The sequence below is a fragment of the Globicephala melas genome, chromosome 18, assembly GCF_963455315.2.
Source record: "Globicephala melas chromosome 18, mGloMel1.2, whole genome shotgun sequence".
Classification (NCBI taxonomy): Eukaryota; Metazoa; Chordata; class Mammalia; order Artiodactyla; family Delphinidae; genus Globicephala; species Globicephala melas.
The window spans coordinates 7,637,332-7,709,100 of NC_083331.1; the positions used below are offsets into that span (position 1 = coordinate 7,637,332).

At 43.9% G+C, this 71,769-nt stretch overlaps 2 protein-coding genes across 3 annotated transcripts; one reads left to right on the forward strand and one right to left on the reverse strand.

Annotated features, from left to right (window-relative positions):
* Positions 1-22,990: 22,990 nt before the first annotated feature.
* Positions 22,991-47,843, reverse strand: HSPH1 (heat shock protein family H (Hsp110) member 1). Of its 2 annotated transcripts, XM_030882562.2 has the most exons (18): positions 47,446-47,843; positions 44,810-44,867; positions 42,574-42,714; positions 41,711-41,833; positions 39,436-39,535; positions 38,159-38,292; positions 37,503-37,747; positions 36,650-36,878; positions 34,948-35,054; positions 34,581-34,714; positions 32,158-32,366; positions 30,405-30,536; positions 27,840-27,977; positions 26,835-26,960; positions 25,377-25,484; positions 25,156-25,275; positions 24,775-24,936; positions 22,991-23,884 (listed from the first exon to the last, which is right to left on the reverse strand). In XM_030882562.2, the coding sequence occupies exons 1-18, from the start codon at positions 47,550-47,552 to the stop codon at positions 23,678-23,680; spliced, it is 2,580 nt and encodes an 859-aa protein (XP_030738422.1). In that variant the 5' UTR covers positions 47,553-47,843; the 3' UTR covers positions 22,991-23,677. The 2 variants fall into 2 exon arrangements, with proteins under 2 accessions (XP_030738422.1, XP_060144020.1); XM_060288037.2 differs by lacking the exons at positions 44,810-44,867; positions 47,446-47,843 and adding an exon at positions 42,840-42,949.
* On the forward strand, positions 47,078-57,063 carry LOC132593851 (uncharacterized). The gene is made up of 5 exons (XM_070044079.1): positions 47,078-48,275; positions 54,338-54,514; positions 54,793-55,019; positions 55,743-55,877; positions 57,007-57,063. Exon 1 carries the CDS (start codon positions 47,551-47,553, stop codon positions 48,190-48,192), a length of 642 nt encoding a protein of 213 aa, XP_069900180.1. The 5' UTR covers positions 47,078-47,550; the 3' UTR covers positions 48,193-48,275; positions 54,338-54,514; positions 54,793-55,019; positions 55,743-55,877; positions 57,007-57,063.
* The last annotated feature ends 14,706 nt before the right edge of the window (positions 57,064-71,769 follow it).

The following is a 71,769-nucleotide window of genomic DNA, read 5'->3' on the forward strand; positions in this document are numbered from 1 at the left end:
AAAACCCTTTCATACAATTATAGAAGCGTTCATGTTTAGAAAAAATCTAACAGCATGAAAGAATGTAAAATGAAAAGCAGTCGTTGTTTCTCTGACCTCCTCTACCACCCTAACCTGCCTTTTCTGCATCCTAGCAACACTGTTAATGAATTTCAACTTCCTTCCAGAAAGTTTCTATGCATGTATATATGCATATGGGAACACATACACACACACCTACAATACATCATTTTCAGGACTTGTTTTTTCCTTTGTATCTCTTGGCCAGCTTTCCATATAAGCATATTTAGGTCTATTTAGCATATTTAACATATTTAAATGGCTATGTAATATTTCATTACATTTCTGTGAAGCCAATTTAGAAGTAAATATTCACATACATCCCCCCGCCCTTTTTTTGTCTTCTTTTGCCACACCGCACAGCTTGTGGGGTCTTAGTTCTCCAAACCAGGGATGGAACCTGGGCCCTCGGCAATGAAAGCACGGAGTCCTAACCACTGGGCCACCAGCGGATTCCCTCACATACCTCCCTTTATTCAGTTTTTCCTGTTCCACCACAGGAGAAGTTTAAATGCTAAAGTATGAGAAATGGGAATTTAGAAGTAAGCGTGATCAGCCTTGCATTGGTCTTTACTCCAAGTACTGGGAACGTAGCTTTCACCAAGCTATTTTAAAAATCATGTTTGATTACTTACATACTCCTGCGTGCTTACCAAACCCTAAGTGCTGAAGGAAACCATAGGGTAAGGACCTGGCACAGGCCCCATTTCATATGTCTTTGGAGCTGGCATGGGGTCTTGCACATGGTAGGTGCTTGACAAACATGTATCAAATTAATGTAGCAAGACAAATGACTTGCTACACCAGGACCTCTCTCCCTGCTGGACGCTCAACCAGATCCGACCCCATCCTGTAGGGACTGTTATACGGCATCTAGCATGAGGGTGGTACCTCTCCTACCATACTCAGGTGTGCTCTTTCCTCTGATTTAGATGTGATGTTCTGGCGGGCCCATATCAGCATGGTGACGTTGTGAGTACCGTCTGTTTTAGAGTTCAAGAATGTGTGAAAGAGTTCAAATACTTCTCACAGCTTGGATGAAATGGATTCTCTCCGAAGCCCTCCGAATTAGTCAAAGGAGGAGAGCAGTGTTACAATTCTGCTCTTGACGAGAACAGGATGCGTATGCTACCTACACAGAGTAAAGAAGAGACTGAAGTCTTCATTTTTCTTGTAAATGGAGGATTGCTCCCCTTGAATTGATCTGGTATTTTAGGGTAAGTTTCGAAGCTTAGTAAGTTTTAGATTTTTTTCACTGGAGTTAAAAGGAGTCAGTGCTGGAGCGGGACCTGAACCCTGGTCGGAAGTTTCTTTCCAACCTCTTGATCTTCCCCGCATCGTCCATAAGATGTTTCCAGTATATCTCGTCTGATGTCTTGGGTCTGGAGTTGGGGGATTTGGAGGGGGAGTGGCATGGTAGGAGACAGGGAGGAGATGCTGCCAAGGATAATTCTGGAGATTAACCTGGCTTCTTTCTATATTCCAACTTTAATTACTGGAGTATTGATGTACTGAGCCGATGTCCCTTTCATGCTGGAGCAGCCTTGGGGCATCTCTCCTCTCCTTTATCTCATTAGTTTGGAGCTGATAGGAGAAGAAAAGTTTCTGCTGTCATCCTCCCTGGACCGTACCGTGCACCTGTGGAGCACAGACGGGGAGTACATCGGTAAGCACCATCCTACCTGGCCAGCTGCTCAGTCCTGGTTCAGGGCCTCAGGTGGAGTCTCCATTGGATCGTGGATTCTCTGAGGTCAGGTGTATCAGTCACCTCAGGCTGACGTAACAAAATACCTATCATAGACTGGGCAGCTTAAGCCACAGAACTGTATTTCTCATGTGTGTTCTCACGTGTGTGTTTCTCATGTGTTCTTGCAGAGGGACTCCTTTAATGGACGCCAATTGTTGAGTCCTTATATGGCCCAGGGAGTAGGGGGAGGGGTGGCGAAAAAGAGAGAGAGAGAAAATGCAAATACTCTGGTGTCCCTCCTTCTAAGAACACTCATCTTATTGGATCAAGGTCCTTCTCTTATGACCTCATTTAACCTTAATTACTTCCATAAAAGCCTGATCTCCAAATACAGTCACACTAGGGTTTAGGGTTTCCACATAAGCATTTGGGGGAGGGGGACAAAATCCAGTGTATACCTTAAAGTCAGTTTACTTTCACAGAAACTATCAAAATCAGAGACATTTAAATTTAGAGAACTCGGCGAGACTGGAGGCTGTGAACTTGGTACGGAAGCATGTGATCACGTTTTGCTAGGAAAGATTCAGGACCGGGGGAGCTGTGTAATGGGAAAGGCCTGGCCTGAGTGAGCTGGGGTGATGAAATGAACCCGATTTACTGCTCAGAGAGACTCTGTACCTGTTTCAGCAGGTTCTCGTCTCCCTAGCTGATATTTCTTGAAAGTGCCAGAATGATTTTGGATTTATCCTGCAAGTTCTTAGTACATGCTGAGTTGCTTGTGCCCCGATGCGATACATGCTGTAGGAGGCGTTCTGGCTTGAGTCTCCAGGGCCAATGGCCGTGGAATCGTTTCCTATGAAACTACAGGAGCAGAACTGAATTTGATTAAGTGGACCTAGCAAGGGTTAAGGAGACCTAGCCAAGCTTCACTCTGATGAGAAGACAGGTTACCTCCCATCCTATGCTCACTATCTATTAATTTATCTCTGTTCTTCCAGGGACATTTGGGCAGGGTAGCCCCTGGGATATTTTCACTCCTGTCTCCTGGAGATACCCTGGAGTGCCCTGTGAAGTTCTGACAGATCCCCAGAGCGTGCCTGCTCACCCAGTGCTGGAAGGAGGCGCTCCTGTCACGCACACAGGAGAAGAGAAGCAAGACAAAGTGGTGGAAGGCAAGGCCAGTGCTAAGGTGGGTCCTGGCACATCCAGTTCCCCTGCGCTTACTTTGTGGCTTCCAAGCAGATCAGCACGGGTTATAAAGTGCACCAAGGCATGGCCCAGAGAACCAAGTCAACACAGGAATAAAAATATGTCCCAAGGTCATGCTACTGACCAGGGCCAGGGGGCTTCTTGGTCCCTCGTGGGTGGGTGGGTAGTGGGAGCTGATCTCCCAGCATCACTTGACTTTCTCCTCCTTTTCACCAGCAAAAAGGCTGTTGTCTGTGGCCTTGGAACACAGAGAGACTTGGCATCATGCTCGACCCACTGTCACATCAGAGAGACAGACATGAAAATCCAGCCCGCGGCACACGCTCACTGTTAGGAAATACATTTTAACGCTGGGCTTCCTGGCGAGTGAAAGGAAGCAATGGTGGGTTTAGTGCCTGAGTCTGTGAAAGGGGAATAAAGGGACCAGGCAAGCATCGGGCAAGAAAACCTTCTGTCTTGTCAGGGGTCTCTCACATTTCCCCATCTTGTCCTCACAAGGGTTCCCAAGGTTGTAACACGGTGCTTTGGTAGCTCCCAGGAGGCTCAGATGCACCCACGTGGCGCCATGGGCCTATTCAGAAATATAATGGGTCTTGGTGTGCATTCAATAGAGAGAAAACAAATGAGTTCATTAATTTTCACAGGCCCACAATTTGGAGAACAAAAGCACAGGAGGAGGTGGGAAGAGAGGAAGGAAGGAGCAACTGGTGGAAATGTGCTGATCTGCCCCAAAGCCCAGATCCAATGCTAGGCTCCACACCAGACCCGGAGAAAAATCAGACTGTGATTCAGATGCAGGAAGGAGAGGGCAGAGGGAGGGTGGGATGGAAGGAGGGGGGAGGGGGAGGGAGGAGAGGGGAAGGGAGGGGGAGAGGAGGGGAGGGGAGGGGGGAGGGGAGGGGAGGGGAGGGGGAGGGGAGGGGAGGGGAGGGGAGGGGGAGGGGAGGGGAGGGGAGGGGAGGGGAGGGGGAGGGGGAGGGGAGGGGAGGGGGAGGGGAGGGGAGGGGAGGGGAGGGGAGGGGGGAGGGGAGGGGGAGGGGAGGAAGGATACTCCGTTCAACACAATCCAAACACCTAACTCATGTGATGTTTGCTCTCCACAGGTAAAAGAGGGTGACGCAACACACTTCATGAGTGACCTTGATCTTCTGTAGGCAAACCATTAGGTGCTTCCATGTTTGTAATTCTGTCCAACTTGATTCCAAGTTCTTTCCAAGAAAAATACACACACACACACAAAGAAACTGAGGAGCCCTTATATAGTGTATCTGGACAGGACTTCCCTGGTGGTCCGGTGCTCAGGACTCTGTGCTTCCACTGCAGAGAGCATGGGTTTGATCCCTGGTCAGGGCACTAAAATCCCACATGCCGCGAGGTGCAGCCAAACAAACAAAACAAAACAAACACACAGACAAACAAAACCTAAAAAACAATGTGTTTGCGGTGCTGTTTATGAGTTAGGGTTAACTGAGGTCTACTCTGAAGTTCGCCTTCATTAGCTGTGTGGCCTCCAGCAATGGCTTCCACTGATTTATAAAATGAGGGGTGGGACTGGCTGATCTTTCAGTTTCATTTCAGCCCTAAAAATGCTATCTTTCGGGCTTTCCTGGTGGCGCAGTAGTTGAGAGTCCGCCTGCCGATGCAGGGGACATGGGTTCGTGCCCCGGTCCGGGAAGATCCCACGTGCCACGGAGCGGCTGGGCCCGTGAGCCATGGCCGCTGAGCCTGCGCGTCCGGAGCCTGTGCTCTGCAACGGGAGAGGCCACAGCAGTGAGAGGCCTGCGTACCGCAATAAATAAATAAATAAATAAATACATAAATAAATGCTATCTTTCTCTGCACATCAGTTTTGCACAACTGAACGTGTTGACGGGATTCTGGGTGTCAGGAGTGATTCTTCCAGGATGCTAGCCTATCAAACACAACCACAACTAACATAAGCTGACTGAAGGCAGAAAGCCATTCACCTGGAAACCATCACAGATGAGTTGGGAGTTTGAGAGTTGAGTGAAAGCTCAGGGGAAAATGTTCCTGTTATCTAACGGATTCAGCCAGTCTGGGTCTTGTTCTAACACAGAAAATCCACGTAACTGACAGGTTATCCTTGCTCCCTGTCACCAGTGTCATCCTGGGTTCCTCCTCCCGTACCTGCTCCTTCTGCCTCCAGCCTGAAGAGACCTCTAATCCTCTCTCCAGAAGACGCCGTCCTTGAAGTGAAAGAAGACACACATGGATGGGATGCATTTTGCAGTGACAAGTCAGCCTAAAAGAAACACCCAGGTTGAAGCGAGGGCCCTCCTGAACTAAAAGGCAGACTTTCCTGGCCGAGGTATCCCAGGCCACCCTGTCATCAGCATGAGTCCCTTGTTCCTAAGCCCCACAGCCTGTGAGTGGTGAGCTCACAGCTCAGATCTCACCAGTTTAATGTCCTGCCTGCTTGGCTCGGGACGCTCTGAGGAGCCCCCTTTTTGTCTGGCCATCCCACGTGGTCAAGGGCTACCTCTCAGGTCCTTTCCCTTGAGCTCCGTGGCTGTCATTACTGCCCACCAAGCTGTTGGAGGAAGAACCACCTCGCTATTCCTCCCACAGGAGTCCAGGGCAGCCCCTGTGACCTCCTGAGGGGCTGAGCTGGGGGCCAGGGCCTGGGGCTCCCAAAGCTGGGAGCGTCCGGGGCACCGCCGTCTCCCTGCACTGGGGCTTGGGTTCTACAGAGAAGTAGGGCGAGTGAATACTGCCTCTCGCTCCAGTTCTGTGAGGAGTTTTGTCCCCCAGACCCCGACACCAGCTTTCCTGAGTCCCAGTCACCAAGGCAACTATAGACACGGCCCCTTCAGTGTCCCCTGCCCCTCCTCTCATCAGGGGACGTAGATCTAGGTCGTGGGGCTGCATGAGCAATGACGCTCCCTCACCCCAACTTCCCCAGTTTCTCGGGGCAGCAGCTCCATGGCCACGAGCCCAGGCCGCTTGTGCACACTTCTACCCCATCTCAGCTCTGGCTTCTGTCTTCACGGTGCCTGGAGGTACAGACGGCTGCTGGGGCCTCCTGCTTCCACCCGCACTCCAGGCAGCGCGGATAAACAGGGGCGTGCAGAACGGGTCCAGGACAAACGGGGTGCACCTTCCAGCCAGATCATCTCCCTTTATGGACTTTTCCAGGAGGTCCTGCTCACTTCTGCTCACATCTTGGTGGCCAGAACTTAGTCACACGGCCACACCTCCCTGCAAGAGAGGCTGGCAGTTCTGCAACTAAGGAGGAAGGTAGGAATGGATTGGGGGTAGCCAACTAGCAACCTCTGTTCCGGGAGGTCAGATAGTAAAATGCTTCAGACGCCATCAAAGTCAGAGGGCGTCATAGATAGAAACACCATGCATCATGCATCTCATGCAAGAAAGCGGCAGAGAGCCATGCATCTGCAGTTTGGTTTGGGAGAGCACTAGGCTTATTAGAACGTGTCATGGGCTTTGGTTACGGTCAGAGGTCTGTCTTTGAAAACAGTGTGGGGGACTTCCCTGGCGGTCCAGAGGTTAAGATCCCACGCTTCCACTGCAGGGGGCGCGGGTTCGATCCCTGGTCAGGGAACTAAGATCCCACACGCCGCATGGTGCGGCCAAAATAAAAAGAAAGCAGTGTGACCTCAGGCGAGTCATGTAAACTCCCTGTCTGTACCCCTGGAGATCTCCCAGGTGGGTCTGCAATCTCATGAGATGGTGAATGTGTCAGTGTGTTAGACTCTGAGACTGGGGATGGAGGGGGCTCCTCTGTCCACCCCGGCTGGTGTCGGGGTCTGGGGTTTGAGGGTTTGACATCATCAGCATCTTCCTGGTTGGCGGCAGCCATCCTCTATACACCTTCCCAGGACCTGCTGTGGTCTTAGTTGCCTCAGAGTGTGAGTCTGCCCAGGCTGCTGTGACAGAACACCATAGACTAGATGACTCAAGCAACAGACATTTATTCCTCACAGTCCTGGAGGCTGGAAGTCCACGATCAAGGTCTCCACCAATTCAGTTCCAAGCACAGGTGGGCCTTCAATCCTGGCTTGCAGTCCGACACTTTCTCTCTGTGTCCTCATGGGGTAGAGAGCAAACTCTATCCCCTCCTCTTCCTATAAAGCCACTAATCCTATCTGAAGGGCCCTACCCTCATGACCTCACCAACCCTAATTACCTTCCAAAGGCACCATCTCTAAAGACCATCACACTGGGGGGTAGGGCTTCAACATATGAATTTGGCGGGGGGCAGGTGTGGGGTGGGGTGCAGGGGATACAATTCGATCCAAAGCGCTGAAACTGCTATGGGGTGCAAGGTGGGAAAAGGCTTCCCAACAACATAAACACACAGCTCCCACACAGCGGGAGGGGCCACAGCTTATGCTTGTACTCTCTTGCTTTCATCTGCTCCAAGTAGAGGCAGCACAGGAAGTCATCTCTGAACGCAGAGATGGTTCTGATTCTTATTCACTTTTTTGTGAGTGGCTAAATGAGTGGAACGGAAAGTAGAAGATGTGAGCAGTGAACGAGACCAGAATGGGGCTGCTTAGAGGGTCCCAAACAGGAGGTTGAACAGCAGAAGCCCTCTCATCCAGCTGGATCAATACCAGTGGTCGTTGGGTTAATTTAAAAATGTACATTTGGGGCTTCCCTGGTGGCGCAGCGGTTGAGAGTCCGCCTGCCAATGTAGGGGACACGGGTTCGTGCCCCGGTCCGGGAAGATCCCACATGCCACGGAGCGGCTGGGCCCGTGAGCCGTGGCCGCTGAGCCTGCGCGTCCAGAGCCTGTGCTCCGCAATGGGAGAGGCCACAACAGTGAGAGGCCAGTGTACCGAAAAAAAAAAAATGTACATTTGAAGGCAAGGAACTATTAAAAAATTATATGTACACCCTATAAACATTTTAGTTCAATTCTCAAGAGTAGAATTCATCCCCAATCTTTTGATGTCGGGCCAAGGCTTTTTCTTCAAGTCAGAAGCAAGTTCAGCCCAGTCTGCCATAAATGCATTATTCATCATGTTCAGTTTCTGCTTTTTTAAAGTAGAGCAAGAACTTAGAGGTATTTGCAAAGCAATGAGACAGTACTTATACTTTTAGTTCTTTTATAATTTCCCCCAAGCTTTAACAGTTGTCTCAGGTATCCTCAATTCAACATGACCCTTAATCTAGTCTTTTCCAAGTACCCATCTTAGTTTTCACAAAGTTCTTTCACACTAATTTTATCAATTTTCATTTTGTTTAAATACATTTATAATCACAATAAAATGTACAACTGGCACACACAAGTTTGGGAACAAATACAGCTGATTCTTGTTAATTATACGACCCAAACCCTCAGCCACTGGGAGCAGACGTGCCATCTACCAGACATGAACGTCTAGAACATTCTGTGGACATTTGGCAGGGTGTTTACAGACAGTCAGTCAATCCATCAGTTCAGTTAAGAGAGTGTCTACCACATGTGATTCTTTGAGCAACACAGATTCCCTGGAAATCAGATCGGTACTTTCCCTGGCAGCTTGGCTGTAGCACCGAGGACGGAAAGGGAGAAAGTGTGAAGGAGGAAGGTGATGCGCTTGGCATTCGTCTACCCAGGTTAGTGTTACGTCACCTGCATCACCTCAGTGGGGCCCATCCTCCTGCAATAGCACAGGCCTCATTCAATGTCAACCACTCTCGAGGGTCTTCCACCGAAGACCTGCTGACGCTGAGGTAGGGAATGGCTACGTTACTTTGTTCGTTCTCACAGCCTCCTGGGGACGCCCTCCTTGTTATCTCCACATATAGATGAGGAAAATGAGGCTTAGGGGGATTTGTGATTTGCCCAAAGTCAAGCCACTGGTCAGTGGTAAGGCAGGAACATGGTCCCACCCTCTGTCCATTCCCCAACAGTGAAAGGACCGGGCCTTGGAGAAGGGCTTTTGTTTGAGCATTGGAAGGAAAGAAGTAGAAGCTATTGGCAATGGGCAGATCATTGTGGAATCAGGAATCCTCCCCAGAACGCAGGCCTGAGTGATGGCGCCCGTGTTACTTGCTGAGACACACAATGGCTGAGGTTCCTTAAGTGGAAAGGGGTGGAGAGGTGGCCAGGAGTAGGTACTTCTCAGGCTGTGCAGGGTGAAGTGAGTCCGGGACAGGCAGACTGGGAAACCACGTCCAGAGACATGGCGCCAGGAGGACAGAGGATGGCGGGGTCTGTGCATGGAGCACAGGGGCTGGAGACACCGCTGGGCTCCCCAAGAGACAGCGGGTGCTGACCTGATGGAGTGGGGTTGCAGGAGAGGCCAGAGGGTCGGCAGTCGGATGGAGAGCCACACCTCAGAGACAAGCCCCATGCTCCAGCAAAGGTTAAGATTCCTCGTACCCCTGACAGATCAAGTACGTGCAGATTTGGGCTGAAGGTTTGTGCCGGAAATTGTCAGCAAAAGTTTGTTCAACATTTACGCTGCACTATGTGTTGAGTCCTCTCTGCTGGGCATGGGGCTGTGATGCAACACTGGGATACAGCTGGGAATGAGGGAGAGTCTGTACCCCAAGGAGATATGCTCGGTGGGGGCACAGGGGTCTCTGGGCTCGGTCCCTTCTCTGCCTGGCTCTCCCCTGAAAGGTGCCGAGCACTGTGGAAGCGCCAGCAGCGGGGGTCGATGCGGAGCTTCCTGGAGGACAGGAATTCATACTCAGACCTGGAAGATGGGTAGGACACAGCCATTTCAAAGGGAACGTTAATAGGAGGAAGGGCCGCTACAACACAGATGAGCCATGAGGACATTATGCTCAGTGAAATAAGCTAATTGTAAAAGGACAAATGCTGTGATTCCACTTCCATGAGGTTCCTAGAATCGTCAAATTCATAGAAAGTAGAGCGGTGGTTGCCAGAGGCTGGGGGAGAGGGGAAGGAGGAGATCTTTTTGTTCTGTTTTGTTTTGTTTTGTTTTTTTGCGGTACGCGGGCCTCTCACTGCTGTGGCCTCTCCCGTTGCGGAGCACAGGCTCCGGACGCGCAGGCTCAGCGGCCATGGCTCACGGGCCCAGCCGCTCCGCGGCACGTGGGATCTTCCGCGACCAGGGCACGAACCCGTGTCCCCTGCATCGGCAGGCGGACTCTCAGCCACTGCGCCAGCAGGGAAGCCTGGAGGAGATCTTTTTTTATCCGGTACAGAGTTTCAGTTCTGCAAGATGACAAGACTTCCAGGGATGGACAGTGGTGATGGTTGCCCAATGATGTGAATGGACTTCATGTCACAGAGCTGTTCACTTAAAGTGGCTAAGATGGTAAATTTTATGTTATGTGTGTTTTACCACAATTAAAAATTAAAGAGAGCAAGAGAGGGAATTCCCTGGTGGTCCGGTGGTTGGGACTCTGCGCTTTCACTGCCAAGGGCACGGGTTCAATCCCTGGTTGGGGAACTAAGATCCCGCAAGCTGCACAGCGCAGCAAAAATAATAAGAATAATAATAAAGAGAGACAGGAAGAGGGAAATAAAGGAGGAGAAATAAAATAGGGAAATAAAGGAGGCAAGGCCCCAGGCAAGGCAGAAAAGGGAGGTTCTGGGAACTGTTGAGTCTGGTTAGCACAGAGCTGGGTGGAGGTGACAGTGGCAACGACTCGGCCATGAAAGGAAGGCGTTTGAGGGATGGAAGTAGCTGGCTTTCCAAGGTGTTCAGAAATGAACAGGAGGACAGAGGTGGTGACAGAGGGTCAAGTAGAAAGGATGAGCGTATACCTGTCTCTGCTAGTGGACCACGTGCTGTGATGACAGGGCTCCCTCCGGGGCTTCCATGTGAACAGGAGGTAGCAGTGAGCCACCAGGTGCCCGAGGAATCCACACTCACCTGGTTCTTTTCTTCCAGGCCGCCCTTGGAGCAGAGCAAGTCTGCCCGGGGGGCACCTGCGCTGGGGGGTGCCCAGCATCACCAGATCCTCTGGTGCCACAAGGTTGCCCGCGTGTCAGCTGTCAGGGAGAAGCCGCGTTTGTCCATCCTTGGTGCAGGTTGGTTTCATTTAGATTTTCTTACACAAGAAAAAGAAGGATGTGAAGTCGTGCGAAAGGAATCCTGATCACGCAGCACTTTCCTTGTCTGAGTTCTGAACAAATCTGCCTGCTATCTTCTTTTCTTGGCAAATGCTTCTTCCCCGGTTAATCAAAAAGTCTGACTGAGATTAAGCTTTGCCCCGCAAGAAAAGAACGAAACAAGAAATGATTTCAGCCAACGTGGGCTACTTCCCAAAGCAGTTAGAGCTTGGATTTAAGAAAACAAATCGGATTTGAGGTTTTTCTTCCTCGGAAGCCATTATTCCATTGAGTGAAGATTGCACGGGGCCGATGGGTCCTACAGTAGCTCCACAGAAGCCCAAATATCACAACAGCGGCTGCCCACGGCTGGGCCTAGGACCGCAGGAGAGAGAAGGGAGGTGTTGGTAAAAAGGAGCGGGCAGTTTTGAAAGTTTGCTTTGTGCCGGGCAAGCTTTGGTTAAGCTCTTAGACAGATCACCTCACTCACTTCTAATAGCATCCCTAGGAACGGACGCTGTTAGAGTCCCATTCTGCCAACAAGGACTGAGCCTCCAGGAAGCTAAGTGACTCGTCGATGGTTCACAGTTAAGTAAGGGCACGAGGAAATCGGAGCCCACACTCCTAACTACCAACAGCAGTGACTCTCAGAAAAGAGGGAATAAAATAAATCAGAAGGCCAGTGGGCCTCTCCCCTCCAAGCGTGGCCCTAGAGCAGTCATTTAAAAGCTGTAGGCCATCTCAGAGGTCCCAACAATAGCAGAAAAAGAATAAGAATGCAGCTGCTGGTTACAGAGCACCTACTACGCTCATCTCTTCTTAAATGGACGTCATTTAATCCTCAAAGCAGCCTAGAGACGGTACATCCCTACTTTACAGATGAGAAAACCGGTTCTCAGAGAAATTAAATATTTTGCCCAAAGTCATACGGCAAAGGGGAGAAAACCCCTCAAAATTCGAACCTCACTTTGGCCCCAAACACTGGGTTATTAATCTCTGCCTCTGACTCAGAGCCATCATTTTACAAAGACCTTGCGGTAAAGAGAGCCCACGTTGCAAAGCTAGGAAGTCTCCTGACACCCCCAGTCCAGCACTTTCTAAGAACAGCTCACCCCTTCTCAAGTCAGCCCATGACCAGTATCCTTCCCAGAGGGGCGAGAGGGCGCTGTCCTGGTCATGCCCCTCCCACGGGGCTGGGGGTCTGCAGGACCAAGGAGAAGGCGTCCCCCCAAAGGCTGCACCCCCTTCTAGACCACGCTGCAGGTCCCAGGACCTGGAGATCCTGTGCCCAGGTGGCCACGGGTCCAGGTTCAGAGCCTGTGCAGCTTCCCTGGGATCTGTTCATCCACAGGGGGGACCACACGGTCCCAGCCCCGCAGGGTCCCAGGTCCCAGGTGGCTGCGCGGCGGTGTTTGCCGGGCGCAGACAGATATGGGACATGCTGGCTGGGGGAACATGCATAAGCACGTTGAGGACCTTGGGGTGCAGGGAGAAGGAGGGCAAGCCAGGGGCTGGGAACCAGGGGCTGGGAGCCAGGGGCTGGGAGCCAGGGGCTGGCTCTCCCCACATTGGCACATTCATCACCGATCTACGAGGACGCCAAGAATTCTACATCCAAACCGGCCTTCCAGGGCCTTGTGGAGTGGCCAAGGTAGGAAGACAGTCACCATGTGTTAAATATTGTATTTCACAGTTTGTTAACTTGATACTTAACTTTTAAAAACTGGGCCTCCATTTGCACTCTTGCCCTGGACCCTCCAAATATTAGGGGTGAGGCTGCCCTGACCTCCTTTTCACTTCTCGGACTCCTCTAACCCCGCATGTCGAGGCCCCAGGGGCCTCGATCCCTCTTCACAGACCATCCTTGCCAAAATGGCTGGATCCTCACCAGGCACTTTTCAGGAGCCCTGCCCTCACCTCCACCATGACTGACATTCCACACGTGTCTGAACTGCCAGTAGCTCTGTGGGAGAGGCTGCTCTGCTACCTAGTTAAATTGTCTGATTTCCCCCCAGGATTCCTCTGACACAGCTAGCCAGAAACCCAGACCTGGGCACCTCCAGCTCGTGCTTGTGCAGAATGCTTGCATCAGTGAGGACTTACCCATGAGGAAATCAAAGTTAAACAAGCTTAGGCAAAAAATGTTTATTGGCTCCTAGAACTGTGGGGAAAACTATGACCAGGAACCTAAAAACCCCATCAGGACTGTCCTTCCAGCTCTTGCCCCTGTAGTGCTACCTGTTCTCTCTCGGCAGACCAGTTTCCTCTGTGTTGCAGGAAGCATGGCCACAACAGTCTTCAGGTTTAATCTGCAGCTTTAGCTCCAGAGAGAGATGGACTTAGAGTTCTCTTGGGTTCCAAGTCCCCAATCCCTAGCAAAGGGACTTGCTGACAAATCTTGGGTCAGCACTTACCTTGGCCCAACCAACTCAAGTCTGGGGCTGGGTCCTTCAAAAATGACTGTTCTAAAAAAAAAAAAAATGACTGTTCTCCTAGAGCCACAGAGATGCAAAGGCCCTGTGGTCACTGTCACCGGGAGAAGAGGAGGACGCTAGGCACACAGACAATCCTCTGCATGTCCCGTAAGGTCTACGATCGAGTCCCATTGCCTCAAACTCTCAGACTGTGCCTGTCTGCCTGCCTGCCTTCGCCTTCCCCCACCCCTCCTTCCCTCCCCACTTCTCCTTCCTTCCTTCCTGACCTGGGCCTGATCCCTGAGTTTTCTCCTTCCCACTGAATCCAGGCTCCAGTGGCAGAGAGGGAACCCAGTCCCAGCTCTGCCGCCAACTTGCTGACGGCCAGAGCATATCATTGCTTTATTCTCTGGGCCTTTGTTTCCTCAGCTGTTAAAAAGGGAGTGGGGGGCACTTTGCTCCCCAAACAGGCTTCCCACCTCTGTTTCTAGACCTTTGAGCAGTCAGCCTAACTTGTCCGGACCTCTTTTGCCACCGTGCTTTCTATAAACCTTTCAACAGTGGATTTCTCTCTATTTTAATTAAGTATTCATTTTTAATCCTTGATTTTTGGACCACACATTCAGAGTTTAATCCTCGGGGTCCCAGCCTGCCTACCTGGTACTGTTTTAAACTGGGAGCTCTGCATGAGCGTTGCGTTGCTGAGGGCAGTGTTCTCTCTATTAACTAATCCCTTGAGGAAATGATGCCATTATAGGAAGTCAGCAGTGTTGAGAACAAAACCCATCTTATAAATCAAGCCTGCAGGGTTCCAGATACTTCCAGGTGCCACCTTCCAACTGGTCTGGCCTGGTTAGAAGAAAATGGGGCAAAGTCATGAAACGAAGGAGTGAGACATCTGGCTTTTCTCTGACCTGGTTTCTGAACCCATTCTTCCCTCCTCCTACCCAGAGCTGACCAACGGGGTCCGTGAGCCTGACGACCCTGGTGTGAGTGACCTGCCATCACTAATGAAGTCTAGTCAGGACCCCGGTCTCTAATCAGTGGATTAGAGGATGAGGCTCTCTTCTCTCCTCTTGCCTGGACAACCCACAGGAGCACGGCTTGGCGAAGTCCGGACACAAGTTGTTTGTTTTCTTAGGATGACTTGGTAGAAAATAGGGGCCCATCAAGGAGGAATTGTGGTCTTTTCTCCACTCCAGGTGCTCAAGGGGAGGCTGGCTACAGCTCCTGGAAGCTTGGTCAGGTCCCTCTGAGATTCCGGGTGGAGCCAGGATCATTCTTCTAGACCCTGGAGGCCACTCTGTGCTTCTTGAATCCTGACTACTCGGGGTCGCTCCCTGAGGCCATCCTCTACCCGCCATCCCTCACACCAGCCCCTGCCCTTGCTGAGCTCACGTGAAACCTGGGTCCCCCCTCCCCTCGGTATCAAGATCCCCAAGAGAGGGCTTCCCTGGTGGCGCAGCGGTTGAGAGTCCGCCTGCCGATGCAGGGGACACGGGTTCGTGCCCCAGTCCGGGAGGATCCCACATGCCGCAGAGCGGCTGGGCCCGTGAGCCATGGCCGCTGAGTCTGCACGTCCAGAGCCTGTGCTCTGCAACGGGAGAGGCCACAACAGTGAGAGGCCCGCGTACCGCAAAAAAGAAAAAAAAAAAGATCCCCAAGAGAATATTTTGTAGTTTATCTGCTAGTCTGAAATAATTTGGGTGGTTTGACATGTCACACCTTCCCTGACCTCCCATCCTGAAATGCACCTATCAGCCCCTCCTCTTCCTTCTACCTCCTGTTCACGGGGACTCTCACAAAGAATGATGTCATCTGTGTGCATTTTTATCACCATCAGAGGTAATACGAAAGGCTTAACGTTTCAACTTACTCGTTTAATTTTCCTAGACCAAAACACAGCAGGCATATTTTACCTGGGAGATTTCTCTCTGGTGAAGCACAGACAGGAAAAAACTGCAAGAAAGATGTAGGCAATACTTTTTTCATTCACTGTGGAGCACTGTATGGGCTGAACCACAGTCAGCCACAGACAGCAAGTTCTAATCCCCAGCAGCTGTGAATGTGACCCTATTGGGAAGCGGGTCTTTGCAGATGGGATTAAGTTCAGCATCATGACATAAGGAGATACCCATGGATTATTCTGGGTGGGTCCTAAATGCCATCACAATGGTCTTTACGAGATGCAGAAGGAGATGACAGGGGCACATAAGGGAAAGGGTGAGGGAGAAACAGAGGAAGATGCGACCACAAGCCCAGGAATGCCTGGAGCTACCAGAAGCTGGAAGAGGCAAGGGAGGAATCTCCCTGAGAGCCCTCAGAGGGAGCCCAGCCCTGCCAACAGCTTGATTTCAGACTTTTGGCCTCTAGATCTATAAGAGAATAAATTTCTGTTGTTTTAAGCCACCCAGTTTATGTTTACTAGTTACACCAGCCTCAGGAAATGAATACAGACACTATGGTTTCTAGAATGGGGCATGGTTTTCCTTCTCAAGAATGTGGGACCTGGGACTTCCCTGGTGGTCCAGTGGGTAAGACTCCAGTCTCCCAACGCAGGGGGCCTGGGTTGGGGCCCGGGTTTGATCCCTGGTCAGGGAACTAGAACCTGCATGCCACAACTAAAGATCCCATGTGCCACAACTAAGACTGGGGCAGCCTAAATAAGTAATAAATAAATAAATGTTTTTAATTAAAAAGAAAAGAAAGTGGGATCTGCCCAGCAACTGTCCATTAATCATTTCATTTATTCGTTTAGTTCACATTTCATCTATGTATCAGACTCTATGCTAAGCTCTGGGGACACAGATCGGATTAAGAAACTGTTACTGCCCTCAAGGAGTACACAGTCTAGTGGGAGAAAGAAATATAAAGAGATCACTATAAATGCTTTAAATACAACAGGAGAGACATAAAGGGAGCTCCCCAGGGGGAGCTAATGGATGTTGTCAGGAAGTTTGGCCAAGCTTCCTGGGGAGGCCTGGGCAGGGAAAATACAGGGCAGGACCATGGAGATGCGGCGGGTGGTGGTGGTGGTGGTGGTGGTAGTGGGGTGTGTGTGTGTGTGTGTGTGTGTGCACGTGTGCGTGTGTGTGGGGAAGTGGCCAAGCTCTTACAGAGCTCACTCCTGGGCATATTTTTGTCCCCAGGAAGGCACCCATCACAAGTTTTCTCCGGACTCTTTGACACAGGGAGATGTGTGTCAGCACATCTGCTGGGGGCTTCCCGCCCTGCCCAAGAAGTAAGACTTCAGCAAGGACGGTGGCGAAGGGCGTGGGGCTTTGTGTTCTGTATCCTGCAAACTCTTCATCACATGCCATCAACTGGGAGGCCTGGTTAGTGCTGTGAAGACACACCCCCTATTCACCGCAGAGAATCTTAAAATCTATGTATTTATATGCCTCCGTAAGACAATCAAGTGTGTGTAGAGATGCATAAACACAGGAGTGTGAAGACGATGCTCCCTCCTGAGGACCCAGGGCTGCTGGGCAGAGGAATTCCAGCCAGACAACCATTCCTAGTGAGCGTGACCAGAACTCATCAGCTGTGTGTGGACAGTGTGTAGACCAATTATGTGCAGGACACACACTTACGTTCCATTAAGACATAGCAACTGTAAAGTAGCGATCTCCTAGTTTTTTAATAATTTAAAAAATTTTTCATTTTATATTGGAGTATAGTTGATGAACAATGTTGTGTTAGTTTCAGGTGTACAGCAAGTGATTCATGTATCTATTCTTTTTCAAATTCTTTTCCCATGTAGGTTATTACAGAAAATTGAGCAGAGTTCCCTGTGCTATACAGTAAGTCCTTTTTGGTCTAGATTTTATTTTTGTGGCTGTTAAGCATTGGGACTGCCTATGCCTGGACATGTATTGCGTACTAATGGAAGAAAGTTTATGACCCTATCACTAGATCACCCCAGTAGCTTTTATAAAGATGTAATTTAATAAGTACATTTTACAAAATTTATATAAACCTTTTGGTTGATGAGCCACATTTAATGCTGCTTTTTTTTTTATATAAGTGGATACAAGTACTGTCTAACAAAAATCACTTGACTGGTAAGAAGTCATCTTCCAATTCCTCTAAAAAAGCTATCCTTTAGGCAAAACGCTTATGTATAGTATTGCTGTAAAATGCCCAAAATTCTCAAACAAAATGTATACCATTTAAAAAGTGTTGGGCAGATTATGACAACCAAAGGAAGCATATAATCCTTGATTGCATCTTGAATCTGAAAAATAGCTGTAAAGGACATTTTGGGGACGTTGGACCTGATAATACTATCATGCCCACAGGAGGGTTCTTGGATGTGATGACAGACTTGCCGCTGGGAAGAGGAGGTCCCTGTGCTGAGAAGCGTCGTGGTGAAGATGTAGGGGTGTTGCAGCGACCGGTCCTGTATTCATTGCACTGTGCTTTCAACTTTTCTAAATTAAAAGGTGGGGCATTAAAAAAAAATGCTACTCTGGGATTGTTCTCGTTTGAAGGGAAAAGGATATTATTAAAACGACTCTTGCAGAGAGGCTTTCTATGTTAGTAAACAAGACAACTCACCAATTCTGAAAATCACCACATTTTGGGAACTGGGAAGATAGTGTTCTCTGCTTATGGACTGTCAAGTCGAGATTCTCCAGAGATGTTTCTGGCCTCATCTGGCTTTCAGAACATTCCCTGGCCTGGAAGTGGTTAGCAAAGAGGTAGCCCTGGGCAATAAAAGCAGACGCTGAGTTTCCACTAAACCAATAGTGGCTGGTTCATTCACGGAGCTGGAAGAAAGGCATGATCTGACTTCCTGCGTCTATTTAAAAAGCCACACTTCCCACAGAAAACATGAAAGGGAAGACATTTTAAAAAAAAATCAGTGTGTTTGTGTGTGTGTAGTGTTGGGAGGTGAGGATTAAACAGGATACGCTGACGGCAGAGAAGAAAACTTGCAAGAAGGAGACAGACGATGGAGCCCTTCAGTCATCGTTAACAGTGGCCTTCACTGGGTGTCTGCTCTGCGCCAGCATCACCAAACAACACTTCTTGGATACATAGTCCTTTAATCCTCAAAACTACTTCGTGGAGGGACAAACCCATCTTAACAGAGGAAACTGGCCAGGGGAGGTCAATGCCAAAGCCATGCCGATTGTAAAACGTGGAGCTGGAATGTAAACCCTCATGTTTGACGGAAAAGCCACGCAAGCACTTACTTTACTATCAGTAAAGCCCCCAACTCAGCTGAAGCCAGGACTCAGTACAGAGGGGGTTGTTCCCCAATTCTCTGTACTTTATTTTTAATAATAAAAGACAAAAGCACGTTTGTGGAAACCTCTGGGATGGAGATGTGCTTGTGCAGAGGTTGTTGAGGTGAGGGGTGGTGAACATCTATAGCCAGTGAGAAAAGGCTAAGTACAGAAAACTGTAAATGGGTGAGCATGTATCAGTTTATCTACAGAATACAGCATCATTGCTCAGAAAGTGGAACTGCAAGTTCTTAAGGCTGAGATAACAAAGTTATCACATAGGACAGTTCACATATAGTCAACAGTCCAGTGGTTCTTCAGTTTATACATTACACTCACCTGGGAAGCTTTCCTGATGCCCAGGTCCCATCAGGACCTGGGGGGGGGTGTATATTTTTAAAAGCCCCTGAGAAATGCAGCCAGTGTTCTAAATCATTGTTTCTAACCCAGCGCTCAAAGAAAAGCCAAGCTTGTTGCTTGTTTTTTAAATGAACAATTTCAACTGTCTAACAAAAGCATCGAGAAATAATACCTTGGGCTTCCCTGGTGGCGCAGTGGTTGAGAGTCCGCCTGCCGATGCAGGGGACACGGGTTCGTGCCCTGGTCTGGGAAGATCCCATGTGCCGCGGAGCGGCTGGGCCTGTGAGCCATGGCCGCTGAGCCTGCACGTCCGGAGCCTGTGCTCCGCAATGGGAGAGGCCACAACAGTGAGAGGCCCGCGTACCGCAAGAAAAAAAAAATAATAATAATACGTCACCTGCTTCTGATGCACTATTTTGTTTTACTGTCTTTATATTTTTAAAGAAAAATTGTGGTCATGACCAAGTTTGAAAACACTGGATTAAGAATCTGTATTTGGTAAAGAAAAGCTTTGGTGTTTCGTATAAGCATGGGGTTAGAAAACTGGATACAGCCTGGTGAAAACACTGCAAATCCTACCATGATCGAACTTTATGGAGAATTTCAGAGAACAGATTTTGAGTCCTCCCATTACGAGTTTTCAGCGAGGATGAAAGTATTTCGACAGTGCTGACCACCTTCTACGCCTGGCTAAGCGCGTGCTGTGGTCACTTTACTACCACGGGGAGAACATGGGCTTCGGAGTCAGATCGAAGTTCTGATCAACCTTTTAACTTGGTCAGAAGGGTTTTCGCCTCATTTTGCCGTCTATAAAACAATGAGAGGATTATTGTGAACCTAAGAGCATAGAGCACAGCCAAGCTCACTAGAAGGCATTCAGTTAAGTGCCGGTTTACTTCTTTCTGTTTGAAGTTCAAAGTCACTTTTCCTACAGCAGAAGTCCTCAGGGGGCAGGGGTCATTTCTGGTTGTTACAACAAGGCCTTCCAGTGGGTAGTGGTCATAGATGCTGGTAAACATTCTTCAGTGTACAGGGTGGCCCACCACAATTACCCAGCCTATACAAACTACTATGTATAAAAGAAATAAGCCACAAGGATACCTTGTACAGCACAGGGAATACAGCCAAAATGTTACAGTAACTTTAAATGGAGTATAATCTATAAAAATTTTTGAATCACTATGTTGTACACCTGAAACTAATATAATATTGTAAATCAACTATACTTTAATTAAAAAATTCAAGTAGGGACTTCCCTGGTGGTCCAGTGGTTGGGACTCTGCGCTTCCACTGCAGGGGGCACAGGTTTGATCCCTGGATGGGGAACTAAGATCGGTATGCCGCACAGACAAAAAAAAAAAAAAAATTCAAGTAAAAAATCCATGATGAACAAAATATCCAATTTTTACATAGAAACAATCTGTGTTAAATTAAAAAAAAAAAAATTATCCAGCCCAGAATGTCCACAGAACTAAGGTTGAGAAACCCTGCCTTAGAGGAATCCACAACATCAGACACAGACTCGGTCGGTTATGTTCTATAGATTTGGATAAGGAAATGGAGATTAGAAAAGCTAGGTGATCAGCCTAAAAACCACAGTGCTGGGGCGGAGTGGCGGGGCGCACAGTCTGGACCCTTGGATAAGAAACCAGATCTTCTCCTACCCCAAAATGTGCTCTTTCCACTCTACCGTACTGCCACCGGTCCTTAAGCAGAACAATTCTGGGAAAGTGAAACCACTAGTTACTAGAAAAGCTAAATTTATCCTAAAGTTTTCAGTTATGCTACACATGCTTATATTGTTTAAAAACTATATGCAAATAGACTCAAAAATAACTAATTGTGACTGGCCGTCTTTTAGGAAGTACCCAGAGCTAGCAAAGTTAGACCACTACCACAGAGCCATTGCACATCTGCTGCAGCCAAGCGGCAACAGCACAGGGAAACGTCATCATCCTGTTCACAAGAGCTTAAACAAACCAAACCTACTCAATACGTTGAGAAAAGGAATCTTTCTCCAAATATTAAGACTCAGTCTCCCCCATAAAAGTATGACACAACTGTTTTGTGCCAGGATTACATAGAGTGAGACATCCCTCCACAGCAAATACCACAGGCAAGACAGAAGTCTGGGTATACATAAACAGTCAAGTGGTAACAGGGGAAAATACCCTGAAGGCTGCTGATAAAAGTGTGTGGTCATTGCTCACATTAACTGAATGTGAAATTTATTTTTTGGCCTTTCAGAAAGTAACTCTCCATCGGCTATTTTGGAGACGGGCACATTACACTTCTTTCTGATGAGGAATCAAGGACAAATAGAAATCAAGTCAACTTTGGGGACTTTACCCAAGAAATTAAGTTAATTGCTATTCAGGCTTTACCAGTGTTCATGATGAACTAGACTAAAGGTTTAATTTTCAAAGTTCAATTACTAAAATGACTAGACATTTTTGGAAATATTGTCATAACGTGACAATCTAAGGGAAAATTAAATACAAAATTCAGTCTTTTGTGAAACAGCATTTATCCAAACTGGTCCATGTCCTGAGGATTCTAGGTGATTACTAGGTATGATGTTAAAATGTATTATAAAATAGTCAACATGACAATGTGTTCTCCCATATCCAAAGTGCAATTCTCAGGGCTGCAAACTATAGTCAGTTGAGCCATTTTTTGAAATTCTGCTTCACCTTTACAGAAAAGTGATGCTATAGAAAATTTCTAACCCTGAATAGGAAACAAACTGATTTAGGCCAGATTAATACTTCCTCCATTATCATCAGGTGCTATTTTGAGGTAAAAGAAAAAACAATGTTTTCCCATTCATACTTTTAAAAATCTTTGGGTTTTATGAGCTTCCTGATTGTACACAGAACACTGTCTTCTCCTCTCTATGGGTAAATGTATACCCATTGAATATATATTAGTGTGCATTAAGAGAACATAAGAAAAACCATAAAAACCCAGAGATAGATTACAGTTAAATGTAAGGCTTCCAGATGGCAAAAGGTCAAAGATATTACAAAGTGGGAAAACGTTGACCACCTGGCAAATGGTTAAGATCCTTATAAGAACGTTTTACACAAAAACCAATATTCAAGCATTACAGACGAGAATGAATAAAATACTCAATTCGTGAAACACTAATAGGCAAATTTAAAGTGTTGAAGTACGCACCACACAAATGAAGACACGTTACTTAATGCAGAATGGTTGTCTGTGGGCTTTACACTCTGAGTAACTTGAGCGCCCAGGTTTGTTCCCAACTCTGATAAATGCCTGTGCGATCTTGTAAATTACTTAACCTCGTGGGTGGTTTTGAGAATCAAACTACGTGAAGTACCTGGTACAGAGCAGCTCAACAGTAGCTATTATAATAGACTGGCAACAGGTAAAGGATGAACACCCCTAGCTGGTGAGGGAGGTAACTGCTGCACAGTGGTGGGTGGTAACCGTTACTCGTTATCCAACCTAAGCATGCAGGCCTTCTCCCCAACACTGCTTCAGTTTTGTCCTGAGACAAGATTCATTGCAGCATTATTTAGAATATGAGAAACACCTAAAGCCCACCAACACTGGGACTGGCCGAAGTGTTTTTATGTATTAACAGGTATGTCTTTATAATGGGACTGAGTACAGCAGTGAAGTTATAAAACCTGATATTTACTGATATCCCTGATACACAGAGCTTTAAAAAACAGCCTACACTACACTAACACACACACACACACACACACACACACCCCCCACACACACACCCCACCCCCCCGTGCTGACACACACCACCGTCAGGAGAGAAAGGCTGGAAGAGTTGTTTTTTTCTGGGTGGTAGATAAGTTACACTTAACTCTGTAGTTTTAAAAAAGTGCACTGTAATCAACATATGCTACTTTTCTATCAGGAGAAAGTCATTCTCATTTAGAACAGTGATAGCATATATAAGAAACAGCAAAGAAGGAAAGTTGGATTCTCACAGTTTACACCATGCTGCTCCAATCCCATTTTTAAATCAGTGACAAAACTGTTTAGAAATGACACCATAAGATGAACTTTATTTTAAAGCTCTTAAGAGGCTTCACAATATCAGTTACAAACAGAATCAACGTTTCCTCCACGTTACACCTTCACATGACACTGCACTGGGTAAGGAGAGAGAAATTGTAAAGGTTTTGTTCTGCATGCTGCTAACACATTTCACTAGCTTTTGCTTTTAGTCACTGGATTTTTAATAATATCAAAGCAAAAAGTGATATTCTATTGGACAGAATTAATTTTAGAAAGCCCTTATGAAGTCAGACTTAGTCTTGTTTATAAACACCCACACCCACACGCATGCTGAAACGGAGAGCAAAATGCAAGAAAACTACCTTGGCGGAGCAATGCTTGAAGAGTTTAACCACAGCCCTCTTGAATACACTTTATTTTCTCCAAAGACAAAAGTCAGTTTCATCCTCAGTGATGCAAATGGTAATACTGCACAGAAGCTTAGTATGAATTCACAATTCCACAGGAATCTGAAGTTACCAAGGCAATTTTCCCTTTTAGGATCATAAAGACTACAGACTTAAGCTTTTTCTTTTTCCATATAATACACAAAATTTCTAAACATCCTTAAAAAAGAAAATATAAATAGTCTCAGTATGTCATGTAGAATCACATACCATGGCAAAAATATTTTATTAATTGAAGCACTAAGTCAGTTTAATGTCACCTAGTCCAAGTCCATATTGATGGAACTCTTCTCGTTAGGGTAACATTCTCCATTCTGATGTGGAGGTTCAGCACTGAAATTGTTTTTGCCTTCTAAGTCCTCTTCCTTTTTATCAGTACTCGGGCCGTTTGGAGTTCTTTCCAGTTTGGGTGATTCAATTTTTGGTTTGGGTTGTGTTACAACAGGTTCACACGTGTTATTCAACTCCTAAGAAAGGCAAACAAAACTAATAATCAGACTAACTCCAGTTCATTTTCAATTACTTTCCTACATACCCGAACCAGTATTTTTCTACCAACTCTCAAATAACTCCATTTGCTCAACACATTTGCCCAAAACTATAGCTTGAAGCCTGATCAAAAGAGATGTGAATATTCTTCTATGGTATGTCAGGGACTTACTAACTACTCACATATTATTAACCCATTTAATCTCACAGCAGTTATTAAAAGGTAGGAATTATCATCCCCACCTACGGAGGAGAGGTTAAGTAACTTAACCTCAGGAACAGAAAAAGTAGTGAGCAAAGAGCTGGAATTCAAGCTTATAGCCCATGACCTCAAAGGCTCATGTTAACCTTCACTGTGTTTGAATATTCTTCCAGGCAGAAAGCAGTTCCTTGGTTTTCTTCCCAACTTCCTTCAAGCCTCATGCGCTCAGCAAGGCCTGCCCTGATGAATACTGACCTGGGTCCCTCTCCACCGCCCCGAGTTTCCTAATCCCTTTTGACTGTTTTCCCCTCGGCACTTAACACAATCTGATATCCTTCCACGCTTGTTTATTGTCAAGTCCTCCTCACACCGGCAGGTGACTTCCATTCTTTGTACACTGACAGTTAAACTCCTAGAACAGTAACTGGCACATGGTAGGGGCTCAACAAATGTATTTGTTGAACTAAATGAACAAATGAAGAAATAGAAGTTTAACAGAAACTTACAAGGTATTCCACATTTTGTAATGTCAATAACAAACTCAGAAATCTGGTCCTGGGATGAGGTAAAAAGATTTAAGCAAAAACGGCTACGTTCAAGGTTCAAAGGATTGCAACCAGAAGCCCTAAGAAAACCCAGCAGTACACACCAGACAATGCCACGCACCTTTATTTTTGCTCTAATTTCCTGAGCACGCACGACGGGATCCTGATCGAGACTCTTTTTGGCCTGAGCGTTCATGATGTTATTCATCCACTCCATCACTTCATTAACAGACTTCTCCACCTTTTTCATTTCAGACTCATCAATATGGTTATATTTCTCATCCTAAACGGAAAAACTTGGTCATTCTGTAGAATTAAGTGTATTTAACAGTAACATCTAACTTGACCCAATTTTCCATGAAGTTCACGTGTACCTCTGGTCTCACACACCAAAACCCAATTTCTCACTTAGGAACGAACGTTTGTTCACAATGAAGGTTCCTCAGCTTAAACGCGAGCTTATAAATCGAGGGTGGCGTCCTCGCGCTTTACAGAGACTTACGTTGCTCCTGAAGTCAGCTGCTATCTTGGCGTAGTGCTGCAGCCTCTGTCCTAGTTCTTCAAATATTTTGGGCCGTTCTTCAGCTTCTTGAAACCGGACTTTAATTGGAGTGCCAATTTTCTAAACCCGAATGTAATAAATTAGTATTTGTCATAATTGTATTTTAGAAGTCTGTAATCTGAAACCCAAGTACTGCTTTCTAGGGGGAGAGAAGGGCCTACCATTAATTCCTCCAACTTGTCGACATACGTCTGCTTAGCCTGGTCCTCTCCTTCTTCATAGAGCCAGTTCTCAGTCTCTGTGAGCAGCCTCAGAAAATTTTGATGATCCTACATACGGAACACAAGAATCAGTATTAGTGGCAATCTTACTTTAAAATAGTCAAAATGGTCGTCCTCAGAAGTGTCACACATCAAGTAGCTCATTTCATTTCTAGGAAGGCACTGATTAGCTGGATTCTCTTCACTGAAAAGTATCCGGGAGCGTTAAACACTGCATTATTAGCGCCATACAATATTTTACAAGAGGGACTGACAGTTATTCTTAGGCCATTCTCTCTTTTACACAGGGATATTTGAAAATTTGTGGTAAAATGCTCTCATTGACTTATAACACTGTATTTCAGTAGTCCGATTTTGGACAATTTGTACACTGAAATGCGGTTATAGAATCATAAGGACTTTCCTGGTGGTCCAGTGGTTAGGACTCCGCGCCCCCACTGCAGGGGGCGTGGGTTCCATCCCTGGTCGGGGAACTAAGATCCCACGTGCCTCGCAGTGCAGCCGAAAAGTAAAAAAAAAAAAAAAAAGAATCATCTTCCTACTCTCCAAAACAATTAGGTCTCAATTAGTAACTTTCTACTCACTTCCACAACTACCAAATACTGAAAGGAAAACTAAACAAGTTGACAATTCAATCACTGAACACACACGAAAGCCATTCCTAACAAACTCACATAAAGTATGCAGTTATACTCTGGCTTTAGGAGGTCTAGCTGGTTTGGGTCATCTCTACCTCAGAATCCCAACCATAAGAAATCCAGCTTCAGAGCTGAGAAAGAAATACAGTACAAAGTAGCCTCAGGATCGTAGGACTAAACAGACTCCCAGTTTACATTCTCCTAAGTCCAGAATTAACTCCAAAGCCACTCGAGATTTCTAACTGGCCAGTTTTTCTCCAAGGCCCGTCTTTCACAAATGAGCTTCAGGGATCTGCTTAGAGCCATACTGCTCCTGGGAGCTGACAAAAGCCTAAGGGGAATAGTGGTGCCTGATAAACTCTGGAATGACTGGATGAACAAGTCTTATGGGATAAAGCAATGACAGAGAGCAACCAAGGCACCAGAGTCATAAAAAAAAGTCTGAGGCCTTTGAAAGCAAGGATTTTCTCTTATTTATGTTTCTAGGCCACAGTAACTGTGATGTCACAGACTATGAATAAAAGTGCCGAGCGGTTCTTTCTTTGATGGTAAAAACTCAACTCAGTGGATAAACTAGAATAAAATGGCACATCACTAGTGAGCCTCTCCCTCCATGACTCTGTTTATACAACTTCTATTTCAAGCTGTTTTGTTTTCAAAGAGCTCAAGTTACATAATCTAGTAGAGGTTTAAACGTCAAATTTGATATTAAACACTTCATAATGAGATTATCTGAATAAAAACAGAGCCCTAAACATACCTGCTCACATATAAATTTTTCATATGGTCCACACAGCTTGTCCCTGAACTCGTACACATATTCCTCCACTGCGTTTTTAGCATCATTTCTCTCTTTCTCCAATTTATCCTGCATTATCATCTTACCCTGTCAGGAAAACAGAAGAGGTTAATTCTAGTCTTCTGCTACCTGTAACTATATTTTAACTATTTAGACTCTGGAGTTAACAAAATCAAGGATTATATCCAAAAAAAAAAAAATCAGTCTTAACAGTTCTAATTTATACCTTATAAAATTCTTCCAACAATTCCTACAAAGTTCTTCATTTTCTAAATACACAGAATGAGTTTTTTTTTAAACATTTTATAATAAATTACATAGCTTTCACATTTCAGATTTAATACTAAGGAAAAAACCAATCTATTGCTTTTATACAATTTTGTTTTCTTTTATGTAGTTACTTGGTTGTCTCCTACTGGGATTAATACTGACCAATGTATAACAGCCACACAATTCTGCCACCACATTTTAAAATCAAGGATAAATACATGTACTTAGAGTCTATTTATTTACCAAATATAAACGGAATAGAATTATTAAATTTCTAAATACAATGTTCCCATATCAGTAAAAGAAAAATGAACCTCAATTATTTCATATATGTAGACTACAAAGAAGCATAATGTATTTTAACAGAAATATTCAGTGTGGCCTGAGATACCAATTGTATCGCTCTCTGGGCTAGAAGATATTAGCACCCGATTTCTTCATAAAAACTTGGGCAATCAATTTTATACCAAGCAGAATGATCTATGGTATAGATTTCTTTAATAAGGTTACAAAAATATAAACAAAACTTGCTAAAAACAATTTAACTGAAAAAACCATTAGTTTTGGCTTCATCCTATCCCTAAAAATTGTATAGACTTATGAGAAAGAATTATAGCCATTTATCTACTAGAAATATGCGTAAAAGGGCCAAACTAAACACATTCCAAAATAAAAATACGTAAATGAAGCACTTACCTCTGTTTCTATGTACATGTTAAGAAGGTCCTTCCCTAACTGCCAGACCAAGTTGGCTTCAACTGGCAGCTCAACATTCACTACCTTTATTTTGGGTTTTTTAGCTTCTGGAGGCTGGTCAACTTTCTTTTCATTAGCCTTGGGAAGAGGGGTAAAAAAAAAAAAAAAAAAGGAGAAATTCTTAAACAGTCCTTGAATAACAAAAATCTCCCTATCATACTTACTGAGGACTCAGGAAAAATTAAAATTCCTAAAATCATAAAATTGGAAGAATGTATAAGAGATCATCTAATTTTCCACCCATGCATTTTAAATCAGGGCTGCAGTTACACTTAAACATGCCACACTTCCCTAAAAGAATTCACCAGGATATTTTTCATTTCCTATTAAATTTAAATTTAAACTCTCCTGCTAAAGCTTTTCTTCATCAGTCCTTGCTTTCTAATCCCTTTAAGCAATGTTTGCGACTCCAAAAAGGCAAACATATTATTATTAAATTACCACATCTTTAAATTATAGCCTACAATCTAATGTTAACACCAGATGGATTTTGACCAACTACTAAGCATGTTAGGATCAACTCTATTCCTGTAATATATATATTTAAGGCCCTATATCCCAGCATTAAATGTGCTTTAATTACAATTATCACTACACTGATGAGTGCCTTTTAAAATTTCCTGAATTTGGAAATTACGTATGCACACGTATATGTCTATATATATACATCTCCTTATTTCTACTATCTGGCTTTGAGTCATACCACTTCTCATTAGCAACTCTGCAAGGTCAAAAGATTTTAAAGTCTTAAAATGGAAGCAAATGGAATGATGTAGCAAATGCTAAGTTTATTGTCAGTTTTTCCAAAATATGTAAATACAGGGCTAAAGAAGTATCTCCTACGGCCTTGAATTTTCCAAGCCTTTCATAGTATTTTCATTTCTGCAGGTTCCTATAAGCACAAATGACAAAGAACGCAATTTAGGAAACTCAGCTGTAGGACAGATTAGAAGATAACCAAGGGTTATGTAACGTGTACCCTGATTGGCTGAGATGGTAAAACAGGGACAAGCCCACGAGGCACAACAAGCACCGACACTGGGGAATTTCGGGGAGTTATGAAGGATGTTAAAATTCTAGGCTCTTTATATAAGAAACTGGGACTTGAAAGAGGTTCAATGGCTTGGCTAAAATTATAAAGACAGAGATGGGACGAGACCGCATGTTCCCCAGACTTCTGTTTCAGCGTTCCTTAGAGATCACATGTCTGTGAAGTGCTGTGAGCTGCATCCCTAGCAATGATCTGGTCAGTCAGCCTGCAATGTCCATGTCTTCTTCTTCCCTCTAGTGCACGAGAACCCCCCGATATTTTGTGCATGCTCTGGGGGCATAAAACACAGAAAGAAAAATGACACCTACACCTGGCAAAACACAGGAGTGCAACAGATATTTGGGAATCAAATGGATGACAGTCACATATATGCAGGTTAAGTCAGGATAAGACTATCTAGCCGAACAAAATTAAACCAACTACTGACAAAACCAACGTATCACAAAACGGCATTCGACGTGGCACAGACGAGGAATCCTCCAAGGGGGTCTGTGGTAATGTTCCAAAGGGTTTGACACTAGTGGTCCCACTGACAACTAAGAACGTAAGATGCTACCCAGTGTCGTGCTCTAGACAGGTACTAAGACCACTGGCCTAAGTCAGTTAATGCTCAACGCTAAGTGGTGAAGGGGAGGGATGCTGAAATTAAGGAGCCAATCACTGCAAAGAAAGCAATGCTGCTACACCATCATCACATACCTCTTTAACAGGAGAAAACGAAGGTTTCCAGAAATCAGAATCAGGACCTGCAGCTCATATCAGGGCCCCCAAGGGATCAATCAGGGCATGGGAGATTAAAAACCAGAACCTTTTACCAAGTGCAACGTGCATTTGGACCCCAAGGGACAATTCTGTAATTCATGTGAGGGTAAAGAATTCTGTCCTCAGAATGAGAGAAAACCAAACTACTAATGAAAGTTAATGATTTACATCCCACCTGCACAAAGAACAAAGTTCTGCAAAAAGTGCCGATCTGGGATAACAATGGAAACTTATTACCAGATCATCATAATTAATTTATATAAATTTGACAGGTAATTTGAGAGGAGAAAAAAAATTTACTAGACTACTATAGCCCGCGTCTTTATCATTGGATGAATCAAATGGAAACTAATCACACAGCACCAGGACGTATCTGTTTCTGGTGCTCGCAACTGCAGATACTCTAGCACTAGAGAAGACAACAAAAGGTATGCATTCGCCTCCTGTTGCTTGGAGCGGCAGTTATTGAAGGGAAGCTTTCAGGTCTAAAAAGCAGGATACTCAATTCCCTCAGCTGAGGTGGAGTACCTCTAACTGGTTTTAGTTGGAAAATATAGAAAATTATCAGGAAAAAAACCCTACATGGAATACGATAACCTGGTGCTTGCTCTTGAAACTGCGGATTGAATGATATCATTAATGATCACATGTTGCAACACTGTCTAACGGAATGAACTGGAAGAGTCACTCACTTTGTCAGCATCTGGGGTTTTGTTTTCTTCTGAGGGAAGTTCAGGTGAAGGGGGAGACTGTGAGGTTTGACGACCACCAGTTTGTACCTGGGGCTGTGTTCCAGCTTCATTGTTGTCTTGCTGGATATTTTTCTGAAATGAAAGCCCAGGCACAAAGGATGTAGAAAGCAGGTGTACTTGTATAAATTTAAAAGGTTATCGGGCACCAAACACAGTACACTCAATTTCTGAAATCTTAATAGGTGGTGGGGGGGAAAGATGCTGATAAAAGCATACAAACACAAAGTACTTGAAAACCTCTTAGATACTGTAAACCTGTAAGAAATTCTTTGAATGATAACAGTTAATGTAGTTAAACAAGTAGTAAGCGTTTTGATTGATGTGATGACAATCAAGAACTCTCGTTCAAGAAGCTTCCATCTAGCCTTGTACAGATATTAACTCTCAAAAGCATAGGAAGCAGATTTCCTCTAGGCCTCTCTCCCAGAAACAAGCTCCCAAAAACCTAATTTCACAGCGGCCGTCACACATCTCGACACATCTCCATTTCAGTGAACTGAACAATTACATAAAACAGCCGACGATCAGTTATCTGGGGGTTCATCACCTCAGTTTAGAGAGACGCAAGACCCTCTCTGTCCCCACTTTCTTTTCGTGATCCAACTATTTACACCTCAAAAACTCCCAGCATAAAGAACAAATACTACATGTTGATAGACACCTCAATCCCCAGTAAACCGGTGCTTGCTATGGTCTTTTCCCGCCTTTGGGAGAAGCCTGGAACATTCGAATTTAACTCCTTGCTGCCCACCTGGAAGTCTCTCGTATTTTTCTTTCAGGGTTTCAAGATCCTAAGGCAGACACTGAGATATCCAGAAGCAAGGCACTCCTGGTGTATGTATATCCAAAAGGTACTAAGAGACTGGAGACAACAGGCATTAGAATAATGGTGTCTGTAGCCTAATGAGAAAGTATGTGGCCCTGGTCATTTAATTCATTACACTGAAGTTCTTCTTGATGAGAACAAAACGAAGGCTCAAATGCTAATGTTCCTTAAATGTTCTAGGAACGATCATAGTTATAATACCTTCTTCACATCTGAACTGAAACACTGTAACTGCCTACACCTCTTCATTTAAACTATTTCTGATTATTACCCAGAAATGAACTATAACAGCTCATCTATTTGAGTTTCCTAGAATTCTTCTGCAGACCATGTAAAACCAGCACTCGTGCTGCCGCAGTCTATCTACATTAACATCGTGGATGGTAACGTCTGTACTCCAGGCGGACACTTCGCCTCCTCCCTCCCTAACACAGCAAACCGTGTAAATAAAAGCACGTAGGTTCTAAAACGCCAAAGCCAAATTTTGCCATACGATCAAAAAATAAAACCAAAAAACCCCAAAAACCACAGCATTAATATTTGCTATGTATTTCACTAAGTAGCTCTTGTATTTAGTCTTTTTTTTCTTAATCATCAGTCGGCATTTGATTTCTCAAATGGCCTGTGTCTTTAAACGAACAATTCAAAGAACCTTTACCCACTCTAAATTATCACATGCCAGTTCAAATAAAGCTATACAGAATTTAGTCACAGTTCACGAACTCCACGCTGTGTATTACTGTCCAATCAACCAAAATTTTAGCCACAATTAAGAAAAATATATTTTAACCCTTCCCTACCCATCTCTTAGGGCTTAGAATTAAGTCAACTATATACTCAAACTCAAAGGCTTACCCACAAACTTACCTCGGCGTCTGGGTTTTCTGATGGCCTCTGATTCTGACACTCCATGTCTGCTTCGACAGAAGACACTTCGTTCTCCTCAGCTGGGATTTTCTCCACCATAGACGCTGTAGATATGGTGAAAATGCCGTGCGTATTGACTCGCACTTTGACTTTCACTCTAGATTTTTCTCCATCCTTCTGTGCCGAAACATTCTGAACTACGAAGCGGCCTAGACCAAAAAGAAATTGACAATTTCAGAACTGAATCTAACTCTATCAAGCAAAGGCTATATATTGCTATTCCAAAATCTCCCCGTTTTCTCTACCGAGTTACATTTAAGCCCTTTAATGTATACTATAAACATAACCTCTTAAAATAGACTCAGAAGTACACAGTCTAACTTATCACACTTGGGATTAGTTTTAATATGTCATAAAACCTTCAAAGGCAAGGGCACTCTTGTGACTTTCTGTTGGACACTCCGACACAGACACTGTGTGAAGGCTGATGACAAGCTGCCCCCGCTGCCTCCTACCCTATTTCTCCAGGTGAGCACAACCTCGACGTGGAAATCCCAAGCGTGAGGCAGATGATATCGAGTGCTTCCTGCATTCTGATTCTGTAGGGCCTTTCCCGGGAATACTGTTTTTCTGACTGAATGATCCAAACATTTTCCTATGTTTCAAATAGGAGAGGTGAGCTAAAACTTGTATCAAAGCCTGAAATTATCATGCGTTATAGAGCAGTTCCAGAGCATTCCTGAGTAGGAGTTCAGAGTGCTGACTGACCCAGACTCTCTGGGCTTGAATCCTGGCCGTGTGACCTGCTGTAAGTTACTTTATCTGTGCTTTTGTGGTCTGAGTTGACAAGTGTTTTACACTGAAGCACTTATAACTATGGAACCAAGGGCTAAGTGTTAGTTATCACCTCCACCAATAGTAGTACTGTTACTACAGAAACCAGTAAACAAAATTAAGTAGTTTGAACCTGTTATGTGCAGAGCACTATATGGGATTTAATAGCCTTGTAATTAAGTGCTGTCTACACAAACACACAGAAAGTTAGATTTATTCAGTAGGTCGGTGAAATATACTGGAATAGACCTTCATTAATTATCAAATCATGAGGTTCAGGAAATAATTACCAAAAGATCCAGTTAAAGAAACAGCATTTACTAAAGGGCATCCAAGAAGGCTCACAGGAGAGAGAGGTAAGACGGCTCTCTAAGTCTGTGCAAGCTTCTCGGTTTTGGCGATAAAATGAAAACTGTGATGCCATGCTAAAGAGCTTAGATTTTATCCTCTGCACAATGGGGACTAGAATGCAGCCTGTCAAAATTTTAGTCTATATTCAATGATTTTCTTAAATTATCTATAAATAAATTCATAAAAGCTGTTTTAAAAAATAAAAACTCCCCTGTGTCAGAACACTTTTAGTTTTAAGTACTAAGAAAGAAAACACAACTGGCCAGGTTAGACTCCTTCAAACAATTTCATTATGAAATGGTGTGGGGCAAAGGTGAGCCCTGAAGCAATCTAGCAATATCGGCAAATTTTACCAGTAGCCTGGGAAAGAGACACGCCCATTGAAGAAGATGCCTGTAGCTCTCCCACATTTTCAGAGTTAACTATGGGTCAAAATAGATGGCTAGTGTCAAACCTCCCCAGGAAAAATGTAGCAATAAAGATGTATTTTTTTTTTTTAAAAAAAGATTACAGTACAAAGGTACATTTGAGAAGTAGCTTCAATGGTTTCCAAGCCAGGTTTTAAGCAATATTCTGCAAGTAACATTTCACCCAGAGAAAAGGTTAATATTAAAAGTAGGTGATAAGGCTTCCCTGGTGGCGCAGTGGTTGAGAACCTGCCTGCTGATGCAGGGGACACGGGTTCGAGCCCTGGTCTGGGAGGATCCCACATGCCGCGGAGCAACTAGGCCCGTGGGCCACAACTACTGAGCCTGCGCGTCTGGAGCCTGTGCTCCGCAGCGGGAGAGGCCGCCATAGTGAGAGGCCCGCGCACTGCGAAGAAGAGTGGCCCCCGCTTGCCACAACTAGAGAAAGCCCTCGCACAGAAACGAAGACCCAACACAGTCAAAAATAAATAAATTAATTAATAAACTCCTACCCCCAATATCTTCTTTAAAAAAAAAAAAAAAAGTAGGTGATAAAGTATAGACTGTATCAGAAAAGGAAAAATACTCAAGTGCTCTTATATATATATACACTTGGAAGCACCAGCAGAGCACCAGCAAGTCATTGCATCTCTATAGGCCAGTTTATTCACCAACAAAACAAAGAGATTTTCCCCATCACCATTATTCCAAAATGAAAATGTCTTCACATGGCATCGTCCCACTCAACATTGCTAAGAACAGAAAAAATGTTTAAGTTTGCACACTGACTAAGTCAAGTCTTCAAAAGAGTAATTACAATGAATTGCTTACCTATTTTTGCTTCTGGATATGGAACTCCTTGAGGATCAGAGTAGAAAGCTTCCAGCTCAAAAGGCCCACTTCTCAAGAAGGTGAGCACTTTGGAGAAAGGAGCAGCATGGTTTCTACTGAACACTTCATGGACGCTAAGAGGAAACAAAGGCATTCAGCTCAAGTGTTCAAGCCCACTGTGCTATGCAAACAGAATAAACACATTCTAAGAGCTGTATCAATCCCATCTCACCATTTGTAACTCAGAATGAGAGAAATACTTTGGTAAGTCTGTTGTTGAAAGATCCCAGTTAATCAAACACTCTACCATGAAATTGATTTGCTAATTTTTCTTTATATGAAAATAAAGTAATTTTCTCCTACATACCCTTCAGCATCTTCTGAATCGTGACTCCAGACCAGAGATATTGGAAAAGGAACTGCATCAGTGACGGAAAATTCTCGAACTTTAAATGCTGGGGAAAGGATTGCACACTTCAAAAAAAAAAAAGAAAAAGAAAAAAATTATCATGAGCACATGAAAAATTTCACTCAGCTTTTAATATAAAAATCAATTCAAGCCCGCCTGCCACAACTAAGGAGCTGGCAAGGCACAACTAAGGAGCCCGCCTGCTGCAACTAACACCCAGCGCAATCAAATAAATAAATATTAAAAAAGAAAAAAAATCAATTCAAATAGAACGGGTAGGTTTAAATTCAAATTCGAAATTGCTTACAGTGTACGTGTCTTAAGCATAAGTGATTTATCATCTAAATACTATGGCAATCACTAGATATAAAGTTAAACAGTACAATGAATCTTAGGCTAGCAACTGTTAATTAGTAAGTTTCACAGGGGCTGAGGAAAAAGCAGCGGTCTTTCCAGAAATGCCCTGCTGACAGCAATTTTAATTACAAGCTGTATCACTTTTGAATGTGTATATACATCCAAACAGCTCTGTCCGCATTGCCTTTCAAATGTCTAAGACTGAAAAAGGGTAAAACCAAAATGTGTCTATTTTCAAGTAATTTTAGGAATGAAGGAAGCGATGGTCAATTCAAATTTAGGGTAGACAACACCCAACAGACCAACCGGTGGATTTAGACTTGTCACATAAAAATGACTGAACAGATGACTAAACTAAAAGTCAGTAAATCTCTGACTCTGTCAATAGCACAGGATTCTTCAGAAGAGAAGCCAAAAGAAGCTCTACTTCTACAGAAACTATAAGCTTCCGAAGTCCTAGGTGATTAAGAGTCAGTGAAGGAGGCGCACGCCACTGTCAAGGAGGAAGCAAAGACAAAAACCCCACAAAACATGAGGAATCTTGATGATGCAATGGATTACAGGCAATAGTCAGCATCTACACGTTCTTTTTTAAAAGTTTTACACAGTAGTCAGTCTAAATACTTTTCTGTAAAGAATCTACTGCTTTGTATTAAAAAAAAAACTGTGCTAACTAGATCAAATTTAAACAAATTAACTTAAAACTTTAGTTAAAACTACTCAGATTTGACTATAATATCCTACGTATAAACCAATACTAATTTTTTTGTATCAGTAACTTCTAGATTTTGTGCTTTTACTTTGCCAAACTTCATGCCTCTGAGCTGCCTCCTTATTTGATAAGCTACAATCAGTTTGGAGGGGAACAGCTATTTCATCAAACCACCTGTTAGCTAATACTCTTAACCCTGCAAACTTTCCCCAAATCAATTCCTCACTGCACCAGACTGCCGTTCCCCTGCCCTCCTTGGTGCTCTGTAACAACCGGCACCACCACACGGCTACTCTGTGCTCTACAGCCGTGTTTTCTATGATCCCCTCAGAATCATGCCTGTCCCTAATCCCCAGCTTGAGAAACACTAGCTCAGTAGTTCTTTGAATCTTAAACTTCCTAAACCTTCCAATACTTGTAGCAGATCCTGTGTCCCCACGGCCTCACGATTTGTGGAAATGTAAGTAACCCCCTTGTGGTGTCTAACTGGGCACTGGGCTCTGCTTTCTCTGTGACCCCACCTCGATGAAGTAAAGCAGAAATGGTTCAAGGAATGAGCCCTCAGACGGAGAAGGGCTGAGAAGGCAATACCTGTAGTGCACACCCTCTGGCCACTGCTTCATCTGCGTTGAGCGTCGTGCTCGTATCTTTTCCAAAGAATTTGGCAATTTTTTCTTTCACGGCTGGGATTCGTGTAGTGCCTCCAACTACCTCCACAGCACTCACATCTTCTACTTTGAGCTGAGTTTGTTCCAGCAATGAATAAAGGGGAACTTCTATCTTTTGCAGGAGCTCAGCACAGAGTTCTTCAAACTGTGCCCTTGGCAATTAAGAGGAAAACTTTAGAAATCTTTAGAAAACTTATCTTAAGGCCAATATCCTGTCCTATTTTTTAAAAAATAAGTCTTATCAACCCAACATTTTTTTTCCCCCTCAGACACCCTGAATTCCACATGGGCCAAGTTCAACCATACTGTAATTTGTAACTTTTCTTTTTCAAAAAATATACAAAACAGATGCAGAAAGGGCATGAGGAGAAAATCAATTCGACAGGTATTACTAGAAGAAATCACTTTTATATTAAGATTTCCATTTTATTCCTTAATGTTTTAGATGATCTCGTTTTCATTACTTTGAATATTTCCATTCTCTTCAAAATATTTCTGCAAAATATTCTGTGAAACCATTATTGAATTACTGGCCCAGAAATACTAAAAAGTGAAAATGACCCAAAAGACTTCACTACGAGGGCACTGAACACAGATCTTCCTAAAACCCTCTTTGCAGAAGCAACCCTAGTTCTAATGACGTCGACAGTCTTTCCAGCAGGTACGGTACAATCCTGAAATGTGGGCCAGGACTCACAACACCACAGCTAGAACTGACACGTGGACTACAGTTGCAGCAAGAAGTTTTCTTTAATCTGTCAGAATTCAAGACACACCTGTTCATCTTTCCCGAAACATCTTTGTCATTCATAAAGCACTCGATATTCAGTGGTAGGTCCGTGCTGTTAGAGCTCATCAGCTTTTTCAATTTTTCACACTCCTGATACAGACGAAGGAGTGCTCGAATTTTGGATTTTGCGTCCAACTTGTACTTAGTTTTAAATTCTGCACAAAAATGTTCCACTAACTTTGCATCAAAGTTTTTTCCTCCTAAGAAAGGATCAAAAGCTGTTCCCAGTACCTAATTTAGTTAAAACAACAAATAATCTGGTTATTTCAATCATATTTGCAACTAGAGTCTTAAATATTGCTATTCAAACAACCAAAGACTCCTAGGCTCAAAATTTCTATTTAAACTACAACATGAAATCCAAGTCAGTAAGGAGACGCGTAACTACAAAATCCAAACGAAATGTTAAGTCTCTAAGATGTCTTTAATTTTAATGATTACATGGAAGATAACCTTAAAAAGCTTTTCTTTCCTGAGCAAGAAGCTGAAACGATTACATCATCTTTATGGAGGATCAACCTTAGGAACAACTCTTGGTTAATATCTTTACCCCAAACTGTTCATTACCTCGAAGAGCCTAAAGTAATGACAACTGTCACACATGTAATATTTGGGTCACTTAGTTCTGATTTATGACTTTACCTTCAATTTTCCCTTGTTAAAGGCACAGGCAGACACTTGAAAAGCTGAATGTCCCATATCAACAAAAACCACTACTCGAGGTTTCTCATCCAGGCCTGGGAGATCCTGCTTATAAATTCCATAATTCAAAGCAACTAAAAAAAAATTAGTATGTTTCGATTCTTTGGTTCACATTTTCTTAGGAATTTCATTGTTACCAATGTAATCACACATGCAGGAAACCTGACTGTACTTCCATTAATTAAAAGTGAACATATTTCTTTTATATCTGACTTCATACTTTGTCCCTTTCTGATTTCAGAACAATGTTCTATCACTTTTAAATATATGGAGAGATGTGACAGAGAGGACATACGTAATGCAAAAACAATGGCATGTAAACCACGTGTAACCACACACAAACAATATCAGACTCATTACACAATACTTACATTTTAACCACAACCTGCTAGGAGACTGCTTATCCAAAAAAATTAAGAATTTAATATATAACTACAGCAACTGCAGGTCCTACCAATTAGATTCAAGGCAAATAAATGATCTATCTTAAGTAGTCTGTGTTAGCTTTTTCTGAATTTTGAAACCACTGTATTTCTAAATACGTATACTTAAGAACACACCTTTATCAATACTTTAAGAGTTCTTAAAACATCTATTAAAAACATACTAAACAAAGCCTTATTTGCTTTGCCTGAATACACTACATTGTAACTGACTTTGAGTCCATCTGTAATCACAAGAAGCTGATACAAGGTCTAAGAGGAGATAAGTGAGTGCTTTGCTCCCCACTATATCCATTCCTACCAAGGTGCCTGGCAAATCATACAGCTTAAATTAATATCTGATATAAGATGAATGATCAACTCCTAACCACATACAATCGGAAAGCATATGAGGGAAAAAAAAATTTAAGCTAAATCAATAGTCAAGGTAGTTGTAAAAGCCAAAATCATGAGGTTTTGGGAAAAGTTGTTTCTTAACTATAAAAACAATGTAAGGAAATAAAAAACTAAATCCAATACAACTAATTTAAAGGATTAAAAAATTTATATACAAGAATTTCCTAATGAAAACAGATTCATATATTTGAAAAAGTGCCAACTTCTCATTAAAACAAGCATCTGAAAGGCTAGAATTTTTGCTTTCAAATCTAACACGTTTTTTAATAGGCTGTGTTTCTACACCTACATGAAAGTGTTTGATAACAGGACCTGGTGTGTCTTAACTTTAGTTTCGAAAGTATATTAACTGCTACACAAAAACAGTTTTCTTCTTACCAGCTGTCATGTCATTCATGAGTCTCAAGCAGTTTAAGCCAACAATTTGTGCAGCATCTAAGACAGATCGCCTCTCAGCATCTGTGAAGAAAGAAGGGACCTGCAAACAAGAAGGGAAAGAATCTAACTTACCTAGAACACACAAAATAAAACATACAAATCCCTCACAACCATCTGTAATCAATTCACAATAGTCCAGCTAAATAAGTGCCTAGTCAAGTCACAAAACAGAAAAAGAATAAGTTCTTTAACTTTCAGAAACAGCAACTACTTTTGAAAAGATTGCCCTAAAATTATAAGTATCAAATTTATTATAACCAAATTTTAACCTGAAATAAAAACTAACCAGGAGTATTCGTAAGACATATTAACAGTTACTTAAATCTAACAAAAAGCTTTAAATTTAAGAGGATGAAATACTATTTCCAAACAAGTCTTAAATTTCTTTTGGAAATTATTCTGCTATGTCAACATTAAACGTAATTAAACTATAAAGACTACAGGAACTTAAAGATAATACAGCTAATTCTAGCCTCTGCCCTTTAGTTTGCTGTTCGTTGGTTTTAAGCATTAATCGTTGGGGTACCTTCTAATTCAGTAAACCTGTTCAGGTTACAAAAATGAAACTTTTTTGTCAAAGTCTGTTGATTTTTCTAAGAGGAAGAAGAACAAAATCAGCTCAAGGGATAAAGTTTCTTACGGTGTTGTGTTCTAGCTAGATGAATTCTTCTCATTGCCTTCTAGGGCAGCACTTTAACTAGCACATTCTTCCAGAAGAGCATCTAACAATACATTCATATAATCACTTAACTGGAAAATACCTAAGAGAAAACTTGGTACAGTGGCTTTCGCATTTTCTCCCCAAGTTACCTATAAATGCTTCAGAAAGAGTGACAAGAGCGAAGGTGGGTCTCTGCTCACCTTTCAAATCAGAACACTTTCAGTTTTCCATATTAGGTTATTTAAAGAGGGGGTGGGAGAGGAAGGAAGGACCACTGACTTATAACTTAATTCTTTAACTTTACCAGAGATTAATAGCATTTCTCCAAGCAATACCCAGACATTCCTTTAGTAGAACACCTTCTGTTTTGCAAGAGAAATTTCAGCCTTTCTGCCTCTCTTCTTGCATATCCCAGGATGCACTGCCATAAAGGCTTCTGACAGGTCTGGACAGGCCACCCTGCCAAATAAAAGATGACTTTTCCCCATAGCACAAATTTGCCACAGAGAATAATAACGTTGTGGAGGGTGAAAATTGGTACATAAGGACAAAAAAATATCTAGCTAGTTACAATGGCTTGTGGCTGTCTAAAGGACCACAGTGCAGAAACAGATACACACTAAATCTGTACTACTAGACTTTCCTGTGGGAGAGGTGCTGAGGTATAAAATGTATGGAAAGGATCCTTGGGGCAGGGGAGGTGACCCCCTGCCCTATACAGTCAGTCTAGCCTGGTTGCAATCGCCAGCTCACCGTAACAGCTGTTCTGAGACGTGGGCTAGGTAGAAAAGAGATAGTGGGCGAGATCAGAGTAGCTCTCTTAATTAACTTTAACTACTTAGAAGAGAAAAACAGAGAACTAAGTCTTCAAAAGAAGAAGGAAGGCCTCTCTTTTTCCTTGTTTCTCTAACCTCAATAATGAACACCTAATCTTATTTTAATGTATACACTTTCCCCCAGATCAAATCTTTACCTATAAATCAATTAACATCATATTTCCTAATCCCTTACATAAACGAGGGAGTGTTAATAAATCTTAATGTAAAAAAAAAAAAAATGACTTCTGTCCATTACAAATACTCTTTAATAACCTAATTATCAACTGTCCATTGAAAGTAGTGGGCTTGCCAATGCTAAAAAAAAACCTAGGTTTTGTCACTACTGGTAGGTTACATTTTAAAACTACTTATCACCAAGAACCAACTCTCTGGTTCTCACGTGTGGATAAAATTCTGAAAAGCTCTCGTGTAAGTATACAATTGCCTCTCAATACATCAACTAACTTTAGAATATCCTCCAATTCGACCAATCAGTCTGTATTTTCAAAAAGCCTGACAGGAGATATTGACATGTAACACCACTCAAAAACCTTTGCAACTTCTGGCTAAAATCACCACCCAAACCTACTATGCAATGCTGCTGAACACTATGGTATAGAGTGCAGCAGAATTCTGATCTCTAGTAGTAGGACAGCTTTCACACATTCAATACTAAAAAGTAACATGAAAAAGGCAAATTAAAATAAAACACGTTGCCTTGCCGAACTCTACTTACTGAAATAACACAATCTGTTACTGGCTTCTTGAGGTTGTTTTCAGCAGTTTCCTTTAACTTAGTCAACAGCATGGCTGTTATCTGTTCCACACTAAACAGATGTTCCTCATCCATGTACATTACCTGTATTGAGGAAAGAAAATGCTTTAAATACTGTAGTGCTAAAAGTTACATGCTAATAATATTAACTTACAAACATGATTACACATTCTCTTCCAGAAAACCTTTACTGTTATAACTGTTTAGAAAAGAAGAAGGAAAGGAAAGGTAAAAGGAAGAGAAAAAGGGAAAGGAAAGCAAAGCAAAGAAAAAAAGAAAGATTCTTCCCCAGAGATGAAGAGAAAAAAAAGCTGGGGCAGATTTTTCCCCTATCCAAAGTACTAGTCAAAGTATTATAGAAGATAGTAAATTTCCACTCTAACTGAAGAGATGAATCACTGGGATAAATATTATTTTGTGTAGATCATAAGACAGGAATGCCTCTGTAGTTTAAAAAAAGATTTCTGGTTGTATTACACTGTAGCTCTCCAAACAACTGCAAATGAGCTGTACTGGAACAGACTTTTGTTTGATATGACAACACAATTTAGATTTCTTTAAACACCATGAATTCTAAATTTTATAATTGTCAAGACGTTATGAGAAACACAAATTAAGTTACAGCAGTATATACCATTTGAATAATTTTCAAGGATGATTTAAACATAAACCTATAGTTTAAGAGAGACTAGATAAAAAATAAAAGACCATCTTGTCCAAATAAGGAAACTGAGTTACATATTTATTAAGAATTAAGTACTTTTCTCTGTAGATGAATTAAACAGTTTCCTAGTAAGGAATCTAAGATTGCTCGATTATATTACCTTTATTCCAACTCCACCATTTTTCATTGGAACCAGATCATAACTTAAGTTTTCCTTCTCCTTTTGAATGAAGGGGTCATTGAATGCTCGGCCATGAAACCTCTTGAAATTAGACACTGTATTGTTTGCATGAGTGATTTGCTGCAAAAAAAAAAACAAACAAACACTGAGATTTAAATTTTTTTCTAATTTCAACACCTATTAGTACTTACAGCAATTAAAAAGAAAGTCACTTGTACAACTCAAATCAGAGGGATATAAGTAACCTTCCCCAGAGCTCTGACTTTCTCCATCAATGAATGGACTTTATTCTTTCTCCTTTTCCTATAGAAATGCCAGGAGGGAGGCAGTGAGAGGGATACACACAGGCTTCAAAGTCTGCAAGATAAAAACTCAGATAGTGAAACTATCCCTGGAGCTCTGAACAAACCCCAAGAACTGTATGTATCACTTTATTTCATTCCTTTTCTCCCACTACAGTTGTTTTATACCTAATGAATAAATGAAAAAGGATATTTAGAAGCACTATAGTCTGGTCACATTTTTTTAAAAAAGGAGTTAATTGTTACAGTAATCTATTTGTTGAGTCGCTAAGTGGCCAGGATAAGTACTTTGTGCCACAAAATATATTGATTGCTACTTTTCCTATCAATAGCATGGAATGTTAATTATCTATACCAAAAAGCAGAAAACGCAAAGATAATTCAAAAAGTTTCTATATGAGGTAATGCTTTCAACTGCACGTACATATTTTTGATGATTAGGCTCTGGATATACAAGTCCCACTTCATAGCATATTTCACTCAAAGATGTCAGCAGTGGGAACCTTATTTAAAACACAAAAATAATTAAAAGATGAAAAACAAAGACTTCTAAAGTTATTAGTTTGAAAATACCAAAACCGTTTACTGTGTACTTCTTTCTCTGATCTACTTCTTTTAAAAAGAAAAATATAGCTTGGCAACACTAGTTTTCAAATAATATGGAATATTTCAAACAACGTTTAAGTACTAAAATTCCTTGCGATTATAAAACCGAGATGACATATGTCTAGTAATCTACAGGCTAGATCTAAGCCTCAACAGATTTTCCTCACATAACCACAAAAATGCAGTGGGATCTCAGGTCCGGGACATCAGTCTTCTCAACGGCCACATTTGGGGAGGTTGTTACTTCACTAGTGTCTCTCCCCTTTGAGCAGGTTACTTTGAGTGGGCACGGCCATTTCTCTTCCCTGCTTTGTTTTTTTGCTCTTTTGTTCCTCTCTTCCAACTAGCCATAATATAGTACTCCAAGGTTTAGTTTTCTTTTTTTAGCAATACCATTTTCTGTATTAAGAGAATTTTTTCAACTTTTTTTTAAACTAAATAAATCAACATGTAACACTGTGTAAGCTGAAGGCATACAGTGTATGTTACTTTGATACGTTTACATATTGTAACAGGTCTGCTTTCAGTCCCTTTCTTAAGAGCCTCTCACAAAAGGGATTTTCATATTTCATATTTATTTATTTTTCTCCCCGATCCCCAAAGTTCAAATTACAATGTGAGTCCTAAAGGGAGCCACATAGGTAAATTTTCAAGTCCCATTAATATGTAAAATTAATTCCAATAACTTATTTAGCCTAATTCATCTAAAATATTGTCATTTCAACATGCACTTGATGTAAACAGTTGATGAGATTGTTTATTTCATTTTAAGCCTGCAAAATCACATGTATTTTATACTTCACATGTTAATTCAGATCAGGCACATTTCAAGTGCTCAAGGGCCACATGTAACAGCGACTCTACAGGCCAGCACAGGCCTAGACAACAAGTTCTCCTCGTACTACCTTAATTATTAAGTAACCTGAAAACACTTTTAAACAGAGCTTCTTAGAAGTTCCTTCCATGAAAGGAAGCTTTTAACTCTTAAATGAGTATCATGAGAAACTTCACATGAAAGAACTTCATGTGTCTCGTTTTTAAGTTTTAAAAATTAGATACATTAGAAGGTAGGAAAGTTATTAAAAATTAAGGTTGGAAAATTAGAAAGTTAAAGGTCTTATTCAATAAAACAAAAGGAAGAGAAAAGAAAAAAAAAGTATCTAAGGGCTCATAAGGAGTATCTGCGTTACAATTCTAAAACTCAAAAATAGATAGGCTTAGGTATTTCGTATTTTTGTTTGTCTCTGAGATTTTACTTTTAAAACTTCTCTCTTAAAAAATGATCAGAATCCTCTTAAAGAACATACCTGATTTTTGGCTGCAACTCCAATTGTTCTGTTTTTTGATCCAAATGATATGACTGATCTAGAAGAAATTTTAAAAAACCATGTTTTACAAATGTTAAAAGCATAAATGTGGAGGTTTTTAACTGACAAGAGGAAAATTCTAACATAAATTTCCTACCCCCAAAAAGGAAAAAAATATCCTACCCATTCTAGGGGAAGGGGGCACAGCACAGCACAACTTTGGACTCCAAAGCTTTCGTCAGCTGCTTAACTCTGAGAATCCAATCTAGGTGGCAGCTGCACCCCACCCTGGCCCCCACTCCCGTCTGCTCAAGGCTCAGAGGACACTTTCCAGTACTGCAAGCACCAGCATAATTCTCCAGGCCCCAATTATCAGCAAGTGGACATTAACTGTGAAAATGCTTTGAATAGTTAGAGTATTATTAACTCGGTCCTAGCCACGATTAACAAAATATGGTGTAACCACTTCGCAGTTACCAACTCCATACAAATCTAAGCGTCACTATCATAGCTATTGCTGTCCTGATATATCATCTGACTCTTTATGATCAAAGGTTTTTAGATAAACGGAAACAAGTGGGCCTAAGCTATGCTTCCGGAGTTTAAACGCACAAAAGAGGGTCCTATACAGAAGACTCTACTTGAGGAAGCCAAGCAAAAATGATGCTGAGCAAGTACCACGACAGAACCAAGTATAAATGCTGAGCAAAAGGACTGAATAATCAGTTACATTTTAAGTCAGCTCTGAAGAGATGAAGTGACTTGTAACTGTTAAACAGCCTTCTGAGCAATGGAAATGGAATGGTAGCACAGAGCAATAAAGTCTTGTCAGAAGGATGAAAGTGAATTAGGTTTCAGATTACAGGGCAGGTAGGAATAATGGTGTGGTATGAGCAAAATGGGAATACACTGAAGGCATTAAATATCAAGCTGAATCAAATTTAAACTTGCTATAACAGAGACATCTTAGACCTAGATTATCTGAGCAGGTGCTAAGTAGCATCTTAACAGCCAGAGAACTGCTGGAGCAAAGGCTAGAGCTTAAAAATACCTTCCAAAAACAGAACAGCACTCCGAGCTCAGAGTAAACATACAGTTGCGGAACGAATTTACTCATTTTCCAAGAAGAGAATCAAACTAATTATACTAAACAGAAATTAATAGTAGCCAATGCAGTTGAGTCAAACATCTATTATATAAAAAACATTAAGGGAAACTGCAGTACTGCCCTTGGTTTACATTTTTGAGACACACCTGTCAGCTTTAGTTTCACAGTGGTCACTATAGCCACATACGTAATTTTTCTCTACTCTCCCTTGAACAACTCTTCTTCCTTTTACTGGACCAAAGAGAACAAAGATGTAAACTGCACCTAAGCATGAAATCCTGAGATACTATCTTGTTTCTTACTATACTCCGATCAGAGCCCTTCACACAGCTGAACTAAAACACTGTAGCTTTATAAAGAGGTTGATGCACGACATGCTCTGTGAATAGCAGTCTTCCTAACGCTACTGATACTGTCAATGTCTGGTTATCTTCTCACTTCCCTTCACTTTCATAAATGTTCATCTGCACTCAAATAGTGATATAAGCCCAGTCATTTCACCTTTGGGCTCGATGTTTCATTCTATGATTTTTATCTTGGGATTAAGGCACTAAAATACCTACACCATTTTCCCTGAGAAGTAAGCAGTTGTTTTTATCAATGTACATGCAGGCATGTTTGCATACAACATATTCAGAAATTAACACTCCCCTCCAAAAAAGTTGCTTATTAAAATGTTACCCTTTGCCCACCCCATGCTGCTGTAGAATATACCATTTAATTCAGTGACAACATCCATCCTCTAGAGGAGTTCTAGCACCAAAGTGTGCAATTTTTCTTTTCTCTCCTTATTTAAGCCGTTCAAAATTAAAGAAATTGGAACACGATTTAGGATTCCTCTTTAACGGCTTTCATAAAACGAGAAAAAAGGACGTTTACATCTTTCACAAATGATCCAAGAGTGAGCAAGAAAAGGTAGATTCATCATCAAAGGAGTGATTCTGTGGTCGCTAACTACAATCCGCCCGCTCCCTGCACAAGAAGCAGCAGACGAGCTCTGGAAGCTTCCAGCTCATTTCGAGATTCACAATGCGGAAGAAAAAGCTCGGCAGCCCCAGCTCTGCGGTGCGCAAAGACATGCTCGGAGGGAGGGGGACGAGCTGGGGGCGGCTCGGCCAGCTCAGAGAAGCCGGGTGGGGAAACGGGGGCGGCCGCGCAAGGAGCTGGCTGAAGCTTCTTGCCAAGAAAAAGGAGCGAAGTCTCGGGCTTGCCCGCAGACCGGCCCCCAGGAGGGAGCCCGCCAGAAGGGACGACCCCGGGGGACTCGACTCCCGGGCTTCTCTTGGCCCCTCGAATCCCGGAGACCCTTCTATCCGATTCGCGGCCGCAAGCCCCCTCCCCTACCCGGCGGCTAGGCCGCCGGCATCCCGACCCCACGGAGGGCGCACCGCTCCCCACATCGCCCTTCCTTCGCCCCGGCGCTCCGCGGCCAGCCGCAAACGTGGGGTCCCCGGGATCCGCAGCCCCCGCCGGCTTGCTGCCCTCGCCCCAGAACCTCCCCCCAGCGCCCCCGCAAGCTCCCACTTACGGGGTGCACCGGTCGCTGAACTCGTTGGCGATGGTCTCGATGCCCCCGGCCCGGGCCACCGCGATGTAGCAGCTCTGCGAGCCCACGTCCAGCCCCACCACCGACATGGCCGGCTGTCGGTCCGCCTCGGGTTGGTCTGTGTCCTCCGGCCGCCGCTTCCTGCCCCGGCTGCGCGCGGCTCCCGCGGGGTCCGGTCCTGTCACGCGGACGGACACACGGACGATCTGCCGGTCTGGCACCGCCGGATTCCCGGGGACAGTGGTGGCTCACAGAGGAGTAACCACGGGAGAAAGCTGCGCTCGGTCTCCGCAAGTCGTTCCACAGTTCGGGCTGCCTGCCTGGATATTCACCGGCTCGCTCACCAGCGTGCCGCTTAACTACCGACCCGAAAGAGAAGATCCCAGCGTCTCAGCCTTATGTATCGTACTGATCGGAACTTTCCAGAATCTGCGGCATTTACTCACCGGCGCCTCCACCGGCCCCTCCACGTGCCACTTCCGCTTCCTTCTTCTCGAGCCTTCTCGAAAGATTCCACCCAATGGGTGGCTGGTCCCTCTGGGGACGGCCGCCGTTGCCATGGCAACAGGACAGCCCTTCCGACGCTATTGGCTCAAACTGGCCAAGCTGACCCGCCTACGCCCCGCCCGCCCTAGCCTGAGGCTCTTTGCTGTCTTAATAAAACGGGCAACGAAGAATGACTCGAAAAATCGTAATCTTCGTTATTTACTAGTGGGCGATGGTATCTGACCCTTAGACTCGAAGGAGAAGCTGGGCGGGCGGAGACACACCCCACTCCTGCAGAGACCCGAGACCCCCCGGACGCCAGAGAGGTCGGCCCGCTGTCAGGAAAGCGTGTCGGGAACCGTAGTTCGACTGGGAGACCGTGTCGCCTTGCATGCTGGGATGTGTAGTCCCGGTCGCAGTGCGGGCTGGGAGCCGGCTTTGTCTTGGGGGACTCGCGGGAGAGGGGGAGCTTCCCTTTATCGCTTTTCGCTCGTTTTCCAGCCACAGCGTTATTTTGTTTGCCTGCTTGTTCGGTATTCGCTTCTATTATTGTCTAGATTACACCACGGCTGGTGAATTATGAATTAGAAAAAGGAATTTACGTTTCAACTTCTAGTAACAAGCGTAAGGGTTTGTGTTAAATATTCTTGTATTCATCAGCGGCAGGATATTCTCTTGTGGAATAAAATGTCAGGGTTCTGTGGGTTTTGGGTTTTTTAAGCGAATTTTAGGTGTGGCGTAATTTGGAAAGCTCTCTGTGGTATCACTTTCTGTCTATTTTTGATACAGCTGACTTGAACGGACCTTGTTCTGCCCTGCCACTCCCGAGTCATAAATTACAAGTTTTGCTTCTTGCTTGATCAGAATCAGCTTTTGTTTCTTTCCCTGAAAAGAGGTATCCCTGTTAAATTCTTTTCAGTAATGAGACGAACATAAAAAGAAAAAAAAAAGGAGGGTAACTCTGCTGGTATTGTCAGGTCTTTTCTACCCTTCAGTGTCCTTTTAAGTTTGCTCCTTGCTGACGCTCCCTCAGGGACGTAGGAATACATATGAAATCCGTAGGAATTTCGACCTGAAGTTAGAAAAATTAAGAGTATGGCAGTCTTTAGGAGGTTAAATCAGAGACAAGGCTAAAAGGCCAGGTTTATATTGCATACAAAATCACTTGTATGTTTGACCCGGCAGTTAGACAAAAGGTACTTAATCCTTACGTGCTTCAGTTAACTCACCTTTAAGGTGGAGAGAATTTAATAAAATAGCCTCTAAAGGTGACTGTATTCATAAATTCGAAAATATAGTTAGCTATAATTATTTTTGGTTTGCTTTACAAAAACTTCTTGACTCCCCCGCCCTCATTTTTTTTTTTTTTTTTGGTATATGAAAACCTTATATTAAAATCCATGGAATCATAGCATTTTTGAACAGAAATAGAACGTTGAGATTTTTTGGTCTGCTTCCCACATTTTTATAGGAAGCTTGTGCAGAAAGGAGGAAGGAACAGTTCTAGGTCTTTGGAGCCAGACAGGTTTGGATCAGATTCAAATCCTGGGGCAATACTGATATGCTTTATAGTACAGCTTGTGGGAGCCCCTAGAGTTAGGCTTCATGGGCTTGAACCTTGCCTATGTGTACTTATGAATCGGCCAGCTCTGTGACCTTGAGCTAATTACAAGCCTTCCTGTGTGCCGCCTCACAGGATATGTGTAATGACTGAAAGGCTATTTACATAGCAAGCAAAGCACTAAACGTGCGTCGTTATTATCTGATATCCGTTTAATATTCTTTGAATTCTTCCTGGGGCTTCAGTTTCAACATGGGTAAAATGGACATATACCTATCTTGTTGGGAGAATGGAAGGATTAGATATAAATAAAACATCTAGTTTGGTAATAGATATTCAGTAAGTTGTAGTAATAGTAGTAGTAATACTATTCAAGAAGAGCCAGTACCAGAACTTTTAGCTCAACTTGTACTGTCGTGGATGCCGATTTTGTGTAGCCCCCTTTTATATTTAATCAGTCCACTTTAACTATTTATTTACTGGAACAGATGAATGAGTAGGGGCCATATGAACTACCACATTTATTATCTAATAATGCATTTATGATGTTCTTAGAATCCTTGTCATTTTTATTACTTTATTACATTTTATTTATTTTGATTTATTATGTTTTTAATATATACACAATTTCTCATACTATTTCTACCATAGTGTCAGAAACTTTAGAATAAAACCAGGTAAAAGTAGTCCCAACAAATTGCTATCTTGTTGTAGATCCAGAAGTAAATAGGGAATTAAGGTGACTTTATCCTAAGTCTGCCAGCAGCTACCATTGCAGTTATTGGGTTTTTTCCCCATATTTGTCTTAGAGAGCAAAGAGGGTTCTCAAACCTGGAAGCAAAGACAGCTCCCGAAGAACAACAACAAAAAGACAAAATATGCAAATGTAAAGGAAAAAAGCTCAAATAAAAATGCCTCTTAAAGAGAGAATGTGCAGTAGATGTGAAGAGCTGTGACAGGCGCTTCCTTGAAAGGAAGGAAGAGATGGGCAAAGAGTGGATATATACATAGACTAATATACATGAAAGTGCTTATTACCTTCGACTTCTGGTGTGAGTCAGTATTCTTGTGGTCTCCTCTGTATTCAGCATGGTGCCGGGTGCTGGAGGTTACAGGAGTTCAAACTTGTTCTAAATCAGGGTGCCTTTTTGTCTGTAACGCCAGTACGTCTGAATGCCCAGATATCTGAAATCTTGTCCATTGCAGCCTCTTTCAGTGTTTTCTTTCTAAAGGTTTTTTTTTTTCCTTCTCATATATTAACTTGAAATTTATTCTTTAAAAATTAATTGGTACTGAGACCTCCCTGGTGGTCCAGTGGGTAAGACTCTGAGCTCCCAGTGCAGGGGCTCCGGGTTCCATCCCTGGTCAGGGAACTAGATCCTGCATGCATGCCGCAACTAAGAAGCCCGCACGCCTCAACTAAGACCCGGCGCAGCCAAAATCAATCAATCAATCAATATTTTTTTTAAAAATTTAATTGGTACCCATAAAATCTATTTTGTCTTGTTTTTAAGTTATATTAGAAAGAATGATCACCTAAAAATAGTAATATATGGAAAAATCCTGAAGGAAACAGAGACTATATGTTTTTTTTTCTTCTAACCTACAAAGGATCATAATATTTTACAACAAATGTGGTTAACCAAAACTCACATTATAGGATTAATGTTCACATCTGCCCCTCCAAGCTCACTGAGAGCTGCTTGCCCCCTGGAGCACCATGGCCTTTTATCCTACCTCAAGGCTTCTGTGCTTGTCTGGCCTGTCTGGAAAGCTCTTCCTCAGGCTCTTGGCTAGAGCAGCTCCCTCTCGTCCTTCAAGGCTCAGTGTAAATCTCGTCTCCCACAGAGGAAGTTTGTGAATGCCAACCAATAAACACATCACCCTTCCCGAAGGAATACCCAGTGTTTGTTTAGCTATTAAGGTGAACCTGGCGCCAAGTGTGGTCACTGATTGGCTTGAGCCAATCAGCACGTTCATTTCCCTTGACCACAGTCATTGGTGCAGGGGTGGGCCTGTGACCTACTCAGCCCAACCAGGGGACTCTGAGTACCATCATGTAGAAAGCAGGGATGGGAGCCTTACTTCTCTACCCCACTCCATCTCCATGCCCCCCACCTGCTCCTCCAAGGTCTTGTGAGGTTATGACTATTACAACGCCCTTGCTACAGACCTGAAAAGGAAGCTGGCATACAGAGTTGGATAGAAGTGGGAGCCAGTGGCATAAGCCAACCCTGAATCCCACCCTACCTCTGGATTTAAATTGTGTGAACCGTACGTTTCCTTACTGCTTAGGCCGGCTTGAGTTGGGAGTTCGTTAGTTGCTGACAAAAACATCCTAATTTCCTCTGCAAGGTAGGTCTTCCATGGCTCTATTATCCGAAGCATCTCCTGGTTACCCAGTTACCCTGTATTGTTAATCCGTTTATTTCATTTCCAATATATACCACAAACTGCAGCTATCTTATTTATGTATGTATTTATGCAGTAACTTCTTTTTTCTCTTTCAGTTGTATGGTTCAGGAAGGCAGTGACCTTGTTTCTCTTATAAACTTATTAGGCAAAAGGGACATCAGCTTTCCCCTAATACAGGGTTTTTCAATCGTTGATATATTAGGGCAGGTGATTCTTGGTTGTGTGGGGACTGTCCTGTGCATTGTAGGATGTTTAGCAACACCCCAGGCCTCTACCCACTAGAGACCAGTAACAGCACCCCTCGACCCCAAAGTTGTCCCCGATTGAGAACCATAGCTGTAAGATTTTATTTAAGCTTCACTGGCACAGAAAAGGTACAGCCTTAGGACATGTTTTTGAGAGAAAAAGTATGTTTGATTTCTGAACCACAGAGACTAAGATGGGAAGAACGATGGCCTCATTATGAATGAGTCAGGCAATGCCAGCCTGTATTTGGTCCAATAGGTGTGGAGGGGTACGATGCCTCCCGTTTAGCTACGGGACATGCTGGTTGTGAAAATGTGCCCTACCCGTTCCAAGGAGTTCATTTTGACTGTGGTTGAGAAGTATTTTTGTGATTTTAAACTATTTCCCTCAGACAAGTATGCATAACTCACCACTTTTCTTTGGCTTAGTTTCCTTGCTTGTGAAATAATCATTTGAATGCCTGCACAGTTACTGAAAATTATTAAATAATTCTTACATTTATGGTTACCTTAACCATTCTGTTTTAGTAGAAAAAGAAAGAAATTTAGTGTTTGGATAACCAGGATCATTGCTGCCTTACATACCATTCTGATTTCTCACCCTGAAAACTAAATTCACATCATGCTATAAATAGATCCCTTTTTCCTCTTCTCTTTGTTTCTTCAGCACATGGGAGAAAAAGCAAAGGGAGAAAGAGGATCCTGTGTCTTCTCTATTCTGAACTATAATGGGGTAAATTCAAAGTTCTTACACTTAAAGATGAGTCATTTCAGTACAGACTATTTGGATTTGCCCTGTTGAAAGGAAGCATCTTCCTTTCAGAGAGGAAATAACCACCAAAGTGTTGGTTTCTTTTTTTTTTTTTTTTTGAACCAGATAGCCTCTGAAACCAGGATGTGTCTGAGCTCCAGAGATGTTAGCATTTATGATGGATGCCGTTGGTGGGTGGCACATCAAGTTCTTGGAGCTGAGGGTGTGTTCAGTTCCTCCAACAAATTAATAATCCACTCAGGAGGGTGGGAGTGGTAGAATGAATAACATTTTCAAGTTGTGTTTTTATTGGACACGTGGGACCGTTCTTACGTCATTTGTGCCAAGTGAAATGAAATCCCTTCTTCGACACTTGGGGAGAGCTGGCTACCTGATAGCAAAGTGAAATCTTGGCAAGGATGGATAGAACCACAAAGAATCAGTTGTCTCGTGGTGGACAACTAGAGTGGAAAAGAGAGGGACGTGAGAACCGAGTCACACAAATTAAAGTTACTTTAATTCCCCAACACAAAGGGGAAACAGCAAAAAGGGTATTTCTTGCCAATTCTGAAAGACAAGGCACTCCGAAATAATTGCACATGACTTCCAGCTGCTTTCTACATCAGCGAGCATAAGGCTTAAGGTATGTTCGAAGGAATGAGCAAAGCATTGAAGAAGATGTATCCCTCTAACCTCCTAGAGAGGGGAAAACAGTTACTGTCGCGAAGCTGACATTACTGACTAACAACCCTGAAACCAGATATTTAAATTCTGAAATATTAAGTCTTTTTCCTGAAGAAGTTTGTAAACTGTTATTTTTCTTTCTTTCTTTTTCTTTTTTCTTTTTTTGGTCATGCTACATGGCTTGAGGGATTTCAGTTCCCTGACCAGGGATTGAACCCCTGCCCTCAGCAGTGAAAGCACTGAGTCCTAACCACTGGACCGCCAGGGAACTCCCTGTAAATTGTTATTTTTCATTTTAAAGAAAGAACACTCCACAAATATGTTATTGCACTTTATTTTATGCTTGCAAAGCCTCTCTTCCGAGGAGTTCACAATTTATCAACTCTTTTCATTTTTTGACTCTATAAATTCTTCCCCTTCACCAGCTAAAGTATGTCACTCGCCATCCAGCTCTACAAGGATTAAGTCACCAGCCACTGCTGCCACTGACCTTCAACACACCTTGAAAGGAGTTGACGACAGGGATCAGGATGAGGCCCTCTGTGCTCTGGGAGAACTGGCAGACAGGCCTTTAGAAAGATATTTTCAGGAGAAAATTTTATGAACCCAATCCTTACATCTTCCCATACTTAGAAAACACTAAAAGCATTCAGATTTTTGTGCCTTGTGACCAGCAGTAACTTGTACCAAGATGTGTGCTTGACTGCACCTGTCCCTTCTCCAAAATCACAGGAGCAGGGCTTCCCTGGTGGCGCAGTGGTTGAGAGTCCGCCTGCCGATGCAGGGGACACGGGTTCGTGCCCCGGTCCGGGAAGATCCCACATGCCGCGGAGCTGCTGGGCCCGTGAGCCATGGCCGCTGAGCCTGCGCGTCCGGAGCCTGTGCTCCGCAACGGGAGAGGCCGCAACGGTGAGAGGCCCGCGTACCGCAAAAAAAAAAAAAAAATCACAGGAGCAGGACCCCATGGTCCTCCCCACCTCCCCCCATATCCTCTGCCTGCCTTTTGTCTGTGGAAAATCTTTAGCCAAAGCATAAGTTTAATCAGAGAAGTGAGAAAGTGCAGAAACAAAGGAAAACAGTCCAACAAGACTAAATAATAATTGTTTAGTCATTAAGCATAGTCTAGCCCCTTTAGTTCCTCTTCAAGGGCTATAGATCTGAGCCATATCCTGTGATCTGTCTTATAGATACTGAAACCCCCAGGTGGAATAAGTTAACTACCTGATGACCAGGCTGTAGCCATGACATAAGCTGCCACCATTCTGAGGACCGGCCTCAAAGAAATGGGAACAAACTGACCCTGGAACTAAAGACTAACTGCATTTAAAGCAATCGAGATGACGCTGGTCAGACCACTGCATGACTGATTTCAAGAGGCCTGTGAGAGCTGACTGTGACTGTGCTGTTTCTGCAGGTAGCCCCCTCCCTCCATGTATAGAGCTCTTGCCCCCTGATTGTCTGTGAGGGGAATTGGCCTTTGGATAGGAGTCCGCCCTCCCTCCTTCCCCACCCCCAGTACGGGTTGCTGACCTCCTCACCCACTGCCCAGGTGCTTAAGCATGCATGTTCTGTTCCTGTCCAGTTTCTTCTTGGCCTTCCAAGGGCTGAGGGGCCTAACGAGCAAAAGGCAGCCCCAGTCCTGTCTTCCATCATCAATTATAAAAAAGTGCCCTTCTCTCCTGGGACAAACCACAACAGACCGTTTTTCCCTCTGTCCCTGCACTGGCCTTGCTTGGTCTTCCAACGGCGAGGACATGTCCTAAGGACGAGCAGAACCAGCCTAGGCTTACCACCACTGGGGCAGCGATGAAAGAAAAGGACTGTTTTGTTTCCTCAGAGTATGGAAGCCCCACTTTCACTACTGAGACCTATGACATGTCGTTGAGGATGGCATTTGTCCTTGAACAGAATCAGAACTCTTCCCTGGGCAGGGTAAAGTGTATCTGTTTGCAAGGGAATGACAGGGTGCTTGGCAGGAAGGGGGGAGGGGGGACCCCAGTACTGAACCCTTCCAGGAACGGTTCCAAGTACCTTGTTGACTTTTTTCAATAGCAGTGGGGCTCCAGGAAATTAATCATGCATGATACAATAAAACCAATACGGCCAGACCTTTGTGCTTTTAAATATGTCCTTACAGATTACATAATGAAAATGCCTGTTAGCCTTCAGCTGGACGTGTTTTTTCCTAATTAGTCAACTCTGCACACTTGGCTTCACCTACAATGGATGAGCACCTTTGGTGTGCAAGGCCTTCGCTTTGACTGGAGATGTGGTAAGGAACGGCCCGAGGCCCTACCCTCAGGAAGCTGAAGGGGAAGCAGCTCTTAGGACAAGGTTCAGGGCCTGGCTGGCTGGGCTGTGGATTCGGCGTTAACAGTGAGAGTTTCAAGACGGCACACTAGGCTCTGTGTCTGGAGTCAGATGGATCTGGGTGTAAGTCCTGGCCCACAACCTCTGGGTGTAAGTCCTGGCATGTACAGCCTCTCGTGGGCATGTTTCTTAACCTCTGTGAAATCGTACCTGTAATGTGGATAGGAAACCTACCACACTGTGGCTTTGTGGAGACCAATTAAATAATACAACATAAGCAATGTGCCTACCACAAAAAGGAAGCACGACAAACAGCAGCTGCGGTTGTTATTGCCTGATGACTTCCGGCTCACCAAAGACACCTCCACACTTCCTTCCCCCTGTAATCCCCTCCCAGCACGACAACACGCAACTGCTCACCGTTCATCATCCTTTGCGGGTTGCCACTCCTGTGGCATCGCTGCTCAGACAATCGACAGTCACAGATTTCAAAAAGTTCGGTAGATCTGTGTTAACATGTTCGCTGATAATTCAAAATCAGAGAATCAAATTCTAGCGGGGAGATTTAAATGCCTCCTTTCTGCTGTGAGAGAGTCTTGAGAATATTATGAATGCCATAGATTTTAACTTTGTCAGGGTCCTGGAAAGATTAACTTTATTTTTTTTAACCTTTATTTCTATTACATTGTTCTTAAAGCCCTTTCCCCAGCGTTATTTTATAATGCATTACATTTCTGCTTAACAGATCACTATAGTGATACTAGCACATTTTCTAAAGGAATGTTACAATACCATGCACTGCATGGACTCGTCAGCCACCCTTGTTCAGCATGGGAAGTTTCCCCAAGTCTAGCCATTCATCCATTCATCCAACAAATATTTGTGGAATTCCTTCCATAAAAAGCCATTATGTAAGAGTGTTACAGTTGATTCAAAGATTCATTATCAACAGAAAATGTTTGCCTACCTGCTGGGGTGAGGGATGCAGGGAGATATAAGTGAAAAGCTACAGGGAGGTGTAGGTGAAACCAAGGACTTAGGGACCAGAGAGAGCTATGCCCAAACCTCACTCTCTAACTGTGTGACTCTAGGAAGCAGCTTAAGCTCTCTGAGCCTCAGCATCTTCATTTTCAGAATGCGGACCCACCATCATTCATTCAACAAACACGTCCACTGTGTGCTAGGTACGTCTCCTTATTCAATTCATTTACTTATGCTCTCCTGTTAAATACCACAGTGCTCTAAGACATCTAGCCAGTAGATCCTCAACAAATGCTATTTTATGTTCTCCTGTGCTTCTAACTTATATATTCATTTAATAAACTTTGGGGACTTCCCTGGTGGTCCAGGGGCTAAGACTCTGGGCTCCCAATGCAGGGGGCCCGGGTTCAATCCCTGGTCAGGGAACTAGATCCCACATGCCGCAATTAAGAATTCTCATGCTGCAACTAAAAAAATCCTGTGTGCTGCAACTAAGACCAAGCACAGCCAAATAAATAAATATTTTAAAAAGTAAATGAATAAGTAATTTTTGAACCAAGCCCAGTGCTAGGAAGCAAAAAGAGATAAAGACCACACCTCAAGCTTCCCAATCGAGTTGGGGACACAACCCCTAAACAGATAATTATCCAGGAATCATTGTAATGACAGCGCTGTGCATGGAGCATTATTGGAACATCATTGTTGGAACAATAGTTGGAAAAGAAGTGAGAGCCTAGCCCAGCCTGGGGCAAGGGTGTGGGAGGGGGAATAAGTTGTTGACCCCTGAGCTGAGCTGAGCAGGTGGAGGAAGGGTCCCCCATCTCAGGTCCAAATGTGCAAATCACAGGAGGTGCTGAGAGCTGTGAGGACAAGCAGGTTTCGAAATAAGGAATGGACAACAATGATGTAAAAACGTAAGCACATCAGAGTGAACACATACTGTGTGTTTCCAGACTGCCTCTGAGTATGAAACTGTAAGCGTTCCAAGTCATAGCACTGGCCCTCCAGGAAATTGATCTACACAAGTAAAACCCATATGCCCAAATCTTTGTGTTTTTATTTTTAACTTTTTAATTAATTAATTAATTTTTTGGCCACACCGCGTGGCGTGTGGGATCTGAGTTCCCCGGCCGGGGACGGAACCTGCACCCCCTGCAGTGGAAGCATGGACTGCCAGGGAAGTCCCTTTGTGTTTTTAATATGTCCTCACAAATTACGTAATGGAAATACCTATCCGCTTGACTTTTTTTTTTTTCAATTCTGCACTTTCCTCATTTGGAGTCATCTGGATGAACCCAGTTCACCTGACTGGGACTTTTAAAAAGGCATGATGGAGTCACGTGGTTGGTGAAACCTTCTCATAATATCAAGATGGTGCTTCGTGTCCTGACTGGAGGAGGGTGACCCGCTGCCCTCCTGGCTCGAGCCACTCACTATACCCCTGACCCAAACCCAATGGCCACCCCAAACAGGACCAGTGAGGGGATTCAGTGAGCTTACAGCAGACACAGCGTGACCACAGCCAGGAGAACAGGTGAGCCATGGGAAAAAATCTTTGTTAAAACACTTGTGGATTAAGAGCAAACCCGAGCGTATCTGAGACCAGAGGAGTCGAAGTGTAAATAAATTGTAGAAATGAGGATGCTTATGCAGAGAGTAGGAATCCTAGAAATGTGAATTTATTCTCTTTGCCACCCAGGGGAGCCAGAGATTCATGAAAATCTTATACAAAGCTGCCTGAGTTAAGAGCCAGGGACTAGAAATGTAGTATTTCAGTTTGGGCTTTTGCAACTTCAGGCAACAAGAAGACAGCCAACCAGCAAAAAAGAACAAAAAAGGAGAATGTATTGATTCACATAACTTGAAAGTTTTGAGGTGCATCTGATTTGGGCTCCGCCGTATCCAGGGCCCCAGGTGGGCTCATCATGACTTGCCGCATCTTTCTTTATCCATCTCTCATGTGAGCTTTGCCCCGCAGCGCTTTCCCTCCTCCGTCGGGGGCGTTGCTCACGTGGGGACGAAGCCAGGCCCAGCCCCAGCTTGACGCAGTACCCACCCTGGGAGGAGGAGAGGGGGTGGGCGTCAGGCACATTTTCCAGAGAACCTCCAAGGTCTCGCTGAGCTGGGTGCTTTGTATTTCATCCTCGTTTTACAAATAAGGCTCAGCTGGATTAAGTGATTCCCCGATCTGTGAAGTGGTTAAGTGGTGGAGCCGGAACACCCTAGCCTGCGCTTGCTCTGCAGGGGAGGGAAGTGATGGGGACGGGCCTGGAGGCTTTGGCTGGCGGGGTGGAGGGTGAGAGGGGTGGACATGGGTGCAGGTGGGTGTGAGGAAACAGAATGTGCTTTTAGGTAATTCTTCCCTTTCTTCAAGCACGGCCTAAGTCATCACATCCCCAACAGATGAGTCCCAAAGACTGGGGCAGAATTTTCTCTCCATTAGGGGCGCAGGGCAGTCTGCGGGGATGGAGTGGGGGAGGCTTCAGGAGCGTTCGCGGGGACAGTACTCTTGTGTGAGCCCGCAGGGAGCAGAGCCCAGCCCTCCCCTGGGGAAGGGGCATGGACGGCTGCTCTCAGGCGGGGAGGCCGGCCCAGGAGGTCCTCCTACCATCTGGAGCCCCGCAGCCTCGAGGCTCCCATGTCCCTGTTAGTTGGGACCGAGCTGCTAAATCTGGTCTGTGTGGAGGAGGGCGCTGCCTTGAGTCCAGAGGGGTGGGAACAGCGCACAGAGATGACGCTGGAGGCCAGTGGGGGCAGAGTAGGGGGCCAAATGGAAGGACTGGGATTAACTGTGTGTAGAGAGACTAAACTGTGATCTAGAGGCCTCTAGAAAACAAGGGTTTCTCAGCAAGGAAAGCTGACGTTCCAGCTTCTCCTTGAATGGTCGAGAATGTTCAGGAGAACGCTAGGTCAGGGAAATGAGGTGACGTCCAGCGCACAGATGACCTGGAGGCAGATGAAAGGCAAAGCCCGAGGAAGCCGGGCCTCGCTCCTGACAGTTCAATCCGCCTGTGACTTGGCTCTAGTCATTGCGAGAGCACAGCCCAGGCCTTACAGTACCTGGTTTTATGCTCTTGGATTTCCTTGCTTGCTTTTGATTTTACCTAAGAATTTGAAAATACTATATTTTGTTTCAGTTGGGAGGACGGAAGGGAGGGAGGAAGGAAGGAAGAAAGAAACAAAGAAAAAGAGAAAACAACAATTACACACACACACACACACACACACACACAAGACTTGTGAGCTGTGTTAGGGTTGATGATATTTGCATGGCGCCCAGGTCCCGTCTCGCCATAGTCACCTCCTTGGTTTCTGTAGAGACAAGATCAGGCAAAGGGGACCCCACTGCTGTGAGGCTTTTGCTTCAAACCCCAGTGTAGAAATCTATTGGTAGCGAAGGAGATCCTTTTGCTTCGGCTACCAGCAGACCCGAGGGGCAGCCTGGGCTTTTCCCCCCACCGGATCCACACATATTTATTGCTCTGATAACCATTCAACAAACATTCATTGAGTGTCTACTACATGCCAGGCACTGTTCTAGGCACTTAGTCTTTAGCAGTAAAGAACACACAGAAATCCTTACCCTCATGTAGCTTACATTCTAAGATAGAGAGATTGACAGAAAAATGACAGCTGTGGTAAACACCATGAAGAAAACTAAAACTAAAGCAGAGTAAGGAGGGAACGGGTAGTACAGGGTAATGTGTGTGTGTGTGTGTGTGTGTGTGTGTGTGTGCGTGCACATGCACGCACGTGTGTATGCATTCCTACTTTAAATAGGATGGTAACAACTGAGCAGAGACCTGAAGGAAAGAGGGAGTGACATAACAAATATCCGGGGAAGGGATTCTGAGCAGAGGGAACAACACGTGCAAAGGCCCTGGGGTAGAAGCCTGGTTGGCAGGTTCAGTGAGTAGCAAGGAGGCCAGTGTGCCCTGAATGGAGTGGCAGAGGCAAGAGTGACACGCAAGGGGGTCGGAGAGGTATTTGGGATCATCCACGACCATCTGAGGCCTCATAGGCCAAAATAAGATCTTTTATTTGCCCCTGAATGACATGTGAAGCCATTGGAGAGTTTGAGGAGAGAAGTGACATGAGACTCATGGCTCTCAAAGGATCACTCGAGGTGCTGCGTGGAGTCCAGAGCAACGTTGTTCAATAGAAATATAACATGAGCCACAAATGCAAGTCGTATATGTAATTAAAATTGTTTTTCTAGTAGCCATGTTAACAAGTAAAAAGAAACAGGTGGAAATATTTTAATATACTTAATCTAATATATCTAAATTATTAAGAGCACAACCTGTGATCAATCTAGAATTATTGAGCTCGTTAGCACATTTTTTATACACTCAATCTTCAAAACCTGTCGTATATTTCACCTTACAGCATCTCTTGCTGTCGAAGAGTCACATTTCAAGTGCTCAATAGCCCTTCCTGGCTTGCGGTCGTCCTGGGTAGCACAGGTCTACACTGTAGGGGGCAAGGGTGGAAACAGGGTCGCCAGGTCGGATGTTCTTGCGATGGTGCAGATGAGAGAGAATGGTGAGGAAAGAGGAGGCTGGGGGCAAAAGCACCTCAGGGATGAGCGATCCAGAGAAATACCAGCTGCTCCCTAAGGCAGAGGGTAGAACTCGCTGAATCTCCCACCCCTGCCCGCTGCAGGGAGGAGGGGGAGCCGTGCTGGGAACAACTCCAGGCCCGACCCAGGGCCTCACGTGGGAGGAGGAAACTCCAAAAGGAGACTTTCAGCTCTGGCTGAGCACTGTAATCCCATTCTCATGACACTCCAGCACCAGGAAAGCCCCGGGTTACTATGGACACTTGACCATCTTATCAGCACTCTTCCACACAGTGTGCCCTGGGGCGGGGAGTGGGTGGAAACTCTTCTTTTCCCTTTGAGGCCTGAACTTCCTGATTTGTGTTCTTGGCTTGTTAATCTCAAATGCATTCGATAGTCAGGTTGGGTCAACCGTATTTCTTTCTTTTTATTCTGTTCAGGATGTGTATTTATTTATTTATTTTTCTTTACTCTTTCTTTTTTTTTAAAATAATTTTTATTGGAGTCGAGTTGATTTCCAATGTTCTGTTAGTTTCAGGTGTACAGCAAAGTGAATCAGTTATACATATACATATATCTGCTCTTTTTGAGATCCTTTTCCCATATAGGCCATTACAGAATATGGAGTAGAGCTCCCCGTGTTATGCAGTAGGTCCTTATTAGTTATCTATTTTATATATAGTGGTGTGTATATGTCAATCCCAGTCTCCCGATTATTCCCGCTCTCCCCTAACCTCCCGGTAACAAGTTTGTTTTCTACATCGGTAACTCTGTCTCTGTTTTGTAGATAAGTTAATTTGTACCCTTTTTTGAGATTCCACATATAAACAATATCATATAATATTTGTCTTTCTCTAACTTACTTTACTCAGTATGACAATCTCTAGGTCCATCCATGTTGCTGCAAATGGCATTATTTTGTTCATTTTTATGGCTAATATTCCATTCTATATACGTACCATATCTTTATCCATTCCTCGGTTGATGGACATTTAGGTTGCTTCCACGTCTTGGTTGTTGTAAATAGTGCTGCAGTGAACATTGGGGTGCGTGTATCTTTTCAAATTATGTTTTTTCCAGATATATGCCCAGGAGTGGGATTGCTGGATCATATGGTAGCTACCCCTATTTCTACTGCTCTCCAGAGAGAGAGTTAGGGGACAATCCTGGGTGCCCCTTCTAGCACCAAATTATGACTTTCATGGGTCTTAGGCACTTTTGTCTTCATGAGCCCTTTTTCCCATCAAAAATAAAAACTATATTTTACTAACCCCTTGGTAAAAAGATGAGTCTATTAATATTATATATTAAAACATTTTCTTTGACCTAAAGTTATTTTTTTCTTCTGATTTTAAAAGAACATAAAACATTGTCCTGGACCCCTCAAAGAACCGTGGGCCCCAGACACCGCGCCCCTGTGCCCAGTGTGGGAGTTGACCCTGGGCCCTTCACAGAATTATCCTCTCCGTCCTCCCCCCTCTTCCCTCCCACAGGAATCGATAAGGGCATCTGAGTCCCCCAAGACCTTTATGACGCAGCCGCCTCTAAGCTGGCTCGAGGCAAGACGTTCGTTGCTATAGCCGGGGTCACACTCAACGACAGGCCGAGAACTCATCAATAATTGATTTCCAAGCCCAGCTGGGTTTCCCTCAGTTTCACATAGTGAGCATCAGGTGTGAACCCAGCCTAGATAACTCAGGGCTAGTATCCAAGATAACTCAAATTTTGCATCAACATATAACAATTTAACCCCTTCATTTTTTTTCCCCACAGAGAAATTAAAGTTGAAGGGACAAATAAAAGATGGATTTTGCTTTCTTTTTTCCCCTATTCTTGAAACTCTGGCCCGAGCAGTCATAGGTGCTGGATTCTTCATTCAATTGCTCAGCCTTGGCCACCTTCAACTGATGTGACCTCTTCAATACCTCCCATGGGTGTCACTGGGGGGTGGTCACCTGTAGTTTGGTTCTCCTCCTTCCAGGCACCTTGTGGGATAAAACTTTCCCTTTAAATTTGGACATGGCCACGTGACCTATTTTGGTCAACAGAATGGGAGCAGGAGTGTCGTGTGTTACCTCTTGGTGAAAGGCTTTGAGACAGCGTGTGTACGTGACCATGTTCTCTTTCCCTGCCCTGGGTCCACCGTGTGGCAGAGATGGCATGAAGACTTGTGTCTCTGAGTGAGGACACCAGAGAGCAGAACGCCCTGATATGGACATGTGTTGTGCACAAAAATAGGCCTATATTTGTTTCTTGTGGGTTTTTTTTTTTTTTTTATTTGACAGTGAAGCAAATCTGAGGCTAGAACACTTCCATAGCTGTATTTCTCCATTTCCAGGTCTCTGTTGTGTCTCTCTTTTCTAAACTTCTCTGAGGTCAGTATAAAACATAAGAATGGGGCTTCCCTGGTGACGCAGTTGTTGAGAGTCCGCCTGCCGATTCAGGGGATGCGGGTTCGTGCCCCGGTCTGGGAAGATCCCACATGCCGTGGAGCGGCTGGGCCCGTGAGCCATGGCTGCTGAGCCTGCGCGTCCGGAGCCTGTGCTCTGCAACGGGAGAGGCCACAGCAGTGAGAGGCCCGCGTATCGCAAAAAAAACCCCACAAAAAAACCCCATAAGAATGTAACATCCTGGTTACACGCTGTAATATGGTTCAACCATGTTCAGTGTTCTGCTTGTGGTAACCTTTCCTAAAAAGGTTGACACATCCCCTCCCTAATGTGTGGCTTCGCAACTTCCTTGGCCCAAAGAGGTGTGAACAAAAACGATGTGTAGTTTGTTGTATCTTTCTCTCCTTTTGGTATAACTGCCAAGGTCCCAGGCATAGGCTGCTCTGTCATCTTGGGTCCTAGAATCAGAATGATGTGGAGTAGAACTTCAGCTGACCCTTGATAGACACTTAGTATGAGAGAGAAATAAATCTTTAGTATGTAAGCCTCTGAGAGTTTGGGGGTCATTTGTTACTTCAGTATAACACAGCCTAACCTGAGAGATACATAACCTCAAACCCATGAAATTTCAAAAACACCAGTAAATCACAGAACTGAATATTACCATTATTGGAGAAGAGGAATTTTCAGACCTTCTCATCATTTTCAGCCTCCCTCCCCATAGTGGATGGAATACTTTAACCCATATCTATCCTTATGCTCAAGCACTGTAGTGTTTCTGCAGAAGAAGAACTTGATGATCTGAATGATTAGAATTCAAGACATTCCCCAGCCTGGGTTTTGCTAGTGAGCTGTGTTGTTGGTCTTAAAAGTCTAGACTGACAAGACCTACTCCTTTTTTTTAATGTTCTGCCCCCTCAGGGCCCTGCTTGTCGTTTCTCACCATTTGATTGTCTGGGCAAATGGATTTGCTCTGCTCTACCGACCCAGGCACCTTAGACTTGGAAGGGAAGGATTGGAAGCAAAAGGCTTCTCTTAGCCTCCTGGCCTCAACCACATTCAGCCATATGCACCCAGCCTAACTCCAGCTCAGCAGTAGAGGTTGATGTTCTAGCAGTTCTTCGGCTACTGTTCCTTGTGTGTAGGACACTTGGGAATCAATCCCAAGGGGGAAGGATGAATGAGTGGTCTATTACCCTAAGTGCCACCTCAAACCCTAAGCAGCTCCTTTAATAACATATACAATCTAATGTTAATTTCCTTATCTGTAGGGTTTCCCAAACAAAAGCAGCATTCCTGATAGCTCACCCATATTATTGTTTCCAAATACCCCTTAACAGAAATGTAATGTTGCCTTGAGGGAGAAGTAAACAGAGAACAAAATAAAGAATAAGTGCTCAGTTAAGACTCTTTATGGACCTATTTCAAGTTAGCTTCTTTTTAACAACAAAAAAAACAAAAACTAAAGGGTATGTTTTGGAGGTTTATTTGCAGGATGCTGGGAAATGATGCTATAGAACTTGATGCAGAATCAACACTCACCAGGCACCTCCCCTCCAGGCAGGTGCGCTCAGGCTCTCCTCAGAGAACTCACACAATTATTAGCACGTTAATACATTGTTGCCTGATTAGCTTGGTCATCAGCCGTATAATTTAAACAACTAGCATGAACATCATGAAGGACCACAACATAAGAGTATTTTTTTAAAGATTCTATTTTTTAACAAGTGTTCACGCTCAGATAATTCTTATAAGAAAAAGCACTGAGGGACTTCTCTGGTGGTCCAGTGGGTAAGACCCCGTGCTTCCAATTCAGGCAGCCTGGGTTCAGTCCCTGGCGGGGAACTTGATCGTGCATGCCACAGCTAAGAAGTCCAAGTGCCAAAACTAAAAGATCCCGCATGCTGCAACGAGGATCCCAAATGCCGCAACTAAGACCCGGTGCAGCCAAAATAAATACATATTAAAGAAAAAAAAATAAGAAAAGTTTGAGCCTTGAATGCCCAAACTGAATAGAATTTTCAGAAATGGGAATTGTGACTATTTAAAGTATATTCCTAGTGTTTGTTTGTTTGTTTTCTCCGACTCAAAACTTGTGTGAATAACTGGGCTTTTGGCTTGTTTGGGGAGAGTTTCACACTTGCAAATTAATAACCCAGTCCTAGCTGAGATGGTAATATTACTCCAGATACTTGATTTCAAAACAAACTCAGATCTAGAATTTTTAATAGCCCAGACATGGGATTGGATTGTGTTCATTTGTGCCCTAAGGCATACATCCAAGACTGACAGGAGAAAACCCAAGTGAGCAGGAGTGTTGGGACAGTTTGAATGAAGGAGAGCAATTTGCTTGAGTTTTTTTTTTTTGTTTGTTTGTTTGTTTGTTTTTGCGGTACACGGGCCTCTCACTGTTGTGGCCTCTCCCGCTGCGGAGCACAGGCTCCGGCCGCACAGGCCCAGCGGCCGTGGCCCACGGGCCCAGCCGCTCCGCGGCATGCGAGATCCTCCCGGACCGGGGTACGAACCCGTGTCCCCTGCATCGGCAGGCGGACTCTCAACCACTGCGCCACCAGGGAAGCCCCTGCTTGAGTTTTAAACTGCATTTTTTTCCGTAAGTCATTTAATGCACCAACTTCTGCAATCAGCCATTACTGAGAAATTATGGGAACCTTGAAGTATTTATAATAAATGATTTCTAATGTTATATAAGTTAATTCAACAGGTATTTATAAGCACCTACTTTGCGTCAGGCACTGTGTGGATACACAGGCAAATTAGACAGGGTATTGAAACAGAATTATAATAGGATGTGAGAGATGATATGAATATGATAGAATTATGCCCAAAGGGTGTGGTTCCAGGGATGGGGGTGGAGAGGGACAGGAAAAAACTATTAGAACTTGTCTGCATATTTTTTATCTCACACTTTAAATTTGTCTATTTTTGTATTTTTTAGATAGACATCATTGGTCCAGTGACACACATATAATTTATAAACAGACATAGGTAGCTATGGTGTATAATTGGTCGTTTAGAGAACACTGCTAAATGAGACCAGAAACAGGAATTGATTGAGGTGTGATCTGAGGTGTGGAGGACTGAGAATAGCATCCCCTAATAAGCAATATTGGATCTGAATGCCCCAGGAAGCCTGTGATTTTGCCAGGCAGAAAAGTGGAGGGAGCATGTTAGAAGAAAAATACCGCAGTGTTTTTCACATGTGTGAAAGAGTATGACCCTTTTACCAAATGTGGGGAGGCTGGAGGGAGCCCTGCATCCGTGTTGGGATCGGCAAGGGGAAGGAGAGGCGGACCAGGTGGTGGAAAGGTCGAGACCAGGTTGTGAAGGACTTTGTTTGCCAAGTTCTTGGCCCTGTGTTTTACCCCGTGTGAAGGACTGGAGGGGAGGAAAGAGAAGGACGGCTGATCAGACCTTCCCACTGCCCCACTGGACCAATCTGTGGGACCCTCTTCCTAGTTGTGATGCTGAGTGGGTCTATCTCTGCAGGAGGAAGAAGGAATGAGAATCAAAAAACTCTCCTGCCTCACCGAACCTCTAAAATGTAGCCCCGAGCAGGAGAGGGCCTCAGATTTTTAACTCTTGGACCATAATGGTCCTCCAGCGGTCTACAGCCAAATCCATATTGTTGGTGAGCACAGTGTTGATCTCAGACATGGGGTTAGATAAGCATTATCTTTGTACTCACTGTCTTTTCCACTCCTAATATCGTGTTACTAGATACCTGCCTAAAATCACAAATAACCAAATTGTGAAACCAAATGCCCTCTTGAACAGTCTGCAGTACTTAATATTGTTGGCAACATTTTGGTACTAGTTCTGGGTCTTAGTTGCAAGTAGCAGAAATCGCTCAGGCTGATTTAAGGAGAAAAGGAACAGAAGGGTACTGGGTAGCTCAAATAATCTGGGGGGATTGGGGAGTGGACATGGCAGAGGGGCAGGGAACCAAGAATAAGTTCCTAAATCCTGCTGGAGATTGATCCATGGAATCTGCCACTGGCCCTGGGCATTGCTGCTTACACTGTTGGCGGCACCAACACTGGCTGACATGTTGCTGCTGCCACCTGTCACTGCAGTGTCCCCTGCAGCATCCCTAGCCGCTTGTTCAGAGCCTGGGACATGAGTGTCTGATCGGCAGGCTCAAGGTTATGCCCCACTTCCTCCCTAGATGCAAGGGAGGCTGGGAAAGTGATTAGGCTTTGCTCGGTAAGGTGAGGAATTCCCTCAATGTAGCAAAGGGCTGAGGTGCTGGAGAGTCAAAAGGAATTCCCTGGCGGTCCAGCGGTTAGGATTCCATGCTCTCACTGCCGAGGGCACGGGTTCAATCCCAGGTCAGGGAACTAAGATCTCATAAGCTGCGAGGTGCAGCCAGGACAAAAAAAGGAAAGTTCCACATTCACTTTCTACCTGCTTCTGAAACGCCTGGTCTGGCTCCCCCCAACCTGTTGGAGTGCTTTGTCACTCACTTCTCTTCCTTCCCTTGACCCTGGAGTTTCTTTCGTTTTAATGAAGTGACTCTAGGTGGGCCCCTAGATACTTCAGGGTGGGGCTGGTTGCCAGAAAGACCGAGCCTTGATTAGAAGCTTGGAGCTTGCAGCTCCCCTCACCTCCATCACTCCCAACCTCCAGGGAAGAGAGAGATTGAGGCTAGAGGCTGGAGACTGAGTTAATCACCAATGACCAGTTCTTTAATCAAACATGCCTATGTAATGAAACCGCCATAGAACCCCGTAAATGATGGCATTCGGAGTGCTTTCACGTCGGCCAGTACTTCCATATGCCTGGAGGGTGGTGCACCTCAATTCACTGGGGGCAGAAGCTCCGTGCTTGGGACCCTTTCGGACGTTGCCCGAAGTACCTCTCCAACTGGTTGTTCATATACATCTTTTGTAATAAACTGATAAACCTAAGGTGACTTCCTCAGCTCTGTGAGCTGTTCTAGGACATCACTGAACCTGAACAGAAGGTTGTGGGAACCCCACATGTTTAGCCCCTCGGTCAGAAGTATGGGTGATGCGGGCTTGCAACTGGCATCTGAAATGGGGCAGTCTGTGGGACTGAGGCTTTTAACTTGTGGGATCTGACAGTAGGTCCAGGTAGATAGTGTCAGAATTGAATCGTCGGACCCCCAGCTGGTGTCAGAGAGCTGGAGATGGGGTGTTGGAAAAGTATTTGGTGTCAAGAGGAAAACACCTAACAGCCCTTAGGATGGTGCCCCTAACTTGGTGTTCTGCCATTTCCCACTCTCTTTGCTCTTAATGACTCCTGTGAACTTTTTTTCCAATTCTTTTGTGGGTCACTTGGAATCTGTGCTCCAGTCACTGACCCTTTTCTTGGTTTCATTCTTCGTGTCTATCTGCCTACTGAATGTTTCTTTGTAGCTGGCCCACCTTCACCTCGAATGCCATTTGTCTAATACAGAAAACAGAAACACTTAACATGCCCTTTTCCCTCACTCCTCTGACCACGGTACTTGGCCACTCAGATTCCAAATTCAGAATCACGCTTGATTCCTTGTGGCTAATCCGCAGTCTTTTCGATTTATCCTTCACGATGACTCCTACATTCCCTTTCTTTTCCTAATTCTGCAGCCACGGATCTAGTTCAGCTCCTGTCCACTTATGCCTGGACCATCACAACAGTCTTCAAACCACCTGACTGTCGTCTGTCTACACTCTGGTGCATCCAGATTCACCCTCCAGAGACTTCTTTGCTGAGAGTCAGTCTCTCAGCAACACACAGGGTCACGACTGACCATCAAAGAAAGCACAGCTTTGTAAGCTCGCCATTCAAGGCCTCAACCATCTTGCCTCAACTTCCTTCCTCTGTGCTAGCTTCATATATTCTGTGATTTAACCTCAAACATTTAAGCAGACTGAGGGATGCTACCTCGAAGGGATTATAGAAAGAATATGTTGATTGCAAACATTGAGATGTCCTTTAAATTCTGTGCCTGCCATGTTCTCTTCTCTTCCAACACCACTGCCCCACTTTAATTTCTCCCTATTCTCAACCAACCCCTGGGTGCCTCAGTGAGTCACGGCAGCTTCCCTGAGCAGAGGCATAAATGGATCTCAAGATTTGGGGTCTCCTTTCTTCTCCTTCCCTTCTGTCCCTCCCAAAGTAGATAGTGTACAAATCAGGGAAACACCAAACTAGGACTTGCCTCCTCTCAAAAGCCGAAGAACATGACAGTTTCATTTAAGCCAGAGATTCCAACATCCACTTGTAAAGCTAGTAAAATGCTATTTCTGAAAATTGTGTTTCAATTGTGGGAGACATTATCATGCCATAGCTATTTTATTGTTATTGAAGTCAAGGAATTATAAAGGAAGTATATTTTTAGAAGAAAAGAGACATAAATCACATTTTGGTTCTACTAGCATTTTCAGTTAAATGATGTCCGTATCGCTAAGCCTAACATTTCTCTCGTGGATTAATGAGGTGTCCTCAGGGCCCCGTGGCCTCCTTCCTTGGGCCTGGTCAGGTGCCCCCTCCCCTCCCAGGGACTTGTGTCCTCACCAGGGCCAGTGCTCACTCCTGGGCTTGCTACTGTCCCCTGCAGACAGCTTTCCTGTCTTCTCACCCTGAAATCATCTGTGTGCTAGAAGACACTTCCTGATGTGATGAACTGTGGTCACACTGTGTATGTGCCTTCCTGCAAGCATTTCTCTTACTTCACTGACTTTATGTCTTTACATCATTTCCCCCCTTTTTCCATTTGTACCAGTTTGGGTCCTTCCCCCATTTCGTGACCTCTATTCAAATCCCACCTTCTCCCTGAAACCATCCTTGATTATCCAAGGCAGAGTTTTCTTTCTTCCAAGAACACTCATAACTGCTCAGTTCGTCTAGATTTCTTCTCTAACGGCCTTGTGTGTGATTATTTGTATGGTTCCCTGGTACATAGTGAGGAGCCGTACACAGGTAAGGTGACATACTTGTCGTCTCATCTTTTCTTTCCAGATATTAAAACTGAACCTTTAGATTCCACATATAAGTGATGTCATATGATATTTGCCTTTCTCTGACTCACTTCATGTAGTATGATAATCTCTAGGTCCATCTATGTTGCTGCAAAGGGTATTATTTCATCCTTTTTTATGGCTGAATAATATATTTTATATATATATATATATATATATATATATATATATATCACCCAAAAAAAGGGATACATAGAGTTCCCTGGTTGCCTAGTGGTTAGGATGCTGGGCTTTCACTGCCGTGGCCCAGGTTTGATTCCCTGGTTGGGGAACTGAGATCCTGCAAGTTGTTTAAATTTTTTTTTGGCAGTGCAGCCAAAAAAAAAAAAAAAAAAACAATACAAATGAACTTACTTAAAAACAGAAATAGACCCACAGACATAGAAAACAAACTATACATAAAATAGATAACCAACATGGACCTACTGTATAGCACAGGGAACTATACTCAATATTTCAACATTCTGTAATAGCCTATAAGGGAAAAGAACCTGAAAAAGAATATATATATTCAAATATATATATATACACACACACATATGAATCATTGTGCTGAACATCTAAAACTAACACGACATTGTAAGTCAACTATTCTCCAATAAAATAAAAAAAAAGAAAAAGAAAAGAAAACCTTGAACCTTGTTGGTGCCCCCTCACACCACCTGGCATACCATCCTCAGAGAAGATGTTGGGATGTTACAGGACGGAGGTGCAGAGCAAGCCTAGGTGGTGTGTAGCACCGGGCTCAGCAGTACCCAGCTCTCCTCTCATCTGGCTATGAGGACTGCACCTTCCCCAGCCTGCAATGAAACCTGCGCAGTGGTGACTGTCGCAGAAGCATTTGTCTGCTGGTGCTCGTGCCCCCGCTGCAATGATGGCCATGAAAGGGAACTTGAGCTGAGATGGCAGGTAGCCCGG

Bases quoted from the DNA above. Each gene is read 5' to 3' on its own strand.
- HSPH1 (XM_030882562.2), bottom strand. From the start codon at position 47,552: ATGTCGGTGGTGGGGCTGGACGTGGGCTCGCAGAGCTGCTACATCGCG. The intron at 34,715-34,947 runs GTATGTAGGAGA...GTTTCCTCTTAG, and splicing joins GATTCAGAAGATGCTGAAGG to CGTCCATGAAGTGTTCAGTA. The intron at 26,961-27,839 runs GTAAGTGCTTCA...TTTTCCTGACAG, and splicing joins ACATGTACATAGAAACAGAG to GGTAAGATGATAATGCAGGA.
- LOC132593851 (XM_070044079.1), top strand. From the start codon at position 47,551: ATGGCCGGCTGTCGGTCCGCCTCGGGTTGGTCTGTGTCCTCCGGCCGC.